At 36.0% G+C, this 63469-nt stretch overlaps 1 protein-coding gene and 1 long non-coding RNA gene across 2 annotated transcripts; one reads left to right on the plus strand and one right to left on the minus strand.

Annotated features, from left to right (window-relative positions):
- Positions 1-31940: 31940 nt before the first annotated feature.
- LOC129749848 (putative gustatory receptor 28a) lies at positions 31941-60711 on the plus strand. The gene is made up of 4 exons (XM_055744941.1): positions 31941-33095; positions 60090-60161; positions 60241-60330; positions 60392-60711. Exons 1-4 carry the CDS (start codon positions 32037-32039, stop codon positions 60515-60517), a joined length of 1347 nt encoding a protein of 448 aa, XP_055600916.1. The 5' UTR covers positions 31941-32036; the 3' UTR covers positions 60518-60711.
- On the minus strand, positions 36974-37802 carry LOC129749850 (uncharacterized). Its single transcript, XR_008738189.1, has 4 exons — positions 37455-37802; positions 37289-37397; positions 37142-37227; positions 36974-37085 (listed from the first exon to the last, which is right to left on the minus strand). It is a non-coding gene; the product is annotated as an uncharacterized LOC129749850 (long non-coding RNA).
- Positions 60712-63469: the final 2758 nt, after the last annotated feature.

A 63469-nucleotide genomic window follows, 5' to 3' on the forward strand; every position in this document is an offset into this window, starting at 1 on the left:
CGCAAATATTCTGGTTTTACTTTCAGAAAAATATTTATCATAATTTCCTGAAGCATTGTACCGCCAAAACAATTTCATCACTAGAACCGGTATGCAATGGCCTTTCTTGTGCATATAGTTTTATTGCCCAAATCTTGCGTTAAAGTACTCAAAATACAGTGCAAAGCCAAATTTAGGTGAAAGAAGAGTCTCAGAAAATGCAGATTGATAAAACTTTCTAAAAATAGCTTCCTTTAAATAACCGTCAAGAATTCTGTATTTCGTGTTTTATAAACCTAAAGATGCCAAAATGTCACAAATTACGTCAACTTTCCAATTCACTTTTCAAAAAAATTTTACTGTGGCTAGGACAGTTTTGGCGGTTGATTCTTTAAAAAGTATGTTTTTACACCACTTTTCTAAACTTTTGGTGGCCATTATCATAAAAGTTTTTAAAAAAATATTTCCATATGCGCAACATATAGCTTTTAACTTCAGCTTTTTCAGGCACTAAACGAATTTTTCTTCGAGCACTTATTAACAGACTTACAGTCTTTTCCCCGAAGCATGTTTTTCGGACTTTTTCTCTTAGAATCCGAATAACTTCAAAATCGATGTTTGTAGCTCAATATTGTCTGAGAACTATATTTGAGTCACGTTACAAGCTTTACAAAAATATAAATTTTGTAAAAATCGGATAAGAAACAAGAGAGTTTTAGCGGAAAAGGTGTTAGGGGTCATTTGACCCCCGGCGGTATAAATTGGTATATACAGAGTGCCGGTATGTTTAGTGTTAAACATGACCCCTAACTTCAGTAAGTTGACAAAATATCATCAGTCATAAATCAAGACCTCTAGCAGCGGTGATCTTCCCGACAAATCGCTTCCGAAAACGTTTTTAAATGGAAACGGCTTCTTCCGCGTGTAATCCCCTTAAGGTCGTCAACTATATTCACACTTTAAAAATTGAGACTACTCAGCAAAAAAACTGTCTAAAGATTCCTTTCTAAAAAAAAACTCTTCAGCAGCAGAAGCAAAACGAATGTGCTTTAAAACATGTGAGTACATGAACACATCTGGTAGGGTCAAGGCTCGCGCCTCTTGATCGGACACTAACTGTGCGCTTCGAGGAGTCTGCAAAGTTCTAGTCGATTCTAACTATTGCTGATTGGTTATATTGGTTGGTCAGCAACATGGAGATGATTTCCCAATGATTATGATGCAGTCCGGATGAGATGGCAACGGATTCGTCTGCATTCGAGTTGCACATCGCTGTTACTAGGCAAAAACGAGATGTTAAATTTAATCGAGTGAAGGGAAACGCGCGCTTTGGCTTAATCGGAGGTATATCGTCGTCTTAGAGATAATTCAATGATTGGCCGTGCCTTAAATCTGGCGAGGATAATACGAAGGAAGCTGAATCTGCACAAAGTTGTTGAAATCCGGCAGATAGATGGCACCATAATTACGTGGTACACATGAGATTTTCATAAATTACTCCTACCATTCTTGTGCTGAGATTATAAGTAACAGTATCTACACGGTGTGACTTTGTGGCTGATGAGCGATGTGGAGTTTGTTCCTTAGCTCATTGAATTTAATTGCATCTGGTTCAGTTTTGTATTAGTTGAGCATGGAGGCAATCAGTCCTAATGTTGCGACCAGGTGGCATCTGCCTTAATCAGAGTTTGCTGCCATATCGCGATTATGTGAGGTGCATCATTCATCATACGTCACCTGATGTCATCCCACATCGCGGAGGGACGGAGTGGAAAAAAATCTGCGCTGACGTTGACATAAATGTAGCGCGTTCATCATCAATTTTATGAGTCAACTTTCTGTTTCAATGCAATAATAACACCTGCTGGGCTGCAGACGTGATTAGAATGGCAAAGTAATAGGAAAATCCTGCCATTTGCCAAGCGGATTTGGTAAACTGTAATCAGAGGAGGTTTCGAAAGGATTATTACACTACAAAGTAACTCGTGTATGCACATTGTAAAAGTTTTAGAACACCCATTGCCAACCCCGGGATCTTCATGTTAAATAGGCGAAAAAAAGTTAGATTTTTTAATGTTTTAAAGGTTTAATAAGAAAGAAAATATCATCTTTTCAATGGAATTATCAGAGATGACATGAATCCTCAACAAAAAAAAAAAACAAGATAAACAAAAAAGATGAAAATTGTGAAACAACATTGTCATCATACGTTAGTAACTTCCTTGCTAGAATGAAACCAATGTTCAAAATCTCACATTTTTCCTTTGTCTAACACTATCTGTTATTTTTTAATTTTTTTTATTTCATTATGTAATTTTTTTTTAATTTGATTTGTATATGCAAAAGAATTTAGGAAAAATATGTATATTTTTATAATAGTATCAATTCGCAGTGATAATTGTAATAATAATTGTTCAGTGTATTTTCGTCACTGATATGTAAATCGATTTATTATTTTTTTTTTTTTTGTATTTATTAAGTACACTTCAAACTACCCCACTTTTCCCAAACGTGGTTCTTCGTTCTTTCACTGTGGCAGCTTTGTCTTGCTTCTTTGAAACTACTCTTAACGCCATCACTTGTTCTACAATCATACTTCCCCTTTCGAATAAGAGTTGAAAAAATCTTGCTTCTAGGTGAAACCTCAGTGAAATGTTTTTAGGGCAAACGACGTAGAAATGTATTATTTTCTATTTATTCGTAATAATCATGTTGGCAGACTGCTCCCCGTTCTTTTGTCTTCAGTTTCTTTAAATATCTTGTTTTTATTTTTTTACATACAAACCTTCTTTATCCTTGATGACGAACATGGGAATAGTTCGTTTGTTTATTTTTTTGTAATTTTTTTTATTAAATTTACTTTTAAACAGTTTTTAATTTTTTTTTTTGCGTTCAATCAGGTGTGCGAGTACATTCGTAAGAAGTAGATAATTGTTGTCGCGTGATGAAAAAAGAGCCTTTTGATCTAAAATGTAAAATATCTGTGATATAAGAAATGAATTTTTATTAGAGACAATATAGAAAGAGTTGAGCATAATCTCAATTATTTAGTCATTTATTGCAACAGATACATAAAATTAATACATTTGAATAAGTGTTACAAAGGCTTCACCATTTAAGGAGTTGTTATTTATATAAAATGCTATGATCTATTATCTAATCGTGTATCGAATAATAATAAAGCGAAAAAAAACCTACACAAATTAAAAAATTGAACTCATTAACGAAAATAACAAAACATAGGGGAGATAAGGGCATAATGGCTACTTTAAGGAAAACGCTAATTTAACCATACAGAACAGCTACAATATGTGAATTACATCTTTGTTTCGTGTTCAGACACTCAAATAGTCTATTGCCTAATTGGATTAAACTTGAAAAAGTAGATAAAAACGTTTAAAAATGCATTTTAAAATTTTTTGCCGAAAGCTGAAAATCAGTCACTGTAGAGGCATAATGAGAACCCCCCTGGGGCAGTATAAGCACCATTAATCAAGGCATAATGAGCGTTTTCTGCCGGAGAATCTAGCAGCGAATTGGACTTGATGAATTCAACTGAATAATAGAGCTACTGCTTGACTTGTTTCATCTGTCGATTTGGCCTATTGGTAAGGTGTCGAAGAGGTAATCAGTAGACTCGAGTTCGATTCATGTTTGGGGATTTTTTTCATTTATCATTCTTGATCGATGAATTTTGCACTAAACGGTGAGTTGTAGATTCATCAAACAAAGCAATAACAAAATAATCTAGGTCTGTAGTATTCAAAGAATTAACACATGCTCGCTCATAAAGTGAAAAATCAAAAATTTTATGCTGGTGAAAATTGAGAAATAATGTGTAAATCATGTTGCAGTGCGTACATTTCAGATCAAGGTCATAAAAGCTTATTTGGTGGTGCTCAAAAATTATAATATTTTCGTCACTTGAGAACTTAGCTGGTTATTATTTGATATTTCTGTAGAAATGAGAAAGATTTTTTTTTTGTGAAAAATTAATACTATAGGTAGTACGGAATAAGTCTTAATGAAAATTTGTTTACGAAAATACGTACCTACTTATGTAGAAAAAAGGAGTGCTTATTATGCCCTGGGTGCTCGTTATGCCCTTTTCTCCCCTAAATGAACAATAACATAATTACAAATATATGCATGAAACAAGTTAATTTTGATGCAATTAAAAAAATATTGCACGTGTTGGTGATACATTGGAATTAAGAAGAAATTGTATTATTTATAGTATTTTTGAAATGCCCATAATTGCGAAACGGACCACACTTTTCTTCTAGAAAATTGAAAAGTTGTATGCCTCTGGAGGCTAAAGAACGTTCTCCAATAGATTTACTGGCCGAAGGTGAGTTAACATATTTCTATTATGGGTTAAATATTGATAATTGGTACGATCAAAATATATATATTGCAGTGCGTGCTATTTGTAATGCTCAGATAAATAAAACAACAAATTTGAAATATTTACAGGCCTCTTACAGGAATTAAGTTATTATTTACATTATAAAGTACAGCATAACGACTGCGATATGACAGATTATTGATAAGACGAAGGATTTTATTTTGTACTACTTGAAGTTTATCAAGTCACGTACAAGCATTACCCCAGGAAGAAATAAGGTACATTAATAAATATTGAAAAAGTGAATGATAAATTTTTTGAAGAATATTAGATGAAATTCTATGTTTAACTTTACAAACTAAATCTGATACTTTCAAACAGTCATCTAAAAAAAACTCCTTTATATTTACAGTCAGTTACAACTTTCAAACTGTTCTCGCATAAGGAAAGCTCAGTAGGCCCATGGGTTGTTACGTTTTTGCTTTTTGAAGTGTGTGTAAAACCACACTCTCAAATCACTGGGCTCGCTATACATGGGAATTCTCTTTCTCAGTTTCTCATATATAGTTAGCTAGTGTAGAGCAAAGGCGGGACAATTCATGGGAGCTTTTCATCAATTTCAACACCTTTCAAACATTCTCCTATTGGCGCACTAATGCCTGTCTATCCACCTTTCTTTCAAATTTCTATAAAAATTTATTATCTCTAGTTTTCATTCCGCCGAGCATGCCACTTTAAATTATAATCATAAAAATTATGGTGATTAAAATCATATAACATAATGATTTATCTATATTCAAAATAAATTTATTTATATGAATAAAAGTCGATCAATAATGTCATATCGGAAAACAGGTTATTGTCATTTTCTTCTGAGCTGATATTGTTATAAAATAATGCAGAGTCATCTGCAAATAAACGGAGATCTCTTTTAAGTGGCTAGGCACCCATATCCTTTCAATATTCTATAAAAAATAATGGTTTAAATACAGAACCCTATCAATTGATGATAAATTACTGCGACAACTATTTAAACTAACATATTGATCAAGGCAAAAGGAGCTCCACGTACTTCAGCAAAAGGAAATTTTTCAAGAAGGATTTTCCTCTCTACCGTATCAAACGCTTTGGATAAATCTAAAAATAGGCCAAAAACGACTCCTTTTTTATCAAGGTTCAATTTGTTGTTATTGTTAAACTTACGGTTTTCGGATCTTCCAGAGGATAACGTATTCCGGCAGCAAAAGAATCTGCTGCACCGTCGACGAACCAAAACACATTGTTTTGGTTTTCGTTGTTTTGGTCAATTCGTCTATTGAGAACAATAGCGATTGATTATTGATTTTTGCTGATGACAGTTGGTGATGATTTACATGGTACAAATGTTTATATCATCACACCGTAAAGCAAACCTACTCAAAATGTGGTTAACAGTAACACTGCAGTGTTTGCAGATAAGAATGAGTAGATTTATCGGATTACTCATTCAGAAATGAGTACTTTGTCAGATAGGGAAGGAATATGCTAAGTGGAGAATGCGACAATAGCAATTGCTAATGAGTTGTGTAGTCTGCAAAACATGAATAAAGATTACTCTATTCCACCACTTAATAGGGAATAATGACCCTGGTTGTTAAACTCCCTTGAAAAAAAAATCCACCACTGAAACCTGCGTTTTCAACAGTTAGTTATAGAAATAATAATCCAAATCGACTATTTAGACATTTTCAACAACCATGGTAAACACGTTGGTATTGACAGGTTTTCTATCATTCATTTACGACAAGCTTTGCCCAAAAATACTTGAATCGGATAGCAGTTTAGTCAATTCGTAAATATTTCTTCAAAATCTTGAGAATATGCTAGCCAGAGATGTTAAAATCGCGAGTCTAGCATATTCTCGATTGAGTTTCGTTAAACTCAATCTGCAATGATGCTATCTAAAGTTCAACTCGGAAAGCATCAGGAAGTAAGCTTCGGGTAAACTCGGCAGGAGTAAACAGCAATCGGGGGAAACATCAGCGAAGCAAACGAACAGTTCTGCGAATTAAAAAAAATCGTTTTCGTTTGGCAGCCGAACACATCAATCGGACAACGCATGGGGGCGTGGCTTAAATTGATAGATACAAGGGAACGGGAAACGAGCGAGAGAAGGGTGCGAGGAATGTTAACTCGGTCCGTCGGGCAACGATCGCTCGTGAGCATTCGTGTACGGTAAGCTTCGTTCTGTTGTTTCGTTGGTGTGATTTTATTCCTGCGAGGCAGTGTTGCCACATTCAAATCTGTACCGCTCATCGAAAAAATCTTTTTCATCTGTACCGAAAAATCAAAAATCTGTACCAATAAAAACAAAGTTGTGCATTCAATGTGTTTATATGTGAAGATTTTGTTTCCTTATTTTTAATCTTTAAAAAGATAGATACTTTATTGCACACAGTACAGTTTTTAGTTAAACACTTTTTGTGAAACTCATTCTATAATTTTTATTTTCCGTCTTTAAAATACTGACATATAAAAATATTTTTCATAACAAACACTTCCTGAATATTAGATGTTAATACATAGTTTTATTAAAACGATTTTGAGCGTCATATTTGATACGACGTTTTTCGATCGTCCGTTTAATCTTAAATAACTTTGTTCTAAGGGTACGAACACAGTGAGCGCGAAGCGAAATATTCATTCACCGGATGAATTTCGCAAGTTCGTTTTTGAAGGCCGGCCTCAGTGCATGCGAATTGCGAAGCGGTTCAACACTGAAAAAAACCTTCGGTGTTGCAAAAATTAATCACACGTGAAAAAATCTTTGCAAATTAACAAAACTGTGAGCGCGTTAATTCCGAAAAACTCAATCAATTAGTAACAGTCGAATTTTGCAGTCTGACGCTATGAAACGCCATCTTAAAATCCAATACGGCGGCATCCGCTCAACTTTAAAATATTTTTAATGACTGAGAATCGCAGAAAAAATCTACTAAAACTATGACATAAATATAACAAAATTTTGAAAAAAAAATACAATATTATAATAACAAATTTTACGAAACGCTGACAAAACTTTAATAAAAATATGGCAAAGGTGATAAAAATATTACAATAATATGAGAAAATTATACCAAATCTATGATAAATTTGACATTGAAATGGCAAAGTCATGACCAAATTTTAAAAAAAATCTGACAAAAATTAATAAAAATTGATTGACTAAATAATAACAACAAATTAATAATAATACCAAAACTCGAAATAAAAACTTTGACAAATATTTGACAACATTATGGAAAATATGAAAAATGAAATAAAAATATGACAAATATAATAACTAATCAAAAATAAAAAATACTATGACCAAAATTTTGAAATAAAATAACATAAATCTGGCAATACTATGACCAAAATCTTACAAATATGATAAAAATATATGCAACAAAAAATATGAAAAAAAATGTTCCAAAACCATGATAAAACAAAACTATGACAATTGACAAAGGTTGTCATAGTACTGTAAGATTTTTCTCATTTTATTTTAATTTTTGTCATAATTTTGTCATGTTTTCATTTGTCATATTTTTGTCATAGTTCTGTCAGATTTTTTGTTCATTTGAATGTAAGTTTTTTTTAAAGTTTTGTCTTTTTTCGTTCGATTATATTCGTTTTACCACCTTCTCTTCATACTGAAAGTCTTTTCCAGTACAACTGCATTCGATGATTACTCTTGTATTTGAACTCACGGACATTGGCTTAGGAGGGAACTAACTTGCCAACTGAGTTACACATATCACAAGCCCATAGATTTGTATAGATTGTGTCATGTTTTCGTCGTATTTGCGATATATTTTTTACATATTCATCATTCATAAATTATTATTATTATATGTTCGGATTTGTCTTTTTTTTTTTTTAATTTTGTGATTTTATGTCGTATTTGTCATCATTTTGTCATTTTTCTTACATATATTTGAAAGTATTTTGTTATATTTTTATCTCATTTTTCATAATTTTGTTAGATTATTGTGATTATTTTTGTCATATTTTTTTCAGAACTTTTTCATATTCTAGCCATTTTGCCTTATTTTTGTGATTTTATTGTAAATTTGCTGTTATTATTTTGTCATTTTTGTAAATTTATTGTCAAATATTGGCTCTTATATTAGTTCTGTCAGGTCATTTTATTGTCAAATTTTGATTATAATTTTGTCATAATTTTTTTTTTTCATTTGTCATAGTTTTGCCATTTCTGTGATTTTTTTCTCATATTTTTGTCTTATTTTGTAATATTTGTCATATTTTTGGCTTAATTATTTAACCACATTTGGCGTGTTTTATTCAAAGTTTTGTCATTTGTCACTATTTTTTTTGTCATATTTTTAAATTTTAGTAATAGTTATTCATATTTTCCCACAGTTTTGTTTTATTTTTGTCAATATTTCTTTGGTTTATTAACACTTGTTATATTTTTGTTTATTCATTTCAGTGCTTTTTTGCAGTTCTCTCAAAATTTTTGTTAAATTTTTGTCAGTAATTTTTCATCTACTTTTTTATCCCTTTTACTCATTTCTTATATTGTGGATGGAACTTACGATTTTCAGTTATTTGTTGCATTTTGAATTAAGCGGAAACCGCCATATTGTATTTCAAAATGGCGTCGGACAGCCAAATTCGACTTCTACTTATTGAGTACTTTCATTCAATACCCATATTGTGGGAGTTTCGTGTGCTTTTCAGTCACTTCCAGCATTTTAAAGTTGAGTGGAAGGGGCCATATTGGATTTCAAGATGGCGTCGGATAACAAATTCCAACTTCTATCCGTTCAGCCTCTTCACCCTATACACATATTGTGGGGCTTTCATGCCACCGGTCGTTTATTGCCAGTTATAATTCGTTTCAATTGAAAAAGAATGAAACCGCGTTTTTTTTCGAAAATCCGCGCTAAAAAACCGCGCATTTTTCATTACCAACACAGAAACGGCAATGATAATTAAATAAATAATCTTTTGAAAAAGATTTTTTTGATAAATCATTTTACGATAAAAAATATCCGAGAGAATATTTTCAGTGTATGTCCGGATGAACAGGATGAATTCGCGCGATCCAGCCGGGTCTTCGCACGAAAATTCGCTTGCACTGTGGCCGGTCGATGTTTTTTTCAACGTGTTTCAATGAGAAGCGGTTTTTTGCGCGAATTGGAAATTCGCTTCGCACTTCGCACCGCGCTCACTGTGAATTCGACCTAAGGATAGCGTCCGGTGTGTCAACACTCAGACTATTACGAACTTTAGTTTAATTGGCATTTACTTGCAAGAAAATGCGCTCAACCACTGCTGACGAGTGGGGGTTTATAACCAGATAATTAATTATTTGTAGCAAACTTGGAAACCTAATTGTTCCATCTTGTACTTCCCAGAAAGGAACTTCTATTATCAGAATGAAAAAGGCGAACTTTTTACTTATTTTCTATAAAGTTTTCAATAAACTGGATGAAAGCAAATGTGTAAACTTTTTTCAGTTATTGATAGTCTAAAATCTGTACAAATCTGTATGAAATTTTGAAAATCTGTCATCTGTACGTACAGATTCTGTACCAAAAATGAGCTCAAAAATCTGTACCTATCTAGTTAAATCTGTACATGTGGCAACCATGCTGCGAGGCATGGAAAACATCAATTCGGAACTGTTCTCTTCGTTTTGTGGGCAATCGCGTCATGATTGGAACGAAGATAAAATCAATCTGCACACAACAAGTTAAACTCGGAAAAAATCAGCCGAATGATTCTTTCCGAAGCGAGTCTACACACCGCTGATGCTAGCTAGCTCGATATTAACGATATGAGCTATCTAAAAGTGAACTGATTTACGATAAATGGGTGGTCCTTCAATTAACATTCTATCCGGTCTCTTCCTTTCTTCCTTTCTTCCCGGTTCGTAAAAAGAAAATCTCACCTATAAAAGTATAGCGTGGATCATATCAACTGATGAGTTAGCATCGTCATAAAGTGTTGGACAGCGAACTCGGAGGACTGGAGATCAAATCCCGGTCGTGGAATTTTTTTATCGTTTTACTCAAATTACTTAAAACTGTTTATTTTGCCTGCTGTGTGGAAATCGAATCGTTAAAATCTTGTAGGTATTGGTATTGTAGGTATATCGCCCCCACTTTTGTAGCTATATGCTATTTTGGTAAGTTTAATGCAATCTTTTCATGTGGTATAAAAGTTTGAATAGTTCTGTTGTTCCTGCGATTTAAATATCTTATTATATGTTCGCTGGATTTTCTCTAAACCCATATTGAATAGAATAGAAAAAAATGATTGTAATCTTTTTGCTAATATTTTTTCTAATATTTTGTTGACTACTGACAATATTGAAATAGGACGATCATTATAAAAATATCAATCTCTTTTTTTCTTCTCAGGAGGTGTTTTGAAACTTTTAGGTGTTACGAAAAAGTAGCTTTTTCCAATATATTCAATAATAAGTGAAAAAAAGTTTAAACAGTTGGCGGTACCTCAGACAAATTTTAATACGGTTAATAGAAAAGAACAGGTTTTAACAACTTTTTTAAAATGTTTGTGATCTCGTAAAAGAAAATATGTTTCAAAAAACTTATTTAGTTTGTTACAGAGCATAACTTAATAAAAAAAAAACAAAATATCACTACTTTAATAATGTTCTGAATAGAAACTGAGTTACAACTTGTTTAAATCAACAAAATTATTATATTTCTACTTAAAGTTAATCTTGTCTTCCATTTCGTGTTTTTTAAAATAAACCTTTAATACCGGTTTTGAAGAAAACGAAATACTGGATATCGGTTGTGGGAAAAGTGCTCAGTATTATCATCCTTAATCACTGTAAAATATGAAATAATTTGGAAGATTCCTGAAATCACGCATTAAGCTAATTTTGGAAGATGAAATTTTTGGTTATTAATTCATCCATAAAATTGAAATAAGCTTGAAATAAAGTTGCTTTCAAATTTTTGTTTTGGTCTTTTTTAAACCTCTTTTTTTTGCTATCATGAGAAGAAGTTAAATATTTTTTTGAAAAAATCATAATCCTTTAAAAAAAAATAAACTTAATTTCATGAAATTTTGTTTGAATATGATTTTGCTTGCGCTAGCGTTTTGATTAGTTTTATGTTTTGCCAAAGCTCTATGAATAAACAAACTAGTAGCGCTTATTCAGGACTGAATCAATCGCTTCCAAACAGTTTATTGCAGTTAAAACAACCAAATACGGTAGGTATGAAAAATTATATTTAAAATGTCCGAACAAACTTTTTTTTCATTCTCAGCCATTGCAAATTTGGTTACTCAATTCAAAGACTCAATCACTTCCTTGCCATGCTTATAACCGCTCATTTGTCATGCTAACTTTAAATATTCAAATTCATCCGTTACCCGAATGATTCTTAGCACGAAAGCTAATCTAAGTAATTCCAGGTGCAGTCTCATAACTAGGTAGTTTCCTTGAAAAACAGTAAGTATAATTAAAGTGGCACTATGTGGTGACGTTGCATAATTTTTACCATGCATAAACATGATCAGTGGGCTTAACTTAAGCAGGGGCACTCTATTGATTGTAGGTACCTATTCAGGTAATTGAAAAAAGCATTAGCAAAACTATAGGCATGAAATCATACTACTGACACCGAAATTGAAAGTAGAAAACAGTCGAAATAGTCGCAATATAACTTCTTGCAAGAGTCACTTCTATTTTCACAAATGTCTTATAACTACCATTAATGCTGCTCTGGTTGTATTAAAGTGATGAAAATATCCAAATTCGACTTTGAACAAAAACCCTACTTTTTAAGGGTCATTTTTAGTCTAAGTCGAGATTAAATCACTTGGTTATTTTCATTTTCGGTGTTCCATTCGTGTTGCACCCAGGCGTCGAAATCGGTGAAGCTTTATGGTTTTCCGCTAAAGAGCATCACGCGAAAGCACACCTTCATGTGTGAATAAATAATCACCACTTCTGGGGTACGGCGACGATGGTCGATGGACAATTAAGGTGAGTATCCGACATGATGATAGAAGCCCTTTTAGTTACAGACACTAACTGGAAGCACGCAAACTCAATTCATTGCAAACACGTCACGTTATGTTTACTGTGAAACTACTGAACTACAGTTTTATGGTAATGATGGAATGCCGATTATAAACATTATAGTGAACATGGGAAAAAATTGGCTTGAGACCGAAAAGATTATTTTGCCCTACACAAACCACAAGATATTGTAATCAAAGGCAGAGAAAACCAAAAACCAAAAGCCAAGAATATAAGGTCAAAACCCGAAATAAAAAAAATACAGCAGAGAAAAGGCAATAGAACCAAATAGACAGAAACACACAGACCAAACAGAAGCGCCAAACCCAGAGGACAGAACCAAAGACAAGAACCAAATAAAAACAACCAAAAGACATACATAAAAGAGCATTTTTCGTTTATAAAAAAAAAAAAAGTTCTTTGATATGGACACTAATAGAAATTTTTGTAATTTTTTTTTAATAAAAAATCATTTACAAAATTACATGTTCGTTTTTCCCCAATTTTAGCGGAATTCAATCCGGTGCTTTAAGTCCACATAAAAACAAATTGAATAGTCTTGAAACTCCGTTATGTGTGAGGTCATTCTTCCACGTTTTTTTTTTCTAATGAGCTTCGTGATCATAAAATAATCTCACGTCTCAATATTATGTCACAGCTCCACCCTCTTAAGCTAGAAAAAAAAACCATCCCCGTGATGGTCATCGATGAATGGTGATGCTGCAAAGCGTCCACATTCCGCATGCAAGGTTTACCTCAATTTATTTCGACCCAATCGAGGGGCCCAAGAGGGCGTCTCCGGTTGGCCGAGCAAAGAAGACAATAATTGTTTGCCCATTCGGGGGTAGAAAATTGACCCATGTGGGGTGGATATTTAGATGCGGTCGAGCCACCAATGAAACATTCCATCGTGCGTTTTTTTTTCTTTCCTCTCCGGGCGACGCGTCTCAAGAAGAGTGTGTATAAGGCTGTAAACAAATCCGCGCAAATACTTAGGACTTGGCAGAGTGCTGGGATTACAGCTTAAACGTGCAGAATTACATCATTTGCCACCCCATTTGGTGGCAATCAACACACACATGGACGCTCGGGGGTTGTTTAGGGTGATTGGTTCTTTCGTGTGATCTAACGAATTAAATGGTTCACGCCTTCGCTTTTAACATTTAGCAATTTTCTTTTTATGTTGTGCGTACAAAAAATATAATGTAGTTGGGAATAGTACTTAAATTCTCCATTTTTTTTGTAGTGGCCCACCACACTCCCCCACACCAAAAAAAAAACTCATTTGAGCCTCGTGGTAATAGACGTTCTCAGCACATCTGGTAGCAAGACAAATGAAATTTAAGCGCGAACAATTTTTTATAATTCTGAGAACACAAAAATGTATAACGTAGTGCGAGGAAATGTATGATTTCATTGAAATAGATTACGATAAGAATCTCAATGGAAAAGGATTTCCTGTGAAGAGATTCGATACTTATTATTTATGAGGTACACCAAATTGATATTTTTCTAGATTTGCTAAATTACAAAAAAAAATTAACTAAAAGAAATTACTAGGCTACAAAATTCACTAAAAAGTAGCAATTGATCGACTTTTTTAACGGTTCAATTCTTCTTTAAATAGTTGTACTACTTTGACTTTGAACATAGATCGGTTGTTGATAGTTTTAATTTCAATAGGTAGGGCGTTGTATTTACAGCCGGAACTTCTAGACCATCATCGACGTCAGATCCTGTCGAGGAGGCAACATCGAGTCAGATCATTATCTGGTGATGGTGAAGATGGGCTCAAAACTCTCCGTAGTGAACAACACACGAAACCGGCGCACGCTTCGGTTAAATATTGCACGACTGAAGCAACTTGAGATCACGACAGACTACGCGCAATCGGTCGAAGCAGCGCTGCCAGCAGAGGGCGAGCTTGACGAAGCCCCTATCGAGGACTGTTGGAATACCATCAAGACAGCCATCAACAGAGCTGCGGAAAACGTCTTCGGAGCGAACTTGGCGGAACGACTGGTTCGACGAGGGGTGTATGAGGGTGATGGACGAAGAGAATGCCGCGCGGGCGGCAGTAGTGCAAGCGGAAGGGGTAGCGAGTCCGAATTTTTCAGGAGAAAAAGCGTCGCCTGGAGGAGGAGGAGCTGGAGCAGCTGCATCGTTCCCAAGAAACACGAAAGTTCTATCAGAAACTCAACGCATCTCGCAAAGGCTTCGGGCCGCAAGCCGAAATGTGCCAGGATAAGGACGGAGGCATTCTGACGGACAATCGTGAGGTGGTCAAAATGTGGAAGCAGCACTTCGATGAAGACCTGAACGGTGCACATGTAGGAGATCAAGACGGTGGGGGAAGGTACATCGCCGGCGTAGCCAACGACGTAGAGGAGCCACTCCCAACGATGAGTGAAATCAAGGAAGCCATTCGCCAGCTGAATAGAAACAAGTCGGCTGGGAAGGATGACATCACAGATGAACTTATCAAAATGGGCCCGGACAAGTTGGCCGATTGCCTACACCGGTTGATAGTCCGGATCTGGGACATAGAACAGCTACCGGAGGAGTGGAAGGAGGGGGTAATATGCTCCATCTACAAGAAGGGCGACAAATTGGACTGTGAGAACTACCGAGCGATCACTGTCCTCAATGCCGCTTACAAAGTGTTGTCCAGAATCCTACTCCGCCGCCTAACGCCACAAGCAAACAGATTCGTGGGAAGTCAACAGGCCGGCTTCATGAAGGGACGGTCAACGACGGACCACATCTTCACATAACGGCCACCAAGTCTCTACGCACCATCTATTCATCGACACTTCGACCTCAAAGCCGCATACGTCACGATCGACCGCGACGAGCTATGGAAAATCATGGACGAGAACGGCTTTTCCGGGAAGCTGACCAGACTGATCAAGACGATCAGGCGACGATGGATGGAACGCAGTGCTGTGTGCGGATTTCGGATGAATTGTCGAGTTCATTCGAATCGCGTAGGAGGCTTCGACAAGGTGATGGTCTATCCTGCATGATGTTCAACGTGACGCTAGAAAGTGTTATTCGACGAGCGGTGGGTGAAATGCGGAGCACGATTTTCAATAAATCCAGTCAACTAATTTGCTTTGCCGATGACATTGATATAGTCGGCAGATCATCTGCGGCGGTGGAAGAGATCTACCGCAAACTGAAACGCGAAGCAGGAAGGATTGGGTTGATGATTAATACGTCCAAGACGAAGTACATGCTGGCCTGCGGATCCGAGACCGACCGAACCCGCTTGTCCAGTAATAACAAGGTCACGATCGACGGCGACGAGCTGGAGATAGTCGAAGACTTTGTCTATCTCGGCTCACTGGTGACCGCAGACAATGACACCAGCCGTGAGATCCGGAGGCGAATTATCAGCGGAAGGCGTGCCTACTATGGACTCCACAAGCAACTGAGGTCGAGAAGACTTAACCCACGAAGTGTAACCTGTATATGACGCTCATTAGACCGGGTGTTCTCTATGGGCACGAGACATGGATATTGCTCGAGGAGGACCTGCGTACACTCGGAGTATTTGAGCGACGACCCAGCCAACATGAAATCGTAAAAGAAATCATCGTCGAACTCGTATATAGATGCAACTCAAATCGGAATCGTAAATATGTACACTTACCATTCGACCATATCGTTTATTCATCGTAGAAGATGCAACATCCCAATGAAATACGACTTAGTTACAATATGTTGGATGAAGTCGTATTTAGTTTCACCTATGTCAAATGAAATCTTATAACGATCGCATAAGATTTCTTAAGAAGCATTTTATTGGTACACAAATTACTTTCGAATCGAAATCGTAAACGACTTCGAATAAATTCGTAAAGAATACTACGTAAGCATCATCTTTCGTATCACGTTGTATGTTTACTAGAATGTCACATTAGTAGGCAAATTAACACCGTGTCTTTCCGATATAGCTACAAATATTATAACAAGTATAATTATAATCGTATAATCGGTCACTTTACCCACGATATAAATATATTTAATGCGATCAAATCAGATTCGTATCAACAGATACTTAGCGTTCGCCCACACCTCATCATGATATTAAAACTTCATCGTGATAAATCGTGTTCAGTGAATGTGCAATTTTGCGATCGTGCTTGCAATTTTGTATAAGCATTTGAATTTTGTGAAAGTTGACGACTAAAGCAAACAAGCAAACGGATGAAATAAAATAAAAAAGGTAGGTTTTGGAAAAACAACGTTGGACAGAAACCTCACTAACATTTTCCTTTAAAAAATAACAGGATTACTTTCCACTACTAGGCTTAGATTAAAAAACCCGCCGGATAATTACCCGACGATTTGCATGTGCATACTACGAGTATCGAGAAATGTTCACGGACAGAATTGTGGCCCGGCAATTTCCGCTGTAATCCCGAAAGAAAGAGGCGTCAAAGATCCTGAGGGAGGCATGGAGGCGGTGGCAGTTAGAAAAGTAGCGAGCGGGACAATGCCCGGTTGCGGTACCTACGAAAATATATGTAGTGCATTTCAATGTTAGTTATAATAAAAATCAGTTGAAATCATCAACTAATTTTATTTCTTCCTAGCGTCGTACTTCAATCACAATATTACACATAACATGCTACATAAAATGGTCCGCAAAATCGTTTTATGATACAAATCGTACATGAGTTCATCCCAACTCACATAAAATATCGTTTAAAGAGTCCATCAAATATCAAATTACATCATATCGTACAAGCTTACAACACACATCTTATAAAATGTGACTTAAGTTGTCAATCGATGCTAAAATCTCTGAATATCGTATAAGACTGCAACACATCTCGCATAAAGGGTGACATAAATCGACATTCCATCGTCAGATTGCTTCGAGTCATACAAGAGTACAAAACATCTCGCATAAAGGGTGACTTAAATCGCCAATTCATCGTCAGATTTCTTCAAGTCGTACAAGAGTTCAACACACCTCGCATTAAGGGTGACTTAAATCGCCAATTTATCATCATATCGCTTCAAGTCGTAAAAGGGTAAAACACACATCGCATAAAGTGTGGATGGAACTGTCAATCCTCCCATCATCGTAAATGCGCATGAATCGAATCTTTTAATGTAACGTACAAAACGACGTCAATGCGACATAAAGTACCAAAGTATTTCTAACATCGTAAATGACATCACATATGATGTTGTTGATGTCGTAAACCAGAAAATAACGAAAACATGTAGGTATATTGCCTCCACTTTTGGTAGGTATATGCTTTTTTCTAACGTCATATACGATGATTTGTGTCGACATAGACGTACGTATATCTTTTGATATACCTACCAAATTGTTGGCTGGGGAGTGTTAACAACCATTTTTGGCGGCGTACAGGAGAACGGAGTGTGGAGGCGAAGGATGAACCACGAGCTCGCGCGACTCTACGGCGAACCCAGTATCCAGAAGGTGGTGAAGGCTGACCGGTTACGCTGGGCGGGACATGTTGCGAGAATGCCGGACGACTGTCCTGCAAAACAGGTGTTCGCTACGAATCCGGTAGGAACAAGACGAGCGGGGGCGCAACGAGCGAGGTGGTTAGACCAAGTGGAGCGTGATCTGGCGAACGTGGGGTTCCCGAGAAATTGGAGAACGGTTGCCATGGACAGAGTGAATTTCAGGAATTATGTTCGTCAAGTTATGTCGTGAGACGGAATACTATGTAAATAAATAAATAAATAAATAACATCTTTATGCGATTCGCGACTTATATCAACGATGCAGTTGGCGGACAGTCATTGAAAAACTCATCCGGTACAACTGTGATCGATACTCTTTGGCTGGAACTCACGGACATCGGCTCAGGAAGCAACTGACTTGCCAACTGAGCTATATCACAAGCCCTTTTGGAATGAAATGCAAAACCAAATTTGATCGACGATTGCAAAACAGCTTTCCACATCTATTTTCAAATGATGATTCGAACCGAAAATAGAGAATTCTAAACTGGACACAGAATCCGAAACATGAAAACGGAAATGAAATTTTGATGATACGGAATCAGAACTGAGTTTCCATCAATAGGTGAGAATATTTTGAAAAACTTTAGCAAAATTCTAAACCTGGGTTAGAAGTTAGGGTAGAAGTTAGAGTAGGGTTACCATATCCTGCAACGCCAACAAGAATACATTGCGAATAAAATGTAAAGACTAACGCAATTTATTCAAAAACCATGATGTTTTAGTTAATCCAAAAACCACCAATTTGTTGCAAGGTACATAACTTACATGACAAATGCTCAGAATTTTAAGTGGATTATTAAATGTTTTCGATTATATGCTGCGAAAGCACACTAAAGTTGATTTAAAAAAAATGTATTTTAAAAACAATTTTTTTAATGTAGGCGAATTATTTTATTCTTTAAAAATATTATTGTTGATTCATGTTGTTGTTGTTGTTATGCATATTGTATACTGTCCGGGAGTTTATTACATACTCAAAGGCGCTTATTTTGAACGAAAAATCCTGATCGAAATTGTGAATGTAGGGTATCTCGGGGGAATATGCACCTGCTTAGGGAAATGACCGAGGATGCGGAATACATAAGCTGAACACCCGAATACATTGCAACATATGCTTCGTATTTCTATCTTCTACTCATATTCTGTCAAAAATATAACTTTTTATTGTAAAAACTATGTAAATATTCGATTTTTTACAAACGCCTTTAAAAGCAACCTTTGAAATCATTGGATGTTAAACGCCCCAGTGTAGGCAAATGATGTTCCAAAACATTGGATCAAAACAACTCGAAAAAAACACAACTGACTAGGAAAAAAGTGCAAACAATATTTTTTACAAGTTTATCTACACACAAAAACAAGTGGTTTGTTAACATTTCCCAATGAAAAAATGATAAATTTTGAAATTCTTGACTTCATTTTGAGCTGTGTCAGTTTCAACCAATTTTTTCAGCTGCTTTTGGCGACAAATTTAGTGAACCGATTCGATTTTCTGTGCACGTTTTTTACTCAAATCCGATCAAAAGTTATCCTAATTATTATGCATCCTAATGATAATTTAGGACTAAGCAAAGAAGAAGATCGATATATCATTTCAGTCTGTATTGATGGAAAACTGCACTCCAAAATTTAGAAAAAAAACACGTGGTTTTGTTTACATCTTACCGAACAGCACCTTGAGAGGAGGGCGATTTGTCCATAAATTCATGGGGGCATTTTGATCGGATTTTTGAAATTTGATTTGTCTTCTGTTTACCATAAAACAACAAATTACTACAGTTTTTCATCAATTGATAATTCAAATATATAATTAAAACTATCAATAAAATCAATGGTGAGGATGTTTTAAGCAATCATCTAGGTGTAAAAGCCTATTTCATTTGATCACTTTTTTCAATTTAATTGATGGATAGCCACCTCAAAATTTAATTTAATTGTTTTTCGTGTTTTAATGAATATCTGATAACCATTTTTATTAAAATTACAAGGTATTGGCATTAAGAACATATGTGTGTAAAAAGAATCCACTAAAAACGTCGCAAATCTCCAAAATTTATCAAAATATAGTCGCGCACCTCACCAGGGCATTATGGACAGAAGTACCCTACTCGTGATTCCTTCCATTATTGGTATTTATCCTTTGAAACATTCAACAAAAGAAGCAAAACTGAAGTGTTGTGTAACGAATGCATTAAAATTTGGATCTCTTGTATTTCTAAGAATACAATATTTATGTATCGGAAGAAATAAGTTAATTTATATAAGAAAGTTTTATTTAATCCTTTCACAAAAAAGGGTACATTTCATAAAATTTCACAAGAAGAAGAGTACACTCATTTTTCGATCGAAAAAGAGTACATGTACTCTTAAATGAGTACGTATGGTAACCATAGTGTAGAGCAGAATACCTCGCATCCTTTTTCTAGACCCATGGGGAGGGGGTAAACCGCTTAACCCCCCCCCCCCCTTCTCATTCCTACGGTCATTCATCATATAAATCTCGATGCATGCTTATTAATTTAGATACACTAAAAAACGAAGATTTGCAAGTGAGTGCTCCTGACATTTAAGAAAATCTTAAATTTTATGCTCTCACTAGATCTTTAGGAAACAGAAATTTATTTTATATCAACTACAGAACAAATGATGCCAAAAATGTACCTATTAACAGAATGATGGCATGCTATAGACTGTTCCAGAGATTATGAGCACACCTAATGTAAGCGGTCATTTTGAATCGATTTTTTTTCGAATTCTATGTACCGGTTGCGTCCTTTTATTCACACATTTCTGTACGGGATAACGCGTGTGAGCGTCGGAGTGGTACGGACAGCTGTTAAAAATATGTTCAAATCATCGTTTTTTTTTTCAATATCCAAAAATTATCATCTAATGACCATAAAAATAACACTTAAACTTAACCTGAATCAAGAAAAAAGATGAACTTTCAAACTAAACAACCCATTTGCTCCTAAATGCTTAAATTTCGTCAGGAGAGATGATTGTTTGTTAGCCTTAAAAAAAGTATATTTTAAGATTTTAAAATTATATTTCAAGTAATATAAAAAATCTCCTATTAAAAATCAAATTTAGCTTATTTGTAACTCAATTTACAAGCTTTCAAACGTAGTAAACAGTTTACAGATATTTTAACTTTATACTTAGTTAATGATGATTATCTGCAAAACTTTCATGTCGATCAAAGTTACCCCGCTGATCAAAGTTCCGCCAGTTTACGGTACCTAAAATAGTTCTAAAATTGCTTCTTAATTATCTCGTAAATTCTAATACTAACAAATATTTTATATTTGTTGTATAAAACAACACCATTTACCTACTTATAAAATAAAAAGGATTGTAAATTTTGCTTTATTATGTACCCTTACGCTTCGAAATCTCTCACGACGTAGTATCTTTCTAAGCATCTTTTAAAATGAGCCAAATTGCAACGGTCTCAACATTCACCAGCACACATAATTCACATTCCTCCAAAGGCCGTTACTCAAAATCTAATACCGTCCTCTTAAAGGCATATGCACAATGTGTGGACGCTCTCTATGACATAATTAACAGCAGACTGTGTCGTCGCATCGCTCTCTTCCGCTTCTTTATTTTGTTTTTTATTTAACTCACCTTTCAATTCGTGCCCCAATTAGCAACATGAAAACCTTTATTCAGCCTTTATGGATGCTACTATGCTGCCCCTCGCCGTCTTCTTCTTCGATTTTCTTTTCTTCTGTTTCTATTTTTTGTTTCAATTTCCTCCACCCCAAAGGGGCAGCCCCATACCTAAGTAACTGAGCCGGGAGGAAAAGGGTGAATTCTTTCACGCCACTTAGCCAACCGAAACGATTCGCTTTCAGCTAAACCTTAACCGTCATCATCAATATGGCCAAAATTAGTAAAATTTCCGCCCATGTATCAGATTGTGCAAAAAAAGTTGCCGGCAACTGACAATTTGCCTACATTTGGACATCGGATTTTAGGGTCGAATGATTTCTCAATCATCGCCCGGTAACGGTTATGACATAAAATCAAGATATTGGGGATGTCGATAGTGGTCATTAGGGTTTTAATTTGCTGTCATTTTGAATAAACATTGAAAGTGTGTCTTCTGAGACTTTCCTTTTCTAGACTAGTGATAATTCAATAAAAATGTTACAAGCAAAAACATGGCATTATGAAAATAAAAAAAAAGTTAATGAGAAGGTTCAAATCTGTAATATAAAAAGATAAAGAAAATTGTTAATATAATTGGTGTTAATGAAATAGGGATAATTATTTTGAATTTTTTTTTAAATATCTGAACATAATCAATTTAACAAACATCAAAATCTCAACTTTACCTTCATTGAGAGACCTAGTCCAAAATAAACTAAGTTGACAACTTCATTCATCAACGTAGTCAATCTGTGTCATGTTATTATGAATGATTAATTCATAATGGGTTAGTGCTTGTCCAAGCATTGTTCGTGTTTAGGATAGGTCCGTGAATAATTAACACCAACCCATCACTGCTCATTGATTCGAGCAAACAATCCGTCACTCGGATTTGATCGAAGATGGATAGTAGATGATGGTCTGGCGCATCTAATGATAAATGATGATATTTAGTGTCATTTTTCGTACATCTGACAAACTGATGCTTTTATATGTTATCTAATGAGGTTTTTTAAGGCTCGTCTTGAGCAAATATCATATGGAATATCAACTTCTAAAAATTTAATAAAATAAATTCAATTTCAGATATACAAGTGAAAAATCAGCGCGTTTTCGGCAAAACATCATTACTCGTGCTTTCCTTCACTTCTGAAAAGCTATCACACACCTGGTTTGTACATAATAAATACGCCTTTCGTTAGGCAACAACAGTGAAGCTTTTAGTACAATTGACATACTGACTGACTGAATCTAGACGAGCGATAGGAAAGGTAGATGAACCGTATGTTGGAGCACTCAATCTAAAAATTGTATCTTTATAAACCAAGAATAGTAATCATCAATCGACCCAACACCAGCACGCCGACGCGCCAACAACATTCCACAATGGGAATTCACTGAAACCGATTATATTCTTCCGATAATACACACTGGTTGAGCTGTCATCATTGTGAGGCCGTTTTTTTTTTATTTTAGTGGTGTGAATTTCATGCTTGTTTGCGCTAGCACAACTGGGGAGTTTAAGGGGAAATTGTTGTCAGGATTCTTAATCAGTCATTCTCATAACGAAACATTCTTGATATACAGAAATAAGGTATAGGTACATATGTACCTACATATACAGAATGAAAGTTCTCATTTTATTCTCGGATAAATAGTTATTTGTTAAAAACATAATTTTCAAATCTTGATTTGAATCGATTTTGAAAACTAGTTAAATTTTGAAAATTTAAAAAAGTTGTTACCTTTGTTTTATGATTTCCATAAGTATGCTATAAATTTTAGTGTTGGAGCTCTTATAAACCGAGGTAAAGAACAAGCGTCAACGCAAAAAGCCATCGGATACTTTCTATCGTCAGGTTCCCAAGAGCAAAAATCATCATCACGAGTCTATTATTATAAATGGATTTTTGGAATAAAAAAGTTACTTCCATCTTTCGATTGTTGTAACAAAAAAATCTTTTAAAAACTGTTCACACTTATTAGTTTTTTGTTTTGATTTCAACTTGCATTCATTATTTTAAAAATTATCTGAACATATAGGGGAGAGTGGGGATACTTGATCCCCTTTTCTTATTTTCACCTTTTTTTTTTAGAAAAATTTAGCAACTCGCCGTCTTTTACATTTTCTGACAGCTTGTAACTTCAAGTTTCTATGCTCCAAAAATTAGAACGATACTTGAACCCGTTGAAGAACTAGAAGCATTTTCGTGGGAGTAAAAAAATTGCGATTTTTCTGAAGTTAGGGGAGACTTGAAGGAGACTTGATCTTTTATTCAGGAAGCCCTAATCCTTGTATAAAATCAATCAAAACTCCAAGATATAATGCTAATTGACTATTTCGGTCATGTTTGTTCTCATTGCACAATTTATAGCATAAATAAGAAGAAAATTCTATAACTTTGTCTCAAAGCTAAAAACAATGCATACTTAAAGGCGCTATTTTTTATAATTTAGAAAAAAAAAATTATTTTTGCTCTTTTCTTCAGACAATTGTTTGATAAATATTTGTTTTTGGATAAATATTAGTAATTTCGTAATCAGCAATCATAACGATCAATTCAGAAGAAGAATATGCCGTTTGGAAGGGGGATCAATTGTACCCAACTCTAGATGATCATTTACATAGTATTCTATGCAAAAATAATTAATTTTCTCTTAATTATAAAAAATAGCGCCTTTAAGTATGCAACGTTATTAGCGTTGAGACAAAGTTATAGAATTTTCTTCTTATGTCTGCTATAAATTGTGAAATGAGAACAAACATGACCAAAATAGTCAATAAACATTCTATCTTGGGGTTTTGTTTGATATTTATACAAGGATTAGGGCTTCCTCTAGGGCATGGGTTTTCAGACCATTTGTTCGGTGGAGCACTTTTTAAAACCAAAAATTTTGGCGGAGCACCTACATTTTTTTAAAGAATGAAAAACCCGAGTATTGAAAACTTGATAATATTTATCGTTTAAATAAGATGTGTCTTGTCATCGTATTCAATGAAATCAGTTATGAATGGCTACTTTTTGAATAGTCTTGTTTTTATTAACGAAATATGTGTCATCAAAAATTAATGATTTCAATAGAACAAATACGCTTCCTTCGATTTTTCAAGCTGTCACAAGTTTGGTTATATTTGTGTCAGTTGTAGCTTGACGTCTTGTTCCGCGTTTAGTCGGGATCGGTATTTTGTCTTCATTGCGAGATATGTGGTAAATCCAGACTCACATAGATAAGTTGTGAAAAACGGCAGAAGAATAAGTTTTGCTTTATCGGACAAAATTTGAAATTCATTTTTCAGTTGACACCAATACTCCTCAAACAAAATTTTGGATACGAATCTTTCCTGAAGTTTTGAATCCGATGTCATATCTATCAAGCATTCATATTCATGCGATGTTGATGATTCTGGTTTCCTTGACATAAAAAGGCTGTTAAACGCATTTAAAAGCTTCGATCTTTTTATAATTTTGTGATATTCTTCGGGGAATTTTGCTGGAAGCTGTTCAACAAATCCTGCGGCAAAACATTGTAATTGTAATTGTAAATGACTTCATTAGACGGCCTGTTAGTTAAAGTTAACACCAAGGAATAGAGAAATAAATTTATCGACGAAAAGTGTAGTGATTGTCATAATTCTTGGAAATTTTCGGATGATAACTTCGAGGTTATTTCTGATTGTAGGTATGCTTCATAAATTTACAAAGCTGTCCAGGTTGCGCTTTTTGAGCGATTCTGCCAAGAATTTGCAAAGCCAAATTATTGTAGCTCAAAAATGCTCTTAAACGATCTCAATTCAAACAGGCGATACAACGTTTTTCTACGAGATCTTCGGTATGAAGTAGAAGCGTGGAATGTTGGCTACCCATCTCTTCGCACAACGTCTTGAATAACCTTGAATTTTTCGGTCGAGTAAAGTTGATTATTTTTACGCTTTCGTTCAAGACTTTCTTCAAAGATGATGATAGTTTCTTCATAGCGAGTGCATGTCGGTGAAGGATGTAATGACTACTACCGAAAGTTTTGGTCTTTTCTTTGATCTTGGCAACGATTCCAGCATAAATGCAATTACCCCATGGAATATTGTTCGTAACATAATCATCAATCAGCTTGAAAGTTTCAGCCCCGTCGTGGAAGTTGGCAAAGGTTTGCAAAGGAACAAATCTTCTTCGAAACATTCAGAACCTTGATAGCGAACGAATATCATGAAATTGCTAGTCATACTACATCAGTGGATTCGTCAAGCTGCAAGTCGAATTTTGAAGTTTTCAATCCAGAAACTAAAATGCTTCCAACATCTTTAGCCATGTCACAAATTCACCGAGAAACCGTATTGTCAGACATGGGAATCGATTTATCAATTCCACTGTTTTATCATCAACTATGATACGGACGACTTCTTGAATACAAGTTTTAATTAAGTTTTCAGCAAAAGTATGCGCTCCTCCAGCTTCTCCAATCGGTAGCACACTAAGTGCGGCGCAAGAACAGCCTTTTCATTGAGTGTTCTGCACACTGAGTCCTGCAACACAACGTTGTTCGATCAAAGCAGTGCATTTCAACAATCAATTTTAGGATTTAGCTGCTAGTAAAAGCAAAGTGAAACAAATTTATTCGTTCGAACTATATGCCCTGTGAATTTTTTTCTTCTCATGCTTCGATTAAAATGAAACAATAAAAAAATATCAGAGTATTTCAAAGTTGGTTTAAGATTTTCGTTGCTTACGTCGCGGAGCACTTTCAAAAGCTTCGCGGAGCACCAAGTGCTCCGCGGAGCACGATCTGAAAACCTCTGCTCTAGGGGATCAATTGTACCCATAATCAACATTTTAGAAAACTTTTTCTGAAAAAAGTTGAGAGTTTTCCATTGCTTTGAAAATATGGCATTATGAAGTTCATTTCACGCTAGAACGATTGATACATTGGAACAAATATTTTTTTCATAATTTTCCCATGTAAGGAACATTTTAAAGTGATGAAAAAAGATCTTCAAGTTACATTTTGTGAAATTTTTCAAACAAAGTTCAATTACTCAAACAATTATTTTGTTAAAAAATTTTGAACTGCAAGCATTGTTATTTTGTTCATTTTGGCACATTTTTCTAGAACATTTGACACATTCCACGCGCTTGTACCGCTCAAAAGTGATTTTTATCCGTTCGCGTATCAAAAAATCTCAAAATTGTCTATAATTTTAATAATTCAAATCACACGAAACCAATGAAAAAAGAGAAAAAAGTTTTTTTTCACATGTGTTAGATGATTTTGAAAATCAGTTTTTTTGTTGAAAAAAGTGGTGTTTTTGACAACTTTTACAAAATCATTAATTATAATATATGGATGATTTTTTTTCGGAAATATTTTTAGTATGTTCAGAATCCAAAAAACACGGCTTTATTTTATAGAAAAAAGAATTTGTTTATATCCAATATAGTTGGTTTGAAAAGCGAACAAAAACAGTCGCAAATGAGTGAATTCACGTCACAAAAAAAGGGAAGTTTTTAATTTTACGAGAAAACTCTGACTTTTTTTCAAATAAAAACTGAGATTTTCTTCAAAAATGATAAGACGATTCTGAAACACTCAAATTTATAGAAATCGGTTGGAATCTAGCTGAGTTACAACAGCGCGAATGAGTGAATTCACGTCACAAAATTTGATTTTTCGTTAAATTTTATATGAAAATGTGCTCTGAAAGCTGTTTTGACCCTCCAGATGGTCGGATTTTGACAAATCAAGCATAATTTAGTTGATTTTTTAATAAGTTAATTATTTTCAAATCAAAATGCAAAAAGATTGAAAAAAAAAAATTAAAAAAAATTTTTTTGGTGAATCTTTAAATAAAGACATTAGTTATTTTAACATATGATCCCTCAATATGTTGCTATTCAAAAGCCAATCAAAATAAGGAAAAAGTTAGGTGCATATACCAAAACTTTATGATTGTAAAAGTCGGGACAACAAAATATCGTTTTTGAAAGTCTACATAAAATTTGAAGACTTCAAAAAATGGTTCAGTATAGCCACAGTATAACTTTATATTTCGTGACGTGAATTCAGTCAACTACCCTGTTCTGTTTGAACTGAGTGAATTCACGTCACAACTTCAAATCAGCATAACTTCGTTCGTTGTTGTTCAATCGAGAAGTTCTGTACATCAAATTGTGGGTAATTATTTTTTTTACTACTCATTCGAAGACACCGATATTCTATTCCCACAGAGAGAACAGGAATTCAAGGATGTATGTACTAAAGCCCGAAATGGTTAATTCTAGCGTGAATTCACGTCACAAAAGTAATTAGTCACAACAAAAACAACTTAAATTTTAAAATGACCAAATTGTATTCATTTTGAAGGAAATTCAATTTGCGACCGTTTGCTACAATTTTTTTCATTTTCAAGTAAATTGGTTGACTTCTAGAACGATAACAGTGCAGAAAAGTCCGGAAAAGCGATTTCACGTCACGGTGGAATGTGTCATTTGATCTTTGTAAGACATTCCAGTTTCGAGATATAGCTAAGGAATCAAGTATCCCCAGGGATCAAGTATCCTCATTCTCCCCTAAATGTAAGCATTTTTATAACATTTGATGAGATTCACTTGTCAATAGATTGAATTTTACCGCTTTTTATCGTATTTTACGATTGTTGTATGGGAGCCATCCCTCCCTTGAGTGCTCACTCCGACTCAAAACTCCACAGATATCATTCTCTACTCAAAAAACTACTTCATGTCGAATTTCACATCAATCGATAATTATTTCCCTCTAGATTTTATTTCTGGTCCACTGTGTACAGCACAGATATAATTTTAAAATTTTAAATAACATAATCGAGTTATCTTTTAATGAATACAAAATGATGATGAATTAATTTTTCACATTTGAAGCTAGTATTTTAAAAATTTTCATTTTCATTCAAAATTTAAAAAAAATCCATCTATTAATGTACAAGTTTTAACATTTTATGATGCCGTAACATACTATGACGGATTGGCTTAATGATACCATCTATGTACAAACCTTTTACTGGTTTTATCATTCTGTTCCAACACTGTTGGTAAAAAAAAAAATTCGAAAAATCGCCAATTTTTTTTGAATAAATATTGTTATATTTCAGCTACCTGCCTGGGGTAAGATGCAACAAAATGCAAATCAAAGAGACACCTTGCAAATCTCGTTTCCTTATCCTCGAATATGATTGTATCCCATTTACCCGAAAACCATTGCCCATAATGAATTTTTCCCAGAATGAGAAATACCCGAAATCAAACCCCAGAATGAACCATTTTCCAGAAAAAAAATTCCCCAGAATGCACCATTTACCAGAATTTTTTTCCCAGAATGAACCATTTACCAGAATTTTTTCCCCAGAATGGAACATTTCCCAGAATGACACAAATCCCAGACTTTTTCCTCAAGTATTTTTATTTGTTTTTTTTTCTAATGAATTCTTGTAAATTTCATATGATTCAAAATTCATTTTTTCAAAAAGATTTTTTAATGAAACAACAACTTTGAAATTTTCCAACTAAATTTATTTTAGATCCAATATTGTGCTTTGTTTATGGTTTGGGTACTTTAATTGATTCAATGCTTATTAGGTGCTTTAAAAACCGTTTTGGTATCCGACTCCTCACGCTGCGCGTTCGAACTTGAAAGACATTTTGTCCTTCACGCTACCGCGTGGCGGACGGGACTTAGGGATCACTCCTAGCTTTCACGCAGACCTAGGAAGCCCCGGCAGACCTAGACCGATGTCTTAGGGCCGCCGCTGTGGAAAAAATCTATTTTAATTTTTTGAATTTCAGGTTGGATAAATATTAAATTTTCAGGGAAATGGCAATTCTGGTGAAAATTTTTCTGGGAAATGGTTCATTCTGGTTAATTTTTTTCTGGGAAATGGTTCATTCTGGGGAAAAAAAAATCTGGTAAATAAAAAACTTGCCCGGCTTGGGGATCGAACACGCTACCACAAGACCACACCAAGATGTTGTTCTAACTGAAACTGAAACGCGAAGTAGTAATATGATTTTGTAGCATAACTGCAGACGCATCTACCCAACCAGGCAGTCAGTCAGGGAGAAAGCACCTTAATGCACTTTTTGTGACTTAGGAAATTTTTTTTGAACACTTTGTGCCCTTAGTGGACTTAAGTCCCTTACAACGTGCTTATAAATCACTTTTGCAACTTTCAAGTTCATAAATGAGTAGATATAGTTAACTCATGAGAATTGGGCAAATTAATATCGTATTCTTTTTCACCACCCGAAAGTATTGCACCATCCACGCTGAAAACGAGCATGAATCGAGTTTTGCCCCCACCTTTGTTGGTGTGCGTGAAATCGGCAGTGTCAACAGAAAATATCAAGCTGTCAAAAATCCATTACAGCTGGTATTTCTTTTCGTTTGATTTCGAAACTTGAAATCAAATTTACTTTAGTTGATCATTGTCATGTGAACAATATGAAAATTTTAGCATGAATTTATGTATAATATTGAATTTTGGAAATTTCCGATTTATTTTTTTAGAGAAGCTTGCTTGGTAGATCCGCCTCTGGTCCTGATGATAATAACTGCAAGATCGGCTGATTTTGGGCGGTCTTTGTTTGCTGCTGCTGGACTGCAGTTACCCCAGCTTGATGGTTCCGATATTTTGTCTTGAGTAACGTTTATTCCCCGCAAATTTGATCTTCTTCGTTCGAGTATTTCCGTTTCATGATACAAAAAAATTTTTGGAAGTCAAAACGGCGAACTCCGATCGCGGAAGTCGGGGAAAAGAATTTTGATAACAGACCGAAACAAACGAAATTCAAGCCCCCAATGCGGGTGCAGTCTCGAGCTACCTTTTTCGAAGGGCAACGGGTTGGAATCCGGGACTTGGCGCAACCGAGCATCGTCACCCTAAAGCACAGTTCGTTCACGATTTTCACGCACTCGGGGGCTTCAACGCTCGAAGCTGGCTTGTAGCAGAGTAGCTTCGAAGCAGCTTAACGCTTCTTGCTGCGCAAGACCAACTTATGAGACCCGCCCGAGCAAGAGAACTCTTCGGTTTGGGCGATTCCGCCAGATCTTTGGGTTGGAGCTTTCCGGCTGTCTCCAGTTGTTTGAGAGCCGAGATTCGCTTGTTAGCTTTGTAACGTGCTATCCGGGTGAAATTCTGGTATTAAATCCGGAACAAGTTTCCGTTCTGCGGGATAAATAAAGGAAAATGAAACAACTCGAACGCAATTTTTGCGCGTCCTGTCCAAATTCATGATAGTATTGGTGACTGAGAGCTCAAGCAACACCGAATATTTTCAGAGTGTTCCACCGTCCACTTTATGGTGCACTACCAGTGGGCCACTCACCCTGAAAACGAGCATGAAAACATCAAAAAGTGCACTACCGGTAGTGCACCAGTGCACTACCAAACGAAAACAAATTCTCTATTATAGAGAATTCTATAAGTTACATACAGTGTACATATTAATCACTTTTGCAACTTCAAAGGAATTGGGCAGTTGATTCTCTTTGTCAGACAAAATGTAACTTTCAAAGCCTTCATTCAAGTAAACATGTGACTTTTGGATGCTTGAGTTCGATTTCATACTTCTATGTTTGCTTATTGATATTCTTAAATGTTGGTTAATGTTGGTCCATAACAGCTGATGTATCTTCAAAAGTAAAAATTTTTGATAAAAAAAAAGTTACCAAATTATTCGATTTTTGTCGCATTTTACACTGATAATGTATGGGAGCCTATTGCATTTTATTTTAAGGCCGCTTTTTTCTTAGTACGAGAATTCGATGAATACTTTGCTTCTTTCTTCATGTAAAAACAGACTCTGATTGATAAGCTTTACATTCAATTTCACAGGAACATGGAAACACCAAGCTCAGTATTATTTTTGCTAAATCTTGATAGCTTTCTTCATTACGGTCATGTTTTAGTAAAATATTACCGAAGTATAGTACTCAATGAACTGTCAAAACGTGTTAGATAAATATATTTTTTTTTCAATAATCTTCTTTAAAGATTCTTCGAGCGAAAAAAAATTTACTGGGTTTTTTTTGGAAGTTTTTTTTTTACTTTAACCAACATTTTCTGTTTACGGCTTGCTTGTAATGCTCAGGATTGTTTATCGAATTCGGTTTCTTCTACCCTTTTCCTGTTAGGACGATAACATCAAATTATTCTCTTCACTATACACACAAACGTGTGGGGGAGGCGCTAGAAAGGAAGCGCACCGTATAATCAGTATAATAAAACGCGCGTAGGCACTCTTCCACCTTCTCTTTGGTGTGGCGATGTGGAAATACGCCAAGGGAATGGGTGGGAAAACTAAAACCACCGAGCATTCCTCTAGGCTGCGAGCATATCCTGATTCAGTCCTGCCGTGTCTGCTTCCGTGTTAAGTTCAACAGGTAACGTCAATTTGAGCCGGCCCCGAGTCAACCGTTTCGTGTTAAACTAAACTGTCTGTCAATAAGTTGCCCGGCATGATGAAAACTCTTCTGTACGACATGTTGCATCCGAAAACTTTTTACGCTGCCCAGAGGCCCATTCTTCGCATGACTTTCATCTGCGGAATGACTCCTTTTACGGTGATGATGAAAGGGAAGGATGCTGAGCTTAGGAGTAATTCTTTTGGATATTTTAACACCTCGATTCATACGATCATCTTCTGTACCTGTTACGTAATCTCGTTGGTGAAAAAGGAAAACATCACAGGATATTTCTTCAGCACCGAGATCAGCACTTTGGGAAACATTCTTCAGGTCCTGTGTGGATTAGTCGCTTTGGTTATGACGTTCTTCTACAGCATTTTCCAACGAAAGCATCTGATTAATGCATTTCATGCTTTGGCCAGAACCGACGAAAGTTTTAAAAACATCGGAGTAGAAACAAACTACCGCAGTACCTTGATGTACCATTACCTTATTATTTTGGGGCAACTTTTGGTCCAGGGTAGTTTTATGGGTGTTTCGTTGGCCATATTTTTCTGCTCCGGAGTGTATCCTTGCCTGCCGGCGTGGACATCATTTTTCCTACCTTCGCTGATGATATCACTGGTCATAGTGATGTTCCTGTCTCTGGTTAACCAAATCAAGCATCGATTTCATCTTCTCAACAAAGTGCTCATCTCTCTTCGTGAAATCTGCCTCGAGAAAAAGGAAGCCGAGTATAACGAGAAACAGGACGAAGTTAAAATACTCACCATCAGAAATCCTCTGGGAATATCCTCGGTTTACTCCGGGAATACCAATCGTTACATGCCGGATGTGGTAGTAAAAGTGGCCCAAATCCAGGACGAGCTATGTGATGCGTGTGCAAATGTGGAAAACTATTTCAACATTCAGATGCTAGCGATCGTTGCTATAGCATTTTTGATCGGTGTATTCGATACGTACTACATCTTGGAGACAATCTTCGCCAACAGTGCTACGAATACGGTTTTCAGTAAGCTTCAGTTTGTGGCCTTCTTCTTTGGTCAGGCGATGGTCAACTCGTTTGGGATAATGACGATCGTCTACGTGAGCAGTTTGGCAACAAAGGAGGTATAGTTAGAAATTGTTATAGTATTTGAAAATCCAAAAACTTTACGAGCAGTGTTGAAGATTCAAAATTTTGACAGCTCAATTTCGATTGCTAAGCAATTTATCTAAAGAAAATTATCAAATTTCAAAGACTACGGAAAAGCGTATGAACTAGAATATATTATGTGTATAGCACCAAACCGAATAGCGACAGTAGGACTAGCGACGCTTTTTTACTAGCGAGATTTCTGTCATTCGCAGGTTTGTTTTTCTTTTTTTCAGTCCAGTAGGCGATTTCGATGTAGTACTCGAACATTGTTTATGTTATTTACTCACTAATCACTAATCGTACTTCCATAGCCAGAACTTATGTCTGAGTCCCAAAGAATAATAAGCGTGTATTATTATTCTTCTTGTCTTTGTTCATGTTTTTGATCATTTTAACATAAAAAACATCAAAATGATCAAAAACATAAAATGGTTGGGCCTACCATGGAGCAGAGAACGCAAAGACATCTGGAACACAGGAACAGGAAGAAACGTGGACCACCAGTACCATACGTTTCAAAGGGGATCGTTGGAAGCATGCTAAGAAAAATGCTCCGTGATGAAAATAACATGCTAAATGTTAAGTAACTTCACCAATCACTAGAGCCATTCTTCATCGGCTGGAAATGATTTATTTGGTACACAGAAATCACAAAACTTAAGACTAAAAATCCTTTTCAAAATTTGATATATTCGATGAAAGCTTTTTTAACTTTACCTGTATTTTTCTGCGTTGAACTGTTTTGGATTTCAGTGTACAATCATTTCTGGTCTTAGACCAAGGATAAAGCGCCTTTACTCGCTCTTGAAAATAAAAAAGAAACGGAAACATTAATAGAGCATTAAACCTATCGAGGTCTGTTAAGAGCTCGAAAGGTTCTTCAAATATTTTACCCTTTTAAGAGAATTTGATAGTGAGATAACTTCAAAACCTCTCTGCAAACAATGAACTTTCAGTTTTAAAACTAGGTGATTGTATTCAGTTCACTTATTAAAAATGTAAATCTTATATGATTAAAAACATTATAAAAATGCAAACATTTAAAAACCATCAACTAGTGCATAAGTGAAAAAAATATAAAGGCGAAAGATTGGAATTGGCTCACCGGGTTTTGGCTCTCGTTGGGAATCACTATCATCATTAGTGATGATACTGCGTTACTGCTTCAGCCGGAGGTATATTCAAAAAATATCAAAAACTAACCCCTTTCCTTCCAGAAAACACGTTTCCTCACTATTTTTCGTCCTAAACAGTTAACCGATTCACATAATCGCAGTAATCCGCGGTATGCAACAAGACAACTTCAAGACGTTTGCTCAATGAAAACTAAATCACAAATAATTCCCGCTTTCACGTCCCTTTTAAAATGAATTTTTCAGCTGCTCTCAAAATATAAATTGCTCAACACGCACTTTCATTCTCAATTTTAAACTTTTCATCTTTGGACAATGTGATTTAGAAAATATTTAAACGAAAATCCCACAACCTATTCATTTTTTCACGGTTTCGTCTTGCGGTTTCACAAACACTTTTGAATGCGCTATTGAATTACTTCCAACCAAAACTAAGACGACCCATCCACGAGTCATCTTTTTATTAGCTTCTGTTGAAATTTTGCACTATTTCACATATTTCACTATTTCAAACAATTCAACAAACACGATTTTTTACAGACGGAGGAAAAACGCGTGCGCTGCAATTTCGAAATCTCGCAAGATCCGTCCAACACAACAAAACACCAATTGCATTTCTATGCAAGTAATTTGGATGCATTTCAATCAATTTTTAAATGTATCGATCGCTAAAGAAGTCCCGAAATAGAAAAAATTAACAGTATGTTTTAATTCGCGAGAAAACAAACGAGAAAAACGCGACGGCGAAAAAAAACACTTCCGTTCTCGAGCACGGCTTGCTACGATCCGAACATTGTTTATGTTATTTACTGTACATTTTCCTTAGGCCATCAATCGCATGCTCCAAGTATCCTAGGAAACTTGCGGTGCGTCGTTATTATTTTCAACGTCGCGACGTATGCGACGTGTCGCCAGTAGGCAAAGCTGCTATGATTATTAGCGCTCATATTTTGGATTTTTTCTGCATGCATAATAATATAGTGTATATTCAGGCGCTTGCACACGACACAGTGCTAACTTATGCGTTTTTTTAAAACAATTTATATGAAACTTCTAATTCAAGGGTTTAACAGCAGAAAAACTAAAAAAAAGTCGTATTCTAAGCACAAATCTTGAGTAAGTAAACTTGAAAAGGTTGCCAGACATTGAATCCAAGAATCAAAACCTAATTTCAAAATTAATATTTGGAACCATTATAGGAATTTCACAATGAACTGTATGTATGTATGTTGTATGTTGGAAATCCACCATGGGTGCACGGATTCACCGCAGTTTGACCAAAGTATGGTTCCATATGCATTATTTAAATTTCTCAAACAATCTTCAATGCAACGTTCACCATACCCGGCACCATGGCTTCGTATTAACTGTTATGGAATGAATGTATTATGTGTCTATGTAAGTATATTTTGGGGGAAAGATTCAATCAGCTACTCAACCAGTTAAAATTTATAACATTTTCTATGTTATATATTTACTCAGGTATTCCGGCATCCGTGTATATACCTGGCCAGCTGGCAACTGATTGAATATTCTTATAAATAATTTTAATAATGTTCAATGTAATCTATATAATGAAATGATCTCATCATAGTTCAGCTTCACCCTTCCACTGCCTTCAAAAATAAAGGTGCTCTCACAGCCCTGGCTGACTTTTATTCAAATAACTTTCATTTCTTGTAGACATGCATCGCGCCTCACTCAAAATCACTTCATAAAGCGAACTCAGCCCAAAACCCAATTCTTCATTACTACAACACAATCGCACTCTCAAGCGACTTCACATTTCCATCTTCCTGTACGGGATGCGCTCAAAAACCACCCAGCAGCTGTTTGCACACTCTAATATGTATTTCTTCTTCAGAACACAAATTTGGATTCGCCTCCCCCAAAGTAATCACTTACACCCACACTAGACTGAGTCGATTTGGGGTCATTTTGGAATTTCTCAAACCCTGGGGCCTAAAAAGCTTCGTCTTGGTCCAAAACTCATCCATGATTTTTTGCAAAATTTTTAAGTAATGTTTACATGAGTAAATTTGAACGTTTAGGTTTGTATGGGAGAATTGGATATTTTGAACTGAAAAATCAACATCAGTTTTGTTTCGTCTGTGGAACCGAGCCAGATGATGGTTTTTGTGCCAATTAATAAAATTCCTAAAGGAAATTTTCCGCTGAACAACTTTGTCGAAGACTGTAACTTCGTATTCTATTAGGAAAAAAAAGTTATTAGCTGTTTAACAGGGGTATATCTTTTCGCATTGATTAACAGTAAATTCAATTGACATCACTGCTTGAGCCTCGCGAAGTGTTGCATGGAAAATAGTCACGCAATACCTCACTACACCCTTAGAAAATCGTACACAAAAGTATGTAAAAAGAAGTCAAAACAACCCGTAAGTGCAGGAAGCCACTAGTATGTAAAAAGGGTGATACGAAACCTTATGTAGTAAAGCTGGTACGGACGAGTATGTAAAAAGTACGCAAAAGAACGTAGGGATCTGTGAACTGAAAAGTATGTTAAAATCACATAAATCAGGAAAATTTATGAATTTAAATTAGAAATTTAGAAGCAGGGATATTTTCCTTCGAATTGAATCATTGATTTTTTATTATGCTAATTTATTGTCAAACTATAAAATAACAACAAACTGGCTCCGTTGGTCCACCTGAGAAGTTCTTCGCTGGGCATAATGATGGGTAAACCAGAAACCACTGTTATATCATTGGTCACTTTGGCACATCGGTTAGCTTGGGCTGGTCATTGGGCTGCAGATTCTGGGGCTGGGTATCCAGGGGACCCGAGATTGGCCGATGAGGTTGTCAATCCTATAGAAGAAAGAAGTGGTCAAAAAACGGCTAAAATTAAAAAAAAAAAATATTACCAATTTTTTTGGTTTGCTTGGTTGCGACTGGGACTATGGTGGAATCGGCATGTTGCTTCGGGACCTAGAGGAAAACAACAACTTTCCTAAAATTATGGACAAAAATTGAATAAAACATACAGCTGAAAAAAATGTTTTCAAACTTACCGAGAGGAGCGAAGAAATTTTGAGGCCGCAACTATGGTGGAATCAGATTGTTGAATCGTCTATGATAGCGTTTCATATCGCTTCCCCAGTGGAAACCATAACAACTATCCTAAAATTAAGGAGATGAATTGAAAACATTCAGCAGAAATAATGTTACCAAACTTACCGAGAGAAATTTTTCTGTTTTCGCAAAGACTTATGGGGAAGTTCCGCAAAATTGTTGCGTGCGCGCAAGTAGGATGCAAATAACAGACTGACTCCCTGGTGGTGTGAGTGAAAAGCAAAACGCCGTCATCTACAAATTTACTTAAAATTGAAGTTCTTCCTACATAGAGGATTTTGTAGAATAGAAAGAACTGACAAAGTATGTAATTTCTGAAACCCACTTCTACGTAAAAGTTGTCGAACTTCAAAGTATGTAGTTTTAACGGTACCACTATGTACAAATTTCTTAGAGTATAGGCACCCTGCAGTGATGTCAATTGAATTTATTGTTTATCAGTGCGAAAATATATACCCCTGTTAAACAGCGAATAACTTTTTTTCCTAATAGAATTCGAAGTTACAGTCTTCGACAAAGTTGTTCAGCGGAAAATTTCCTTTAGGAATTTTATTAATTGGCACAAAAACCATAATCTGGCTCGGTTCCACAGACGAAACAAAAATGATGTTGATTTTTCAGTACAAAATATTCAATATTTCCCATACAAACCTAAAAGTTCAAATTTACTCATGTAAACGTTACTAAAAAAATTTACAAAAAATCATGGATGAGTTTTGGACCAAGACGAAGCTTTTTAGACCCCAGGGTTTGAGAAATTCCAAAATGACCCCAAATCGACTCAGTCCAACCCACACACTTCCATTGAACATAATCACAGAAATTATCGTAGTCTACCGGCTACCGCTAATCTCAACACTGCCTACAATCGATAGACCCCCGCGCACCAGAGCCTTCACTTTCACTCTGATTATAGGAATTTCACAATGAACTATGCACTTATTCAACACAGACCCTATTCAGGATTTTGAATTTATAAATCAGAATCCAAGAATAAAATTCGTTTTGTATTAATCTTCCCAAGCAACATTTAAAGTTTTATAACCGGCTACAAGACCAACTTTAAGTTTCATAAGATGCCTGGAGAATTGTATACAACAATCAGTGTTACTTGAGTTATTTATTAATTCCTTAAACATGTTCGTGTTATTTTTTTGAGAATAAAATTATAAATAAGAAGTTGTATTTTTATCAATGTGCCTACACAAAGGCGCTAAATTTATACGAAGTGTTCGCTAAATGTTGTGCAAAGATTAGTTTATCGCTAATCGTGAGCTGAAAATTATGTAAAGACTAGCTGACCCGGTAAACTTCGTTTTACCTTCAAAAGTATAAATCATTATAAATGTTTAATTTCATCTACACGTCCTTAACTGCATTCTTATGGAAATCGTGACAAATAAAATTGAATTTGTGTTGGGACCACCATCCATAAAAAGTGAGATTCTTGAAACTATCATACAAACCATCTCTGACGCAAAAAACCCTCGGAAACCAAATTTCACTTGATTCCGACTGACCACCCTGTAGTGAATAGAAGAAATAAATATTAGATATAAAATAAACGAAAAAGAAATATTAATCTGACTTGTAGAATAGAAACAAATTGGCAATTAATATCAGTGGAGAAAAAAAAGAACGAACACCAGTAAAAAAAAAAAAGTTATGAGAGACTGAAAAAAAAATGACAACTATAAATAGCGAGAATGTAAGAATAGAGAGAAAAAGAGAAAGATTGAATGAGTTGTCGGAGAGGAACAAAATCTGGACCAAAAGAACAAGGTTATGAAATTCAGTTTTAACTAGATTGCTTTAGAGAACGGATGTACATTCCGGAAATGCATCGAAAATAGTTTGTGAATTAGGGTACGAACACAGTGAGCGCGAAGCGAACTGCGAAGCGAAATATTCATTCACCGGATGAATTTCGCAAGTTCATTTTTGAAGGCCGGCCACAGTGTACGCGAATTGCGAAGCGGTTCAACACTGAAAAAAAACCTTCTGTTTTGCAAAAATTAATCACTTGTGAAAAAATCTTTGCAAATTAATTTGCAGAATCAAAAATGTGAGCGAGGGATACGTACCGCGCCAAAAAAAAATAATCCGCGTTAATTCCGAAAAACCACGTTAACTTCGGAAAACCGCGGAAAAACCTTGCGCGTTCTAGGACCGCGGGGATTATGAAAAGGAATCTTAAGGTCATGAATTGCCTGGACTTTATGAGTACGTCGGAGAATAGATTTTTGACACCCAAATCCTGTATGACGGCTTCAGCCTAACACCAACATGCTTTAAATGACTGAAAATCGCATAAAACAAGCATAATGTGGATATTAGGTGAGAAGAATCAATTAGAAAAAGTCGAAATTTGCAGTCTGACGCTATGAAACGCCATTTCAAAATCCAATACGGCAGCTTTCGCTCAACTTTTAAATATTTTAAATGACTTAAAATCGCAAGAAAAAAATCTACCAAAACTATGACAAAAATATAACAAAATAATGAAAAAAAATTACAATATAATAACAACAAATATTACGAAACGCTGACAAAACTTTGATAGAAATATGACAAAGGTGACACAAATATTACAATATGATAAAAATATACCAAATCTATGATAAATTTGACATTAAAATGGGAAAGCCTTGACCAAATTTTAAAAAAATCTGACAAAAATTAATAAAGTTGACTAAATAATAACAAAAAATTAACAATAATTCCAAAACTCGAAATAAAAACTTTAACAAATACTTGACAACATTATGGAAAATATGAAAATTGAAATAATAATATGAAAAATATAATAACTAATCAAAATTTACAAATATGACAAAATTTTGCAATAAAATTACATAAATCTGGCGATACTATGAAAAAAATCTTACAAATGTAATAAATATATATGTAACAAAGCTATGAAAAAATATGATAAAAATTTAACAAAACAACGATAAGAAAAAAAAATTATAACAAACAGTTGACAAAGGTTGTTATAGTACTGTAAGATTTTTGTCATTTTATTTTAATTTTTGTAATAATTTTGTCATGTTTTCATTTGTCGTATTTTTGTCATAGTTCTGTCAGATTTTTTGTTCATTTGATTGTGAGTTTTGTCTTTTTTCGTTCGATTTTAGTCGTTTTAACATCTTCTCTTCATACTGAAAGCACTGACCATACTGACTGGACACTGGATTTCGTTTTCTGGATAAGTTTTCCAGAAAAAAAAACAAAAAAAAAATCATTTTTCCACAGTACGCAATGTCGATTCCAGAGTGCGCATGGATCGATTTGAAGAAATGCTACCCCAGTTAGGAAATGCCACCCAACTTTAAAAATAAAACACGCAATTTCTACGATAAAATCGGGCTAAACAGGACCATTTTTCCTACAGGGCATTTTTTGTCAAATTTTTCAGGTTCGCCACCTGCCGTCGGTATTGCGAACCTGCAAAATCTGACAACAAAAAATTAGACAGAAAATGGTTGAATTTTTGTTCTAAGAGTCAAGTCAGTGTGGTCAGTGCTGAAAGTCTTACCCAGTACAACTGCATTCGATGATTACTCTTGTATTTGAACTCACGGACATTGGCTTAGGAGGGAACTAACTTGCCAACTGAGTTACATTTTTAACATATTCAACATTATGTCATTTTTTTTTAAATTTTGTGTTTATTTTTTGTCAGATTTTTGTGATTTAATTGTAAATTTATTGTTATTATTTTGTCATTTTTGTAAATTTGTTGACAAATATTGGTCCTTATATTAGTTCTGTCAGGTCATATTGTCAAATTTTGATTATAATTTTGCCATACATTATTTTTCTCATTTGTCATAGTTTTGCTGCTATTTCTGTGAATTTTTCCTCATATTTTTGTCTAATTTTTTTAAATTTGTCATATTTTATAATTATTTTACCACAGTTGTCGTGTTTTATTCAAAGTTTTGTCATTTGTCTTTATTTTTTTTTTGTCATATTTTTTAATTTTAGTAATAGTTATTCATATTTTCCCACAGTTTTGTTATATTTTTGTCAATATTACTTTAGTTTTATAACACGCCCTTTAAACATATTGTGGGGCTTCCATGCCACCGGTCGTTTATTGCCAGTTAGAATTTGTTTCAATTGATAAAGACTGAAACCGCGTTTTTTTACTCGAAAATCCGCGCTAAAAAACCGTACATTTTTTATTACTAACACAGAAACGGCAATGATAATTAAATAAATAAACTTTTGAAAAATATTTTTTTGATAAATCATTTTACGATAAAACATATCCGAGAGAATATTTTCAGTGTATGTCCAGATGAACAGAATGAATTCGCGCGATCCAGCCGGGTCTTCGCACGAAAATTCGCTTGCACTGTGGCCGGTCGATGTTTTTTTCAACGTGTTTCAATGAGAAGCGGTTTTTCGCGCGAATTGGAAATTCGCTTCGCACTTCGCACCGCGCTCACTGTGAATTCGACCTTAGAGCACCTGCAACGGTTCAGGCGTAAATATTGGTTTTAAGTATACCAGTTTAAGCAAAATTTGAAATTTTAGAATCGGCTAAAACACCCACTCCCCACCGGTGTAGGAGCAAATTTAAAACGGAAACACTTTCATTGCAGACACTCAATAATTGAGAAGAAAAAACCCATGTTATTGGAAAAATTGCATAAGTTTTGAGTTTCAAGGTTAGTTGTCTTAAAATTAATTCTACGAATATTCTTTTTGACAGAACAATGATTTCAACTATTCTACCAGGATTTCATTAATTTAAAAGCAAAAATGACTACACAACGAGGAAAAAAGGTCAATTGAAACAATTCTTCAAATAATTCAATCAAATTGCTTTGAATCAATGGAATAAAGTTTTGTTGAAATGAAATGAAAAAGCAATTTTTTTTCAAGTTATTGCTGACATTGATAAAGGAAACGAGAAATGTTCATCCCAAAGTCAAAGGAAATTTTCCCTTGATTTGTCGACATTTTTGTTTGACAAAAACTTGTTTCACTATTTGTAAATTTATGTATGGATACAGAAAAATATTCTAATATTGACGAAAACTCCGAGCAATCCATACGAAACTAAAAATCCCTCAATATCTCAAATAAAACAAAAATTATAGAACAAACAATAAACATTTATTTTACCTCATCGAAAAAGTATTAAAATTTTCTTTTCGTTTATTTTTTTCAAATTTTAGAACGCTGACTGGATTCACTAATTCGTCGAGCCCAAATGAAAAGCTTTTTATTCAATTATATTAAATCGAGAATAATGTGACATGTATTATTTATACTTGATATGGTTTTTATTAACATCTATTCTCAATTTATGTTACGTATAGGGTGGTTGAAGCAAAAAAAAAACATTCAAATAATATCTCAAAAAGAAACTATTATCACACCCAATGTTACCCAAACATGTGTGAAAGAAATCATTGTTGGCTAAAATTTTCTCACCGTGAACTAAATCGGTCTGTCGTATATTTTGAAATCCTGTTCCAAATTTGCATGAATTTGGAACAAAGGCGTATAACTGTTGGGAATTTTGAAATCGATAACTGTGCTAAAACAGCAATATACGCCACCGGTGCCAGCCGAAATGTTTTAGCGTGGTCGAAAACCGTGTTTTGCATCTACCGTTGGGACAGCCCTTATAGGCGAATGTGATGCAGCGAGAGCACCGGTTACGACAAACAAAATGGCGCGGTTTAAGCTCTCAAATAAGGGAAAGAAGGTAAATGAAAATTTGAAAGCAATTTTGCCAAAGATTTTTTAGATTGATTTAAAAAAAAAATGGCTGAAAAGGACGCCATTTGCGAATGACGGGTAGTTGCGAAAATTTGTGTAAATTATAGAGTCCATTGAGAAATGGATCTTCTGCATAACTGGAATGGCAGAAGTACGGAAATTGTTTTGACAAAATGTTGTGATATGGTGTTTCTTTGAAAATAGTTTTATTAAAAAGGGAAGGCTTCGGAAACCCATCCAGAAGCTCGGTGAGGACTGAAAGTTTTTGTGGTTCTTGTATTCCTTTAAACGACAGAATGAATAAATGTAATTCTTATGAGGATGAAATCAATCTCTTCGAGAATACTAGTATTCCCTGAGAGGATAATAAAAGTCCCCGTGAGGATTATTTTCTTCCCTGTGAGGATAATAAAAATCCCCGCGAGGGTAATATTCATCCCTGTGAGGATAATAGCATTCCCTGTGAGGATAATTGTAATCCCTGTGAGGATAATAGTAATCCCTGTGAGGATAATAGTAATCCCTGTGAGGATAATAGTAATCCCTGTGAGGATAATAGTAATCCCTGTGAGGATAATAGTAATCCCTGTGAGGATAATAGTAATCCCTGTGAGGATAATAGTAATCCCTGTGAGGATAATAGTAATCCCTGTGAGGATAATAGTAATCCCTGTGAGGATAATAGTAATCCCTGTGAGGATAATAGTAATCCCTGTGAGGATAATAGTAATCCCTGTGAGGATAATAGTAATCCCTGTGAGGATAATAGTAATCCCTGTGAGGATAATAGTAATCCCTGTGAGGATAACAGTAATCCCTGTGAGGAGAATAGTTATCCCTGTGAGGATAATAGTAATACCTGTTAAGAGGAATACTTGATAGGATAGTAGTAAAAGACTTGTGGAATGACACTATTTTTGCAATGACGATGAAAACTCCCCTGTGAGGATTGTAGTATTCCTTCAATAAGAATGATATTAATCCCCCTGCGAGGATAGTAGTCGCCCGGTGATAGTAATAGTCTTGTGCTGATGACAATATTTTTTTTGTGATGATATTCGTCCCCTTGAGAGGATGATAGTAACCGCCTTAAAATGATCCCAATGTGAGGATGTTAGTATTTCCTCTGAGAGGATGCTAGTATTTGCAGTATTCCCTCTTTGAGAATGTTTAATGATAATTTAAGAGGAATATAGTCGTCTCCATGGATGACGAGAGTAATCCTCTCCTGAGAGGTTGATAGTGATGTCCCCTCCTGTTAGGATGTTAGTAGTTCCTTTGAGAGATGATACTACTGCCTAATGATGATGACAGTAATTATCCTTTAGAATTGAAAGCGATCCCATTGTGAGGATGTTAGTAGTTCATTTGGAAAGATGATTGTATTTAAATAATGTTGATAGTAAACCTCACTTGAGGATGACAGTAATCTCTCTGTGAATATGTTTAATGATCTTTTAAGAGGATGATAGTTGATGATAGTAATCTTCCTTTGCGGATGTTAGCAGTTTCTTTATGAGTATGAAAGTATTCTTCTAATGATGTAATAGTAATCTTCATTTGAAGATGATTGTAATCCCCCAGTGTGGATGTTAGAATTTCCTTGAGCATATGATGACATATAATGACGATGATAGTAATCTTCCTTTGAGGATGAAAGTAATCCTCCTGTGAGGATGTTAGTAGTTGTACTGAGAGCATGATTATGATAGTAATCTCCATCAAGGATTATTTCACACAATAGTAATGCCCAGTGATGTTTTTAGTAGTTCTTTGTGAAGAAAATAGTAATTGCCTATTGGTGATAGTCACCACCACTTGAGGATGATAGTAATTCCCCTATGATGATGTTGAATGATCCTTTGGGAGGATGATAGTAATCTTTATAATGCCGATATGAGGGTGTTAGTAGCTCCTTTGAGAGGATGATAGAATTTGCCTAATGATGATATTAAACCTCACTTGAGGATTATATCAATCCCTCTGTTATGATATTAATGATCTTTTGAGAGGATGGTGGTAATTTTTTTATTATGATGACAGCAATCTCTCCTGCGAGGATATTTGTGATCCCTTGAGAGAATGATTAAAATCCTTCTATGATGGTTAAAAGTTATCTCCCTTTGAGAATGATAGTAATTCTCTTGTGAGGAGGTTAGTAGTTCCTTGAGTGGATGATAGTATTTCGCTAATGACGATGATAGTAATCCCCCTGTGAGGATGTTAGAAGTTCCTTGAGAGAACGATAGTATTTGCCTATGAAAAAAATGATGAAAGTAATCTCCCTCGAAGATGATAGTAATCCGCCTTTGGTGATGTTAGTAGTTGCTTTGAGAGGATGATAGTATATTACTAATGATGATAGTAATCACGCTTTGAAAAGATGAGGGCATTTGCCTAATGATGATGATATTAATCCCCCTATGAGGATGTTAGTAGCTCCTTTGAGAGGATGATAGAATTTACCTAATGATGATAGTTAACCTCCTTTGAGGATCATAGTAATCCTTCTATTAGAATATCAATGATTCTTTGAGATAATGACAGCAATCCCCTTGTGAGGATGTTTATCATCCATTGAGAGGATGATTCAAATCTTGTTATGATGACGATAGTAATCCCTCTTTGAGGATGTTAGTGGTTTCTTTATGAGGATGATAGTAATCTCCCTTTGAGAATGATAATAATCCCCCTTTGAGGATGTTAATAGCTCCTTTAAGCGTATGGAAGTATTCTCCTAATGATGTAATAGTGATCTTCATTTGAAGATGATAGTAATTCCCCTGGGAGGATGTTAGTAGTTGCTTGAGAGCGTGATAGCTTCTCCAAATGATTATGATGGTAATCTCCCTTTGAGGATGATAGTCATCCCCCTGTGAAGATGTCCAATGATCCCTTGAGAGGATGATAGTAATCTTTATGATGACGATAACAATCTCCCCTTTGAGGATGTAAGTAGTTCTATTAATAGGACGATAGAATTGTCCCAATGATGATAGTAAACCTCACTTGAGTATGACAGTAATCCCTCTGTGAGGATATAAATGATCTTTTAAGAGGATGATAAAAATCTTTTATGATAGTAATCCTCCTTCTGGATGTTAGAAGTTCCCTTGATGATAGTGTTTGCCTTATGATGATGATAGTAATCCCCCTGTGGGGATGTTATAAGATCATTTGAGAGGATGATATAATTTTTTAAAAAATATTGAATTGAATCCTTCTGTGTGGATGTAAGTAGTTCCTCTGACAGGATGATAGTAATTGCTGAACAATGATGATAGTGATCATCCTTTTAAGTTGCAGTAATTCCCCTGTGAGGAGATTAGCAGTTCCTTTGAGAGAATGATAGTATACAACTAATGATGATGATAGTAATCCCGATTCGTGAGGATGATAGCATTCGCCTAATGATGATATGAATCCTACTGTGAGGATGGTTAATTGTCCCTTGAGAGGATGATAAAAATCTTTTTATGATGATGATAGTAAGTCCACTGTTTTTATACTGTAGTTGGCTAATGATGATGATAGCAATATTTGGTTGAAAGTTACCCTGATCCTGTGAGGATGTTGGTAGTTACTTTGGGATGATGATGGTATTTGCCTTATGATGATGATGGTAATCCCCCTGTGAGGATGTTTAATAATCCTTTGAGAGGATGATAGCATTTTTTATGCTGATGATAGCAATTTCCCTGAGAGGATATTAGTAGTTCTTCTGAGAGGAGGATTGTAATCTCCTTATCATGATAGTAGTTCCCCTGTGACGATAGTTATCGTCCTGCAAGGATGTTAGTATGTTATTCTTTCGAGTGGATGATAGTAACCTCCTTATGATGATGAAAATAGTTACTTTTAGGGGATAATAGTAGTCTCCTTAATGTGATAATAGTAGCCCCTGTGAGGATACACGATCATTCGGGACACCACAGTAATCGTGATAATAAATAACCTGTGACGGTGATAAGAATCGTCTTGTGAGGATGTCAGTATGCTTCGTGAGAATTATAATATTCCTCCGGTGAGAAATCATGATAGTTATTCCCTCGTGAGGATGACAGTAGTTGCTCTGTGAGATTATAGTAATCGCCTGTGAGGAAGACAGTTTTTTTTTCTGGTGATGATGATTGTAGTTCCCTTGTGAAGATTATGTTATTTCACGTGGATGATAGTGATTCTCTTGTAAGGATGATAATAGTTCTGCTTTGAAGATGATATTCAATCCCCTGGTAATCGCCTCGTTAGAATGATAGTAATCGTCCTGTGAGGATGACAGTATTTCTTTCATGATGATTATTGTTTATACCTCTGAGGATGATGTTATTTCTCCGGTGAGGATGAGTTATTACCTTAAAAAAAAGAACTAAATGTTAATTGGCATATGAGAATGATAGATATCTTCCAGTCACAATAATAGAAAACTTTATATGAGGATGATAGTAGCGCGTCTGTGAGGATATTAGTATTCGCCTTGTAAGGGTGATAGTAATCGCCCTGTTAGAATAATAATTTCGCTGCGAGAATGATACCTAGTAGTTTGTAGTTATTTATAGCTTCTCTTGAATACTAAACCGGCTGATCATGTCCTTCATTATTCGGCGTTTGTTTTTCAAATTGGTTGTTCTGCTCAATGGTTTCATCAACAGCAATAAAGCACAAAACTTAAAGCTTGCGATATGTTCTAGTATATTGCAATAGTGAGTGGAATGGAATCGTTGTTTCGGTTGCCCATCAGTTATGCTAGGTGATTTCGACTGAATATAGAGATTTCTGGAAGTTTCCTATAAATTATCGTAGTGTATTGCATCTCGATGTTGATGTGTTGGAGCCAAGCGATGTTGGTGCTTATATGATTTAACAGACATTCTGGTACCCAGCAACGGATGTAGTGGCCTGACTTGAGTGCATCTTGAATTTCAAATAGGGCCCATAACTTCCCTTCTCGGTTGTGCTATCCGGATTCAATAACATCTGATCGTTAGTGTATTTTTCAGCTTTCGCAAGGCAAACTATTAAAACTGCAAGACTGAAATAATGAACCAGCTTGTTGTTTGTTTTTTTGTTTTTCTGGGATTTTAACACTTTCGCGTTATTCATCCCTTCTCCTCCGTGTCTAGTGTTGCCAGAAATGTTTGGCTGATTATATTTGTGATAGGAGTTTACTTTTTCGAAGGAATTCCAAAAGTTTATTTTCTTCCGTGGGGCAGTTAGAAAGAACTTGTCTTAGGCTGATTCCAAGATTTGCTTCTTTGCGGGCTTGTTGATATATTGGACAATATAGGAGGATGTGTTTTATGCTCAGAGGTGTTTGGCAAGCAATGCAAAATGGGGCATCTTCCTTGCCCATCAGGTATCCGTGGGTCAGTCTGGTGTGACCTATGCGAAGACGGGTCAATAGTCGTCTTTCGTGGAAGAGTAAACGATCGTTCCATGTATCGGTTGAGTTCTTGACTTCCCTTAGTTTGTTGTTTTGAATATTATTCCACTCCTGGGACCAAGTTAGAGTGATGTGTCGTTTCAGCCATTGAATGGCATCGCTATGTGGTACTGCCTGATCTGGGGGATCGAGATGCCCACCTGCTGCGGCGAGTAGATCAGCTTGTTCGTTCCCTATTATATTTGAATGCCCGGGAATCCAGCACAGAGTGATGTTTTTCTGCAAGATAACTGCGGAAAGCTCGGCTATCCAAGGGTGCTTAATATTACCGGCAGCAGTAGCTTTCAACACGCTGGCTGAATCAGAGAAAATAACTGAACCGCGTGGACATAGATTTTGAGCAGCTGACAATATTGCGAACGCTTCAGAGCTGAAGACAGAGCAGATAGCAGGGAGAGCAAGTGATAAACTTGTGTTTCCGCTGTATACACCACAACCTACTCGGCCGCTAAGGGTTTTTGAACCATCGGTATAAAATTTTGGTGATGTACTGTACTTCTTATTCACTAAGGGCCCTCCCAACGGTTCAGGCGTAAATATTGGTTTTAAGTATACCAGTTTAAGCACAATTTGAAATTTTAGAATCGGCTAAAACACCCACTCCCCACCGGTGTAGGAGCAAATTTAAAACTGAAACACTTTCATTGCAGACACTCAATAATTAAGAAGAAAAAACCCATTTTATTAGAAAAATTGCATAAGTTTTGAGTTTCACGATTAATTGTCTTAAAATTAATTCTACGAATATTCTTTTTGACAGAACAATGATTTCAACTATTCTACCAGGATTACATTAATTTAAAAGCAAACATGACTACACAACGAGGAAAAAAGCTCAATTGAAACAATTCTTCAATTAATTCAATCAAATTGCTTTGAATCAATGGAATAAGGTTTTGTTAAAATGAAATGAAAAAGCAATTTTTTTTTCAAGTTATTGCTGACATTGATAAAGGAAATGAGAAATGTTTATCCCAAAGTCAAAGGAAATTTTCCTTTGATTTGTCGACATTTTTGTTTGACAAAAACTTGTTTCACTATTTGTAAATTTATGTATGGATACAGAAAAATATGCTGATATTGACGAAAACTCCGAGCAATCCATACGAACTAAAAATCTCTCAATATCTCAAATAAAACAAAAACTATAGAACAAACAATAGACATTTATTTTACCTCATCGAAAAAGTATTAAAATTTTCTTTTCGTTTATTTTTTTCAAATTTTAAAACGCTGACTGGATTCACTTATTCGTCGAGCTCAAATGAAAACCTTTTTATTTAATTATATTAAATCGAGAATAATGTCACATCTATTATTTATACTTGATATGGTTTTTATAAACATCTTTCCTCAATTTATGTTACGTATAGGCTGGTTGAAGCGAAAAAAAAACATTCAAATAATATCTCAAAAAGAAACTATTACACCCAATGTTACCCAAACATGTGTGAAAGAAATCATTGTTGGCTAAAATTTTCTCACCGTGAACTAAATCGGTCTGTCGTATATTTTGAAATCCTGTTCCAAATTTGCATGAATTTGGAACAAAGGCGTATAACTGTTGGGAATTTCGAAATCGATAACTGTGCTAAAACAGCAATATACGACACCGGTGCCAGCCGAAATGTTTTAGCGTGGTCGAAAACCGTGTTTTGCATCTACCGTTGGGACCGCCCTAAGTGATGAAAATGGGGAAGCACTATAGACGGATTTACGCCAGCTTTTATTTTTGAGAGTAAAGATAGGTCGATTTTTGGAGTTGGAGCGTTCCATTTGAGCATTCTTGGATCATAACGAGTACAGATGGGTGGGATTAAGGCATGTATTTCCATGAGGAGTTTTTTGGCACGTAGAACCAGTGGTGCATTTGTACAGCGATCGAGAGATATCCATCTAATTGCTTTTGTGGAGATTATCTTGGTAAGGATAAGTTTAAATGGCAATTGGCCGCTCTCGGCCATAATGGAGGGTATTGGGCTGCTCTTAAAGGCTCCACTGATAGAGCGAACAGCCTGATTGTAAACGGGTTCCAATTTTTTTAGAGTGAAATCATAACTACGGCCATAAAATCCAATACCATGAAGCATCGTTGGTAGGAGCCATCCATGGAGGAAGAGAAGTAAAGTTGAGCGGGATCCTGCTCCATTTGGGGTACATAGTTTCTTTAAGATGTTTAGTTTGTTGTTCGTTGCCTTCCGAACACGATTGATGTGGTTCGTAAACTTGAGTTGATCATCTATCCACACTCCAAGTATCCTGGTTGTGCGGACGAGAGGTATAGTTTTGTTTTGCAGAGTAAGTGGGGGTATTTTACGCAATTTTCTTCTGTTGGGGCCAAAGTGCAATAATTTGGATTTATCGGGGGCGAAAGTAAAACCAACAGAGGGTGCCCAGGCTTCTAGTTTGTTTACAGCTAGTTGCAATTTCTTTCGAGCAAGTCGTGAGTAGGGGGAGGAGGCTAGGATGATGAGGTCGTCAGCATAGGCCAGTGTTTCGACTTGTTCGGGTACTACTCCGAAAACAGATTGCAAGCCTATTAGGAAAAGAGTAGGTGCTATCACAGAGCCTTGGGGTACCCCGTTGCGTATCACACTGGGAGACGAGTATACTCCGTCTATAAAAACCCTGGCTGTTCTATCTGTGAGAAAACTTTGTATGTACTTTCCCATTCTGCCAAGAATTCCCCATTTTTTAATCGTTGAGAGGATTTTCAGGCGACTGACACTATCAAAAGCCTTTGAGATGTCTACAGAGAGACAGCCCACGTGATTTCTTTTGGAGAGAGCTTTTTCCAGATAATTTTCTAAATGTGTCAAGTGGTCATCGGTAGAGAAGCCGGGGCGGAATCCAAATTGTCGACTGTCAAGACGATTGTCTGACTCGATAATAGACACCAACCGACGTTTAACCATGCGTTCAAGGATCTTTCCAGAACAATCCAAAAGTGTTATTGGTCGGTAGCTGTTCAATTGATGCAAATCTTGATTTGGTTTGGGTATGGGGATAACAAGTCCTTCCTTCCACTGTGTAGGTATAGTTCCACTTTGCCAGATCTGATTTAGGATGTTCAGGAGGATGGTCTTACCAAGAGGTGGCAAGTTTTTTAGCAGAGGATATCCGATTTCATCCATTCCGGCTGAGCGACCTTTGACTTTTTCGAGAGCTTTCTCAAGCTCAAACATGTCAAAATCGGTGTTATAATCAAAGTGTTGGAGGGTATGGAAGTCAATGGTCTGAGTTTGAGGGGAGTTGGATTCGGGAGAGGATACAGAGGAAAAGAAATTACAGAATGAGTTAGCTAGTAAGGAAGGGTCATTGGAGTATTGTTGATTGAGCAGTAGATGGAATCGGCTGGATCTATTAGAGCCGTTCAACCGTTTTATTTTGTCCCATATTTTGACGGATGGAGTTGAGGGGTTAATTTCTTCGACAAATTGTTTCCAGCACTCTTGTTTGGCCTGCTTAATGGTAGAGCGAGCTGTGGAGCGTGCAGATTTGAATTCACTCAGTGCAACCTCCTTTCGGGGATCGTTATTAGGGAGTCTTTTCAAGGATCGTAACTTTTTCCTGCGAAGTTTTACTGCGTCTCGAACTTCCGAATTCCACCAGGGAACGGATGCTTTTCCAGGTGTTCCACTGGTTCTGGGGATGTACTGTTTGGCTGTATCGAAGAGCAGCTTCGAAAAAGATGTGATGTTGTGGTTGGCCTCCCTGTGTAGATTTTTCTCAATGTCTATCTGATACCCGATCCAGTCAGCTTCGTCATATTTCCACCTGGGTCTCGTGGAAGCTTGGGGGGTCGAGACCTCAAGGGAGATTGAGATGGGATAATGGTCACTTCCGTAGGTGTCTTCAAATACCTTCCAACTAATTTTTGAGCTCAAATTCCACGAAACCATAGTAAGGTCTAAGGCAGATGTGTTTCCGGTTGAGGGACAGATTCGGGTGGGAAGTGAGTTGTTAAGGATATGCAGGTTATTGTTGGCAGTAAAATTTTCGATAAAAGATCCTCTTCTGTCGGTTTGAGTTGCCCCCCACAAGGTGGAGTGCGCATTGAAATCGCCCATAATTAATACTGGTTCTGGAAGTTGGGTAATTATACTTTCTAATTCCTCGCAAAACTCTACGAATTGAAGTTTTGGGGAAATGTAAATAGATGCTACGGTGATTTCGACGGGAGATCTTAGGCGGACTGCCACTATGTTAAGGGTAGAGTTTATCACTAGAGGTGCATAAGGAAATCCTATTTTTATGGCTAATCCGGTGCCTTGCATGCCCGGATGGTGATTGAGGTGAAGATGATAGCCTTTTATGAATTCTTTTGGGATGTGTTGTGGTTGTGCCATAGTTTCTTGTAGGGCAAAGATGATTGGAGAATACTGGGTGGAAAGTATTTGTAGGTCGGATGTACGTGCTCGTAAGCCGAAAAGATTCCATTGAATAGCTAAAAGCTGGTTGTTTTTTCTGGTGGGATAGTTATTCGGTCTATTGTTGTTGAGAGAACTATTGCTGTCAGGCGTCATTATGTTGTATGTTTGGGAGTTCATGTATGAAGCCATTAGGAAAGATTAATTGGAACGGACTTACCATTCTCTTGTTGGTTGTGGGGTCGATTTTTCCGGGGGTAGGAGGAGCCTGGTTCACAATCTGGTTCGAGGCACTGTTTCTTAGGAGTTGAGTTTGTTTCGGGAATTTTGTCATCGTTGGACTTGCGGTTGCGACGTCGGCTGCGTTTTGATGATTTTGAGTTTGCATGGCTGCTGACTGTAATAGTTGTGGTTCCAGAATGATCCGAGTTATCAGTTTCGGTTGTCGATTCCAATTCCGGGCTAGCTAGAAGAAGTTGTAGTTGTGTGGTGAGTTGGGCCACTCGCTGTTCCAATTCTTGTATCCGGAGGTCTTTAGCGTTTTCATGTTCGGATGATGTGGTGAGGCGTTGCTGAATTTGGCTGATGTTTTGGGCTGCTTTTTGGCGGTTTCGGTACTCTCGTACTGCTGCACCCTGGGAAATCCCCAAATTCACCCGGATTTTGACGATTTCTTGTTCCTCCTGCTGGACAGGACAGGAGCGACTCATAGCGGAGTGCGTCCCATCACAGTTAAGGCAATGTGGATCCTGGGAACAATCACTATGTGCAGGGGATTCCCCACAATTAAGACATTTTTCTTGTTGTTGACATCTGACCTTAGAGTGTCCGAATTTTCCGCATTTTCGGCAGAGGAGAGGCCTTGGATAGTATGGTCGAGTAGGTATGCGGATGAACCCGAAATAAATATAATCCGGAGCGACAGTTCCACTTATCGTCAAGACCATTGAATTTGTTGGTACTGACTTTCCGTCAACTTTTCTGATGAAACGGTACACCTTGGTAACGCCTTGGTCCGCCAAATTTTCTTGGATCTCTTCGTCGGACAATCCAAGAACTTCTCTACAGGATACCACTCGTTGGCAGGTGTTGAGTGTTGGGTGTGGCGCAATTTTGATTTTGGTTCCGTCAATCAGTTCCGAGAGTTGTTGCAGTTGGTTGAATTGGTGGATGCTTCGAATTTTCAGCAGGTAGGCCTCACCGTTGTTGATAGGATTTGCCCCATCAATTCGTCCGACAGCACGGTCGATGGACTTGGCAACAACAAATGGATTGTTTGGGAGTTTATAGTTTTCTTCAGCTCGCAGCACAAGAAATTGAATATCGCCATGAAGTCCTTTTGGATCCATCCATGAAGGGAGCGTCCTTCTGTGATTTTGTTTCTGATTTTGGGTCCGGTTGGCCCAAGGTGGATTAGGATCCACCATCCTTTTGGTAAGATATCCGAAAAATTCACTCTATTTGTAGGCGGTTTTAATTTTCACGTCGGGAGAACAACCGCCAGAAACGGGATGTTATTTGGATGTCCCTGATAGTGACACCAGGCCAACAAACACACGAGCGTAGAAGAGCGAAATGAAAAACCGTCCGAACTCAGTGACTATCGCCGAGTGAATTGCTAGTTCGCTGGTGGTGATAAATTTGACTTTTATTTGGTTTCTTTCAACAGGAGATCAACTCAAGAGCTGCCTACGCAAACACTGTGCCCATAAGCTCTCCATAATGAACCAGCTATTTTCGGCTATGGATTGGAACTGAAAAAAAGAAGAAAAATAATTTTTCACGTACTCTTTTGGAAGTAAATACGTTACTAGCGTTATGTACGTTACTCTTGCAAATGCACGATTAGCTAAATAAACGACATAGTGAATTTATTTACACGCTAAATATGCATTGAGTATTATTTAATTTTAACTGTAATTCAGATAACAATAAAGATAAGGAAAAGTAAAAGAATTTGTTAAAGTTTAACGTGTTGAATCTTAAACAAAAAAAAACTTTAAATTTTCGATAAAAGAAGAAATAACGATACGTGTTGGTAGAATTCATAAACGTATTTGAAATTCAGTATATTGTTTACTGCTTTTGGTTATAAATTTTATTTATTCAGTTCAAACACAGATGAAGTACATGTGTATTGAGGTAGCCCTTCTTTAAGCAAAACATAATACGATTTAAATGTTTCTTGTGGTAAGTTTCGGAGAAACTACTTAAAAAAAAACTTATTTATAACATGTATTGATTTTTCTTGTATGTGAGCATGGTAACAGAACTAATCCATGGAATAAAATGGATTGTGTGGAAACATCGAAAAAAAAAATTTTTTTTTCATTATTAAACCACTGGATTAATTGATTGTGAACATTGAAAAATATTTATTTCAAATATGACTGATATGTTGTCGTAATAATCATAACTTGAAAAGGTAATTTGAGAAGCAATAACAGCAAATAGGAAGAGTAGAGGTGAAGGTGAATGTAGTGAATAGAAGAAATAAATATTAGATGTAAAATAAACGAAAAAGAAATATTAATCTGACTTGTAGAATAGAAACAAATTGGCAATTAATATCAGTGGAGAAAAAAAAGAACGAACACCAGTAAAAAAAAAAAAGTTATGAGAGACTGAAAAAAAAAATGACAACTATAAATAGCGAGAATGTAAGAATAGAGAGAAAAAGAGAAAGATTGAATGAGTTGTCGGAGAGGAACAAAATCTGGACCAAAAGAACAAGGTTATGAAATTCAGTTTTAACTAGATTGCTTTAGAGAACGGATGTACATTCCGGAAATGCATCGAAAATAGTTTGTGAATTAGGCGAATGTGATGCAGCGAGAGCACCGGTTACGACACACCCGAATAGGACAGAACCATGGTATCACATTCATTTTCCAGTGAATTTTAATGTTATCATGTATTTCATGGTAAAAAGAACATCCGAGCGCAGTTCAAGAATTTACACACTCCAAGTTTTTCGTGTACGGTTAATATTTTGACAGCCGCGGCACGTGTTTTTTTTCCATTTCTTCCATTCTCGGTCGGCCGGTAGTCAATTTTTCGAGGTTTTTTTTTTGTGAATTTGTTCGAAGTAATCGGAAATGGGCGCAATGGTAAGTTTAATATCGGAGCTGTCCAAAGGGCAAACAGATTAAGAACCTTTTTTTTATTAATTCCAGCAGTGTAAAACCGACACACTAACGAGGGGCACAGGATGCGGTAGCCAACGGATGCCACGAGCAGCAATGAGATGCGGGAGTTGCGAGCCTCAAAATCCAGCGAATTATTCGTAATTTAGAGTGCGTGAGTGAAGTGTTCTTAAAGTTTTAAAGATTCTTTAAATAAATAGTTAATGTAAATTAATTCATTTGTTTTTAGTTTAAAAAAATTATAAAAATGATGACATAATCAAAAACAATAACAAACACCCCAAAAAGAGCAAAAATTTTTATTTCAGTGGGCGAACAATGTAAATTATCGGATTTTCATGGTTTTACCATGAAAAACTGGAAGCTGAAAGAACCATGAACTTTATATTTTTTGGCTTTCCAATGTATGGAAAATCGCCATTTTTTTCATGGTCACGCTGCATAACAATACCCCTTTTTCATGGTTATTTTCGTCAAAACGATGAAATGTATGGTCGAAAACTATGAATTCCAATGTGCATTCACAGTATCGAGGACGATAATAATCATTGTGTAAACCATACAATTTATAGTATGTGAATATGGAATTCATGGTTTTTTCACGGTGCAATCCTATTCGGGCATTCATACCTGATGTTGTTACAAAGAAAATGCCTCCATTTTTATATATAAGATGGGAAGAGATAACTTTGCATGGGGACCCCCCTTTCATAAAAAGTGAGATTCTTGAAACTGTTATACAAACCATCTCTGACGCAAAAAACCCTCGTGTACCAAATTTCACTTCATTCCGACCGACCATTCATACGTGATGTTGTTACAAAGAAAATGCCTCCATTTTTATATATAAGATAATATTATTTTTATTATTATAATTAAAGATAATATTGATTAGAAAAAATGGTTCTACAAAAAGGGACGAATAGAGACCGGATTGCCAATGAATATTTCTCTCCAGCTCTGCTCTGTCAGTTCCTTGAAAAAACTAGATTTGTACATTTATTGGAAGGACAATGCATTTCAAACAAATTAAAAACGAAATGAATCCGTTCACCTGATTTTCTATCTTTTCCATCAATTAATGCGAAGTCAATCGTCCAGCAGATGTTCCCGTTTTGTCAAATCCAATATGTTCATATTTTTCGACATCCATGCTCAAGGAAAGAATGTGGTGCATTCATCTAGGAGTAAAGTCAATACGAACAATTTTTCCAATTTCAATAAAAAATTAGGATTCGCTATCTTCTAAAATCAATTTTGGAAAAAAAACTAAAAAACTTACTGGATCTAAGGTTATAAGGCAGAATGATGACGAAATCATCAGCTATTTAAGAACACTCAAAACTTGTTTTTTATCACAATAAATAAGCAGCGTTCAAATTGTATTTAGAATTCCAAAATATGCTTGATGTTAATTTCGGTGAAGCTTATTTAAAAAAATCATTGTTGTGTTGGACGCAAAAAATAAAAAACTGATAAAAACTTTATTGGAGATTTTTTTTCTTTAGTTTTCTTATTAATGTGAAAAAAATCGAGAGTAAAGTCCGGACTTTTGTAGAATATATCTGGCATTCTGTAATGTGTATTTGTTAATGAAAAATTTACAGAACTGAATAATTCAATCTTGTAAATTGATTCAAATACTAACAACGCATATTTAAATATAGATGAATTGCAATTTTAAGTTTGGGATAAGATTTTTTGCATCTTAGTTCAAAACCAGAATTCACAAAATTTAAAATCAAAATCAGAGTAGATTTTGAATCAAGATTAAGATTCAGAAACTTTTGGTCCAGGAGTAATTCCTAAAGGAATTAACAACGTGGACATCCTATCCCTATCTCGTTTATTATGAATATCTATATGTCCAACAGTATAAATTGAGGCGTTTTTCACAACGAAAATCAATCAAGAATTTTAAAGGTTCTTATCTTTGGAAACAGAGTTAGCAATCGGCACTCAGAATTTGCTTTTATAATTAAGCCAAGAATAAAATCAAATCATTTGAAATTGGAATTCAGAATCAACAAAGGAAACATTTTATCAAAGCCTTTTTTGCCTATACATAGGCGAAGTTTTGCTTGTAGTTTATGGAAAAATTCAGGTGCTTTCTAGCTTTTCCAAAAAGAATGTACACCTTTTGGCAGTACATTAAGGACCAACGGAAAGAATCGGGCTTACCGTCCCACATGTTTTTGGAAGACAAGTCGGCGACCTCAGACCTTGATATTTGTAACGTAATCGATGACGATACCATCCTGAAGGCGACTGCTAAGCTGAAATCCAGTGTTTCTGCAGGTCCGGATGGCATTCCAGCGACTTTTCTTAAACGCTATATATCACATATGCTGACTCCTATAAAACGAATCTTCCAATCATCGCTCACGGAATCCACGTTCCCTTCCATTTGGAAAGAGGCTTACATGTTTCCGGTCTACAAAAAAGGTGACAGGAGGAACGTTAACAATTATCGCGGTATTTCTGCCCTATGTGCGATCGCCAAACTGTTTGAGCTGGTTGTACTAGATCCATTTTTCTCGTATTGCAATTTTTATTTCTCTAACGAACAACATGGATTCATGCCCAAACGCTCTACGACAACAAATCTGTTGATGTTCACATCTTCCGTGCAAGACAGTTTTGCCATGGGATCTCAAACCGACGTAATCTACACCGACCTGACCGCAGCTTTCGACAAGGTAAACCACAAAATAGCCATAGCCAAACTAGATCGTATCGGTATCTGCGGCTCTTTACTGGAATGGTTCCATAGCTACCTGGTAGGACGGAAACTTATTGTACGATCAGGTGAATCATTTTCCGATCAATTCCGTGCCTCTTCTGGAGTACCTCAAGGGAGCCACCTAGGACCCATCATATTCCTGATCTACTTCAACGACGTGCTGTTGCTTCTCGATGGACCAAAACTGGCATATGCCGACGACTTGAAATTGTTTCAATCCATCAACAGCCCCGAAGATGTCAACGTATTACAGAGCCAGTTTAACATCTTCGCCGCCTGGTGTGATGTCAATTGCCTTCCCTTGAATCGCAACAAATGTACGGTAATTTCGTTTTCACGCAAGCGGCTACCGCTATCGGCTGATTATTTTCTTGGTCATGAGGCAATTGCACGAGTTGAGCATATGAAAGACCTTGGTGTGATCCTGGACGAACGGCTGGATTTCAAGATCCACACAAACTACATCGTCGACAAAGCTTCCAGATGCCTGGGCCTTTTATTCCGCATGACAAAAGACTTTAAGGATATTTATTGCCTCAAGAGTCTTTACTGCAGCTTGGTTCGATCGTCCCTCGAATATGCCTCGGCTGTGTGGTGCCCCTACTACCAAAATGGCTCGGAGCGTATCGAGGCCATCCAGAGGCGTTTTTTGCGCTTCGCTCTCCGGAACCTGAACTGGCAAGACCCGTTCCGACTCCCCAGCTACGAAAGCCGCTGCCGCCTTATCGACATCGACACGCTGCAGGCCCGCCGGACCGCAACACGGGCCTCTATTGTTGCCGATCTGCTTTCGTCTAGAATCGACTGCCCTGCACTGCTAGAAGCACTCCAACTCAGCGTGCGATCCCGTGGCTTGAGGAATCGTAATCTTCAGCTCTTTGCTCCTCTCCGACAGAATAACTACGGAGCTAATACAGCGCTAATTGGTGCAATAAGGACGTTTAACCGCTTCTCCGACCATTTTGATTTTGACGTTTCGAGGGAATTATTCCGAAGAAGAATCCTTAGTGCTTTAAGTATAGTATAGGGTAAATTCCGTGTAATTGTAGTTTGTCTTTAATTTTTAACCTATCATTTGGATCAATATGTGATCTGTTGATGAAAATAAACAAATAACAAATAACAAAAGGTATCCCCGTCCAAGGATCGACAACAATTTTCAACTTTATTTTAACGTAACAAAAAATCAAATCAAGTAAAAATAATCACACAAAATGCAATACTTCCTTCCGTTTTATATTCGTGAGAAAATTTTGACATCGCTTCATTCCACCTTATTATGTTTCCTTTCTATTTCAGAATGACAAAATCGCAGTCAATGTGCATAAGTTGATGAATCTTAATCATTTCGATGAGGATCTTGTCAAACAGGTAGTATTTTTATCAACAAAGAAAGATATTTCATCTTTCTAAATGTATACAATAACACATAATCTCATCTTGATTGCAGTTAACGAATTTCTCTTTGCAACTGACGCATCGTAAGGTTGCTTTTACTGCATATGGATTTTTCAATTTGGACTTCACATTGCTTTTTACGGTAAATATCAACGAACTTAACGAGTAGCTGTGACTGATATTAAAATATTGAATATTTTCAGCTGACGGGAGCCGCTACTACTTATCTAGTAATACTGGTGCAATTTACCCTGAGTAAAAGCGCGACATGTCATCATTTGCTTCAAAATGCAAGTCAAACGGTCAGCAGAAATGAATCCGAATTTTAAAATGCACTTCAAATTCAACGCGTGTTGTTAAAGTGAACTTTCAATAAATACAATGCTGCACAAATGGGTCAGTTTGAGGTTTTTGGGCCATCCATCGGAAGAAATCATTTTCACAGTTAAAAATTTTATATGCGCGTTTGTGGTGAATGTTGTTTTTTTTTTCAATAATTATATAGCTACAAAAATTAAAAATCGTTCAGAAAACAGTAAAGTGCAAATAAAAATGGCGCAGTGGATGAGACTTCATGTGCATGGTTATTTTTCTAGTAGATTTTTGAAGAAACTTCTTGTAACTGCCAAATTTATTTATTTTAATTTTTATATAAAATTTCAATACCTGTTCAAACATTTTTAAAACAAATTTATTTGTTTGAAAAAACACGAATGGATTTCATAAAAGTTAGATTGCAAATATGCGTAGTAAAATGAAAGAAATTAAAAAAAAGGATTCAAATTGAATGGAAAAAGGAAAGATAAACATCATAGGAAACATTTTTTAAATAGCAAAATTCCGCTTTGAAATCAAATCTTTATTTTATATCATATCCAGCCAACGACTTTGAATGTACACGTGCTAAAAATTCATATGATCGCAAAATTTCGAAAAATGAAAATGATAGAAGCCCAAATTTTGGTTTCATTTTCTTACCGTGCATCGTATACCAGAATCTATCTCTGCGTTTGTTGATGTTTTGTTTTCGAGTGGGCCTTAGGTGCCAGTTGGTTTTGTTAAAAATCAAGGTACCACGAAATCTGCATATATGGAAGCGAAAACAACAGCTGGTGATGGCTTTTCAACCTCAGATGGCACTATCGATTTCACACACACAAGCTAGGTGAGGGCAAAACTCGAATTATGCTTGATTTTGACCGGGAAGGAATAAAGCCTACTCCACACTAGGAGACGGTTCATCTCAGCGTTTCCCATTATCTTCGGGAGACACTGAGATCGTTGTCGTACTTGGAATCGAGTTCCCGAGTTCTAAACTTATTTTTTTCGCAACTCTTCCGACGCACAACCTTTCTCGGAAAATTCGTTAAATGAATGACCGTTTTTTCTCAACTGCACGCTTAACTCCTTTCACAAATTCGTCAGATTAAATTTGATCCATCTGGATTCATCACTGACAGCCATTAGGCTTGTTCAATGCATTATAAATCCCATAGTTCTTAACTAGTTATCTATAATCACTACAATTAATTCAATCCGATTACTCATTTTTATAAATGTATCTTTCGTCTGTAGTTGTATTCACTACAATCGTCACAGGTTTCCAACAACAACAACAGACAACAAAGTTCGTCTCATAACAAATATTGCAGTTCATGTTGCCTAGTGTGGACTAGGCTTAACACTATCGAGTGGCGAAAACGAATACGATATTAGTTGGCGTTAGTGTGATGTCGCCAAAATTTCAGGGAAGCCGATAGGATCTGCTTACATGCAGTTACCATCGTAAAACACCATTGAAATATATCCATTGAACCAAAGATTAGCATAGATTGGACTATTTCAATACAGATTTGTTTTTGTACATTCAGTTATAATTATGATATTTTTTTTTTAAATCAGGACAAATTAGGACATTTTACATTTTAGTAATTTTTTCGAAAATCAGAAATGTTCACACTGAAAATCGAAAATACCCAAACTTGAGAACTGCCACCCGCCAAACCTAAGTTCAAGATTGACAACTTAAGTTTGTGAAAAAATCACAGCTTGCCAATAAGCCAAACTTGTCCTTCAAGCGAAGAACTGTTTTTTTGGGGGGTTTTTGGTTGTAAGCGCATCTGATTCTGCTACCTCCATCGTGGCAGATTTAGGTTTGGGGGGTAAGTTCAAAGCGAAGAACTGTTTTTTTTGGGGGATAACTTTTATTCCCGCTTCATTCGCAGAAAGTCCCACATATACGATGATGTAGCTGCCTCACTCAACAACTCTCCGGTGGTCGAGCGGTTAGCATCCTGAGATGGTAATCGCAAAGCCATTGCAGGTATGGGTGTGATTCCTGAACCTGGCGATATTTTTTTTTATTTTGATTTCCATTTTATTGTGGTATCAGATTTTGGGGGATGAGTTCTCCTTTAAGAGCTTAACTTTGTGCTATGCCAAACCTGTAGGGAGGGAGTTTCATTCGGGTTGACGGGGAAAGTTCTCAAGTTTGGGTATTTTCGAGGTTCAGTGCAAGCGATTTTGAAAAATCAGGACGTTTCTCTTTTCTCTACACAGCAAAAAAATTCTAAAAGTACACGGAATCTAAAAAACGAGTGATCTATTTTTTCTTGAGTGTAATTGCAAAAAGATGTAATTTTAAACTCCTTTTGATGTAATATTAGACTTTTTTCAAAAATAGGATAGAAATAAACTGTTTTGATGTAATTTTACATTGCGTCGTGCAAAAATCAACCGGTCAATGAAATTTATGTCACAAACCGTGTAAATGTAGATCTGTTTGATTTAAAATTGAATGCAAATATTTAACTTCTGCCTTTTTATATTTCGTTAGTTTGCGCACAAAGTAAACAAGTCGAAAAATTATTCGGAAACGAGTGGATCAAAGGCGTAGCTACCTACAGCAGCACTTCTAGAGTCTTTTAAAGTCGTAAGTATACGTGAAATGAAGAATGCGGTTGAAACTGACTAGTTTTTTCTCCATTACAGCAAGGTCAGATTTTTTCGCAGAGGCTGATATTTATCCGGACAAACTTTTGTCAGATCAATTCAAGTGTCCAAATGCTGACCGAAAGATCGTGATGTCCCGGAACCATTCGAGGATACTGATGACGCTGAACTTTGAAAACATCCCCGTCCTGGGAATCATCGGATGCAACAACAATTCCAGCTTGACGCTTTCCGTGATGGTGTTTTAATTTTCAGTTTTGTAAATAAATGTGAATTAAAAATAATACGTGTGGGCGTATTCATTCAAAGACAAAAGCAAAAACCTGAAT

Source organism: Uranotaenia lowii, chromosome 2 (assembly GCF_029784155.1).
Source record: "Uranotaenia lowii strain MFRU-FL chromosome 2, ASM2978415v1, whole genome shotgun sequence".
NCBI classification, from domain to species: domain Eukaryota; kingdom Metazoa; phylum Arthropoda; class Insecta; order Diptera; family Culicidae; genus Uranotaenia; species Uranotaenia lowii.

Bases quoted from the DNA above. Each gene is read 5' to 3' on its own strand.
- LOC129749848 (XM_055744941.1), top strand. From the start codon at position 32,037: ATGATGAAAACTCTTCTGTACGACATGTTGCATCCGAAAACTTTTTAC. The intron at 33,096-60,089 runs GTATAGTTAGAA...TTTCTATTTCAG, and splicing joins GCAGTTTGGCAACAAAGGAG to AATGACAAAATCGCAGTCAA. The intron at 60,331-60,391 runs GTAAATATCAAC...GAATATTTTCAG, and splicing joins ACTTCACATTGCTTTTTACG to CTGACGGGAGCCGCTACTAC.